The sequence below is a fragment of the Syngnathus acus genome, chromosome 17, assembly GCF_901709675.1.
Source record: "Syngnathus acus chromosome 17, fSynAcu1.2, whole genome shotgun sequence".
NCBI classification, from domain to species: Eukaryota; Metazoa; Chordata; class Actinopteri; order Syngnathiformes; family Syngnathidae; genus Syngnathus; species Syngnathus acus.
In genome coordinates, this window is record NC_051102.1 from 2,344,637 (window position 1) to 2,407,085 (window position 62,449).

At 41.4% G+C, this 62,449-nt stretch overlaps 6 protein-coding genes across 10 annotated transcripts; 3 read left to right on the forward strand and 3 right to left on the reverse strand.

Annotated features, from left to right (window-relative positions):
- The first annotated feature begins 4,183 nt into the window (after positions 1 to 4,183).
- dmbx1a (diencephalon/mesencephalon homeobox 1a) lies at positions 4,184 to 11,016 on the forward strand. The gene is made up of 5 exons (XM_037275417.1): positions 4,184 to 4,352; positions 7,468 to 7,622; positions 7,748 to 7,926; positions 8,305 to 8,683; positions 8,766 to 11,016. Exons 2-5 carry the CDS (start codon positions 7,469 to 7,471, stop codon positions 9,209 to 9,211), a joined length of 1,158 nt encoding a protein of 385 aa, XP_037131312.1. The 5' UTR covers positions 4,184 to 4,352; position 7,468; the 3' UTR covers positions 9,212 to 11,016.
- A 4,244-nt stretch (positions 11,017 to 15,260) lies between these two features.
- nsun4 (NOP2/Sun RNA methyltransferase 4) lies at positions 15,261 to 17,751 on the reverse strand. The gene is made up of 8 exons (XM_037275409.1): positions 17,609 to 17,751; positions 16,891 to 17,110; positions 16,566 to 16,740; positions 16,316 to 16,470; positions 16,083 to 16,243; positions 15,882 to 16,006; positions 15,626 to 15,758; positions 15,261 to 15,519 (listed from the first exon to the last, which is right to left on the reverse strand). The coding sequence occupies exons 1-8, from the start codon at positions 17,699 to 17,701 to the stop codon at positions 15,376 to 15,378; spliced, it is 1,206 nt and encodes a 401-aa protein (XP_037131304.1). The 5' UTR covers positions 17,702 to 17,751; the 3' UTR covers positions 15,261 to 15,375.
- Positions 17,752 to 17,887: 136 nt separating this feature from the next.
- Positions 17,888 to 19,924, forward strand: LOC119136743 (cytochrome b-c1 complex subunit 6, mitochondrial-like). 2 transcript variants are annotated; one of them, XM_037275450.1, is made up of 4 exons: positions 17,888 to 18,045; positions 18,365 to 18,421; positions 19,333 to 19,494; positions 19,573 to 19,924. In XM_037275450.1, exons 1-4 carry the CDS (start codon positions 17,998 to 18,000, stop codon positions 19,603 to 19,605), a joined length of 300 nt encoding a protein of 99 aa, XP_037131345.1. In that variant the 5' UTR covers positions 17,888 to 17,997; the 3' UTR covers positions 19,606 to 19,924. The 2 variants fall into 2 exon arrangements, with proteins under 2 accessions (XP_037131345.1, XP_037131346.1); XM_037275451.1 differs by having other exon boundaries at positions 18,395 to 18,421.
- pif1 (PIF1 5'-to-3' DNA helicase homolog (S. cerevisiae)) lies at positions 19,664 to 38,696 on the reverse strand. Of its 4 annotated transcripts, none has more exons than XM_037275362.1 (13): positions 38,615 to 38,696; positions 25,034 to 25,594; positions 24,468 to 24,591; positions 24,161 to 24,286; positions 23,707 to 23,860; positions 23,492 to 23,606; positions 23,177 to 23,283; positions 22,952 to 23,091; positions 22,290 to 22,396; positions 22,089 to 22,176; positions 21,628 to 21,773; positions 20,405 to 20,596; positions 19,664 to 20,245 (listed from the first exon to the last, which is right to left on the reverse strand). In XM_037275362.1, exons 2-13 carry the CDS (start codon positions 25,580 to 25,582, stop codon positions 20,201 to 20,203), a joined length of 1,893 nt encoding a protein of 630 aa, XP_037131257.1. In that variant the 5' UTR covers positions 25,583 to 25,594; positions 38,615 to 38,696; the 3' UTR covers positions 19,664 to 20,200. The 4 variants fall into 4 exon arrangements, with proteins under 4 accessions (XP_037131257.1, XP_037131254.1, XP_037131256.1 ...); XM_037275359.1 differs by lacking the exon at positions 38,615 to 38,696 and adding an exon at positions 25,993 to 26,100 and having other exon boundaries at positions 25,034 to 25,629; XM_037275361.1 differs by lacking the exon at positions 38,615 to 38,696 and adding an exon at positions 25,889 to 26,068 and having other exon boundaries at positions 25,034 to 25,590.
- Positions 35,608 to 38,824, forward strand: ptger4c (prostaglandin E receptor 4 (subtype EP4) c). Its single transcript, XM_037275394.1, has 2 exons — positions 35,608 to 36,601; positions 37,372 to 38,824. Exons 1-2 carry the CDS (start codon positions 35,753 to 35,755, stop codon positions 37,948 to 37,950), a joined length of 1,428 nt encoding a protein of 475 aa, XP_037131289.1. The 5' UTR covers positions 35,608 to 35,752; the 3' UTR covers positions 37,951 to 38,824.
- A 1,045-nt stretch (positions 38,825 to 39,869) lies between these two features.
- Positions 39,870 to 55,891, reverse strand: LOC119136727 (artemin). Its single transcript, XM_037275430.1, has 5 exons — positions 55,733 to 55,891; positions 54,296 to 54,597; positions 42,359 to 42,423; positions 42,049 to 42,250; positions 39,870 to 41,915 (listed from the first exon to the last, which is right to left on the reverse strand). Exons 2-5 carry the CDS (start codon positions 54,390 to 54,392, stop codon positions 41,404 to 41,406), a joined length of 876 nt encoding a protein of 291 aa, XP_037131325.1. The 5' UTR covers positions 54,393 to 54,597; positions 55,733 to 55,891; the 3' UTR covers positions 39,870 to 41,403.
- Positions 55,892 to 62,449: the final 6,558 nt, after the last annotated feature.

Here is a 62,449-nt window from a genome sequence, read left to right on the forward strand (position 1 = left end):
TTACTTCGCACCACCTCCCATCAAAGCGCATCGAACACCTCTGGTATGAAAGTCAACATTGTAAGTCAGTTCCCCAAATTGAGTGTCCATAAAAATGTCTGATTCTCTCAATGCTGACCTGCATATGGACCCGACGGAATAAAAGCCTCCTGATGAGGAAACAGCAGGTTAATACAGGATCAAGAAAACAAAAAGAGCAAGCTTTTTAAAGAGGGCCATTTGTAAAACAAGGAGTTTGATCCCGATTATAGAGCAACAATGACACAATCCCTTATGTTCATTCCTGTAATGCGCTGTGAAGAAGAGGATTTATACTTTATTGTGAAGGAATGCATGGAGGCTGTCTCCTTCACTGTCTGCTTGCCTATTTAGGAACTCCCCCCTCCCTCCTGAGGCCAGGTGTAATCCCTGCATGGCGGAACCAGACGCCTTCAGCCAAGTGCTGATCAGCCTTATAATGGTTCAAGTATTTCCAGTGATACCACCGAGGGGGGGAAAAATTCTCTCAATCCAGTCGAAAGCTTTCTGTGATTCCACAGTTGGTGCTTTTGGGTCGACTGCTTCTTGGATTTCTCTCCTTCTTCCTTTTCTCCTGGTCCTCGGTGGGTTCTATTGGATTGTCTTAATTGCGTCTAATGACTTAATTGCCACAACTATTCGCTTCATTAGCTCTTGTTAGCTCTATTAGGAATGAACAGAGCCAAGGAGGAGATGGTAATTGGCAGAGTTAATGATGGCAAATGTGTCAAATAAAAGGCTTTTTGACAGGTTTGATTGATTTTCAGGCTGAAATAGCTGATTGGGAATGACAAGAAGTATTGAAGATTCTGAGCAGTTTTTTTTTGTTCTCAGAGCTTCGGTTTAAACCTTGTAAGCTCTCAACTTTCAGAGAGTCATCTCCAGCTTATGTCCTGACCATCTGTAAAGTGCAGCGGGATTGTCACTAAAGTAAGACAGATGCTTGAGAGGAAGTGAAGGGATTCTCTCCACAGAGAAGCTTTACAACAGGATAGTTTCTCCAGCACCTCTTAAGATCGCCTTAATTGAGGGAAGAGAATGGAACCAGGATAAGACCGGGAGCCCACACCTGAGTCAAATGGAATTAGGAAGATTAGCTCAAGAATGTGGTGATTATCTTTAAGTGAGTTTAACACTTATTTTAAACAGTGGAATCAAGAGGGAGAAAGATGAGTTGCGTAATTTATTTTCAAATGGAGCGTTAGTCCTGTCCTTGTCGTAACTGGTTCGAGCTAAAAAATATATATTTTTGAATTTTATCCAAGCAGGAAAAAATATTTTAGAGACAAATTAATTGTGCCATTGTAATAATATTTTGTTAGTATACCCTTGAATATTTGTTCAAATTCAGCTACCAGCAGTTTGCTATTTCTATTTTTGAAGCTGACATTTGAGGTCATGTAAAGTAGGGCTCAGAGTTATTCTGGTTAAAATGGGGAATTTGGCTCCTATTACCAATTAGAAACTTTACATCGCACAAAAATGATTTCTAGTTTATTCCCATGAATTCCCATTCATGCCAATGAAAATTTGACAGCTTTGAAAGTTCCTGGAATTTTGCAACCTTCAACAGAGTCAAATTTCTACCATTGATCTTGATCTGAAACTTTTTTGGGAATATCTTGAGACGTGAAATCCATGGATGTCTTATCCGGCATACCTTGGTTGCATTTTGCTCTCTCAGCAACCCGCCCGGTATGATCTCACCTTTCCCTTCCATGCTCCAAACTCTTGTTCTCTCACCCTTTCACTGCATCTTCAGGGTTTTTTTTCCAGCACATAGGTGGATTAAGGCAGAGGGGCTTTTGTTTAGATAAAGCGAAGGATTAGGGAGAGATTTGCCCCCATAAAGTTGTGGGCTTGATGGGCCTTTTATCCCTGCATGTCCCTAAAGCTGTGTTGCCTCTGGATTAGGACTACACAATGGGGCCCCTTGTGCAGAGGGATGTGGGCCAGGCAGGAAAAAAGAAGAGCGCAGGCAAGAAAAAGAAAGGCGACGTAGGAATTGAGACAAGGGAGAAGAAGAGAGGGGGGGGTGGATGGATGGATGGATGGATGGATGGATGGATGGATGGATGGATGGATGGATGGATGGATGGATGGATGGATGGATGGATGGGGGGGTGAAAATCTGCAACTATTAGAGTAAAGTGAAAACTTTGAGTGAAAACTTTGAGATGAGGGATTTGTTCACAGAGATTCTGAGATCTTGTCACGATAAAGGAGCTATTAGCAGGATTCGTCTGACAATAACACCTCACGCCTTCTTTAAATCAATTTCCCTCGTAAGCGTTTAGAAAATAAATCAAGCATAAAGGAGTGGCTTGTGAAAATGTGCTAAAAATGCATTCGAGAGGCGGCTCAAGGCAAATTGCTTTGTTATTAAAAAAAAAAAAGAAAGAAAAAGGTCGCCTGCAAGTAGTCGATTTTAAACTACACATCAAAATGATTAATTGCTGTGGGATGAACAGATGCTGAAATACCCTTGAATGGTGCCGCGGAGGCTGAGTTTTGCAGGATTGCTCACCTAATGTATTCATGAAGTTGCAGAAACATCATTAAGACTCATAATTAGCTATTAGGGAGCATCATTCACCATACAGCACTACAAAGCTTTTTTTTTCGCACAAGTGAAAAGGCAGGTGAAAATTTTGGAAGCATCTCCGAGAGTTTGGGGAAAATTCTGGGGTTTGACTTAATTTTTTAAAAGCGTTTTTATCAGCTGGGGGGGTCAGTGTTTAGCAACGTTGTGTTGAGCAGTGCACCACTACAGGCTACAGGGGTAAGGGGAGCTGTTTTTGGGGATGTTTAAGCCCCTCAGACTCGCTGGACAGCTCTCGTCGCTTTATAAGGAGCTTTGGGTGGAGAGGCGCTCAGAAGAAAACGCTTTCTCGCTTTAATTGCTTTAGAGACGCTCCTTACAAAAAGACAGTGGCCAGATTTACCTCCCGTTTAAGTTCTTATTTCCATTGGTTCACAAGTTAATCCTCTTTCTCTCGCGCGGGGAGAGAGGGAGAGCGGGAGAGAGAGAGAGAGAGAGAGAGAGAGAGAGAGAGAGAGAGAGAGAGAGAGAGAGAGAGAGAGAGAGAGAGAGAGAGAGAGAGAGAGAGAGAGAGAGAGAGAGAATTCATGCAGGGGTGCTAAACTCTAAGGTGACAGATACTAAAGATAATTGAAAAAAAGAAAATAAATAACTATGTTATTCTCAATATCAACCAATATTTTCTGTTTTACATGGGTACATTTAATTGTTATTTTCGCCACTCAGATAATTAAAATAGTAATTCAAAATACTTTTTATTTCATGATTATTAAAGAAATCTGAAAATAGCAGCTTTTAAATATTAATGCCACGTTATTTTTAAATGATTGTCTAATAAACATGATGGTGAATAATTCAACTTGTGTAACTGAATTGTTCGTCCAACCTGTTGAAATTAGTGTCCAACACTGTCACAGATCAAACTGCCCCAAACAAACCCTTTCCCACAGGATCTCCGTGCAACCAAATATGCAAGCTTATGCATTAAAAGGCTACTTTGCGCTGCCCTTAATTCCCCACCTAAACGGTTTTGCTCCGGGAGAAGAAATCTTCTCCCTCTCTCTCTTTCTCCCAAAAAAAAGGAGAAAAAAACCCTTCAAGAAGAGAAGGGCATTATTGCCGTAATCCTCTTACCCGCAGTCATTTTAAGACAGGGGTTTTGGGAGGCTGGGGTGGCGTCTTGTCTTCCCTATCCCATACCAAATCCTTCCAGGCCGGGAGGAGAGTCTCGAGGCAGCACCCTAGCATATAGTCATCTTGACAAAGTCTCTTCTTCCACAAAAAAAAAAAGCCCAAACGCAAACAAACCAAAGGTTTCTTCCCTCTTTATACAAAGCATGCAGCAGATCGCATCTAGGAATGGTACAATCGAAAACCATATTTAAAAAATACTAAAATAATTGTTATTTTCACACACTAAATGAGAAAAGGTGTAAATATTATTATTGCTCACCATTTTTGCTCATATTGCACGAAAACACCATCATCTACTCAAAGTAGATCAATTTAGAAAGCAGAAGTCCGAGGGGGACTTTTAATTGGCTGTCTATTTGAATGACGTCCCAGATAGCCAATAGGGAGCCAACACAAGTCGGCCCACACGCTCCTTCATAAAAGGCCCTTGTCAGTCTCCCCCTACGCCGAGGACAAGTCTTGGACGAGTCCCACCGACACGCGAACGCGCGCGCACTGTGGACTTGGAAACAAGACGCGCAAGAAGACTGCGCTACTTTTAACGGCGTTGGAGGAAAAATACAAGATTTACCGTGTGTCAACTTACTGACATTATAAGGTAAGAAAATACTTTTTACTCTTTCTTCTTTTTAAACAACTTGAAAAAAATCAGATCACGGTTGGCTGAACTTTGACACGACTTTTTTCTTCTGTCTTCCAATATTCGTTTACGTTAATGCATGTAACTTTACTGCTTATATGTTTTTTTCAAGAAAAATATACACGCGCCTGTAAGTGGTATACACAATACGGGTCATTCCAAAATATACGGTAGGTCGAATGTCAAAAAGGTCACCAAAAAGCCACGTTCAATTCCAATTGATTCTTATTTATTACGGGATAAAATATTTGGGACCACGTCACACCTACAGTTTCCGGTAGGACCCGTTTTATTTACACACGTGACCTAAGGTAAATTTTGTTTGAAAAACGTCTCATTATAGCCCAGTAGAACCGTATGATTGCTTTCAGCCAGTCAATGAAGAAACATAATGATGACAATTTAAGTACAGTCGCTCTTATAAGTTTACAGAACCTAGGGAGAATTTGCCACGTGATTAGGCAAAACAATTATTTTCACTAGAGTTCAAATTAATACAAATAGACCATAAAAGAAAATGAGATGCTCCAGTCTTTTCATATTTTGCCAATAAACTACATGACTAATGTTTAGACAATATTTTGACAAATTATGTAAACTTTTGAGCACAAAAATTCATTCCAATCTAATCCAATTCAACTTTTTAAAGGCACACTTTTAAAGCAAACCCTGGAATTGATATTACCTAAAATATGACTGCAGGCACGCATGTGAACAACAAAAACCTAAACACAACAGCTATAACTAATTGTAATGTATTAAAAGGAATTCATAATACTGAATATTTGATATCTTAAGATTTTGAAATTTCCAACATAAAGATATAAGGTTTTAATATCTTACACCAATTTTCTGGGTCTGATGTTGAATTTTCAAGTATTTTGGTCTAGTAAGTCTCAGAAATCCCTAGATACTTTGTTTTTCATATAGAAAACCATTTGGTTGGTTAAACAAGAAAATAAACAATATAACCAGATTCTGACATATTTTTTGATTAATAATTAGATTTTTGGAACACAAGAACACCAACAAACAAGAAATTGTGTGGATTCAACTTTTGCCAATTTCCCTGAAAAATCTACAGACTTTTAGCAAACACAATGAGGTGTTTTTAAATGCTATCTTGACAATAAGTTCAAAACGACGCATAAAAGAAAAGCGGGTCTTGGCCCTGTATGTGACCGTCCCGAGCGCAGAGCAGATTGTCCGGCCCCTGAGGGCTGCTATCAAATACCATTTTTCCTCATTTACTAGCATCAAAAGACTTGCACTGTACATGCCAATTTCCATAATGACGCTTTGCTAATCGAAGCATTGAGCAGCGCTGCCAGCAGGAGGTCCCCAGCCGCCTGCCCGCAGCGCTCTGCAGCCTGCACGGCAAAATCGCGGCCCAACCATTGTGTTCCATTTGCCACAAATGTGTGCAGCAGAAACCAGAAATTCCTGTGATCCAGTTTGCGGGAGGACAATGCAGTCACCCCAGCTGCATTTAAACGTACACTCGGAGTTCTCAACGTATAAAAAGGCCGTCCGCCGCGCATGCATGTGTCAGCGTTGATGATAAATGGAGGGCCTAGCAGTCGAAACCTATTTGCACTTCCATTAGACGGGGAGCCAAATGGGGATCAACATGCATATTTTTACCCGCGGAGAAGCCATACATCTCAGCCAAAACGTTGCCCGGGGGCGATGGGATAAGAGGCCGCCAGAGAGGAGAAGGGGGAGGGATGGAAAGGAGGGTGGGGGGTCTGGGAGTCGGGGGGCATTCAAGTCAAATACTTGAGGGAGGAAAGTAAATGTTTAGCGAAGCACCTTCTGTCCCGGCGAATTAAACGATTCCCCACTGCCCTCATCACATCCATCAGTTGCTGCAGCCTCCAAACAGCCGCTGAATGGACTTGTACACGGAAGCTCCACACTAATAATAATAATAATAATAATAATAATAGTGCTCAGATTACTCCCCAAAATGATGCACAACAAAATATATGAGTAATAAAGCCTTATTTAGACCACAATTATATTATAATCATGTGAAATATGAACTCATGATTATACCAAAACAATAAAACAAAATAATTATTCTAACAAATCAAAATTACAAAAACAACAGTAAAGATATATTTTTTTCTACATATGCACTTACTGGCTACAACTTTAGCAAAACCTGCACAGAAGATATAATAATAAAATAAGACAATATACGTAGTCCTAACCATAAAATTAGAACTACGATGCAGTGCAGTTCATCACAACGCATAGATAATAAAAATAATAACATTAACGTCAAATGAAGGATTGTCATCTCTTTGTTTTACCTTTGTATTTTTTTTAAGTCTTGCAGCCTACTAGATCTCATTTGCGAGTTGCCAGCAATAAGTGGACAGAACTACATCTAGAATGGTGGCTACATGATCAAGGCAGAAAAAAAAAGTCATTGTTGCAGAATAAAAAATAACCTATGACAAGCTATAGCACTTTTATTAGCCAATGTCACTGAAGTATTGGACCTTGGAGAGAACCCCCTCCTGCTTCCTCCATATTAATACATATCTAATACTATAATACCAATACATATCTAATCGTGTCCTCGAGCGGTCCATCTACCATGCATGTTGTAGACCGGTTAATGCCAACTACATAATGTAATTTTTGGTGATAAGTATGCCTGGCATAATGCAAGCATCTGATAATTTGGCTATAACCTTAAAACCACCAATTTAAAAAATAATCTTCACATTCTCTCGCTTTTTTGTTATTTCCCTACAGATGGTTAATCAACGTTTTCTTGAGCTGTCAAAGCAAACATTTTCCGTGGGGATTTGGCTTCTGAGGGATCACTGAATGCGTTCATGAATAAAGCATCCGTTCCGGTTCATTATGGCAACGAGCGGTAATTGCCCCCAATTAAAAGCCTTTTGTATAATTAATGGAATGCGTAGGGCGATAATTGGATGTTAATGGATAACACTTTTGTCGGGGGCACACATTAACACCGGAGTAGCAAGTAGTGCGTCAAAAAAAAAAAAAGCAAAGTCTTCATCCTCTCTGTTTTTCTGCGTTTTCAACACAGCATGCAGCACTACGGCGTGAACGGCTATTCGCTGCACGCCATGAACTCCCTAAGCGCCATGTACAACCTCCACCAGCAGGCGGCGCAACAGGCGCAGCACGCGCCCGACTACAGGCCGTCCGTGCACGCGCTCACTTTGGCGGAGAGACTTGCTGGTAATTGAGAACACACACTCACTCACACTTCTACAAAGCCCTCACACAGAGAGAAAGTAAGCGGGTCGCCAGACTGTGAAATAAAACTTGCCGTGTCATGTCTTCCAACGGCTGCGCATTTCAAGACATCATCCTCGAAGCTCGTTACGGCTCTCAGCACCGCAAACAGCGCCGTAGCCGCACGGCCTTCACCGCTCAACAACTGGAAGCCCTGGAGAAGACCTTCCAGAAGACGCACTACCCCGACGTGGTGATGCGGGAGCGGCTGGCCATGTGCACCAACCTGCCCGAGGCCCGTGTGCAGGTGGGTGCACACACTGGGTGATATTTGGAGTTTAAAAAATGCATACAAGTGCAGTGGAACATATGATAAAATATGTGCAACAGTACTGTACTATGACTAAAGGTTTATGAAATGATTTAAAATTTAAAACAGTATCTTAGGTTGGAACTAATTTAAAATGTATAATTAATGGCCCAACTTAAAAAAAAATTGTCTTGAAATTTTGAGTTCAACTCAACCGATTACTATTATTTGTTTAAATCGTTTTTTAGCCTGGTGCGGTGAATTTGTTTGGAAAATGTACTCGTACTCTTTCTCTCGAAGACTGGGTTCGCACACCTCTGCAATAAAAGAGATTGCACTCGCCTAAATCCATTGCCTGCTTTATCACCTCCCCAGGTTTGGTTCAAGAACCGCAGAGCCAAGTTCCGTAAGAAGCAACGCAGCCTCCAGAAGGAGCAGCTGCAGAAACAAAAGGAGACAAGTGGGGATGGAGCAGCTGAACAGGAGGACGCTCCTGCACCTTCCACGACTGTCCTTCCTGATCCCCACTTACCTCCGTCCACCTCAGCTTCTCTGGAGACAGACAGTCCGGCGGTGTGTCCGGGCCCACCAGACATGGAACTGAACGTGACGTCGGCCGAGCAGTCTGGCAGCGAGTCTGCGACGGAGGACAACGCAACAGATAAGGAGGATGAGAGTAAATGTCAGCACAGCGAGAGAGCCGTGACACCAGGAGACGTTTCTTCGCCCTGCAGGAGACTCAGCCCGAAAGCAGGTGAGAAGTTGAAAGGCTTTTGGGGTTTTTTTTGTCCCTAAAAGACTTTTCTGATTTCTAAAAAAGTCTTCTCTGTGTACAGACTCACCTCTCGTCTCTCCGTCCGTGACTCCTTCGTCATCCAGCAGCGGCCTGGCCGGTGGAGGCGGTCCCCTCTCCCAGAACCACTCGTACTCCTCCTCCCCCCTGAGCCTGTTTCGCCTGCAGGAGCAATTCCGCCAGCACATGGCCGCCACCAACAACCTGGTGCACTACCCTGCTTTTGACTTGGCCGCCCCCTCTTCACTCCCCTACCTGGGGATGAACGTCAACATGCCCCCAGCGCCGCTGGGCACTCTGCCCTGCCAGTCTTACTACCAGTCGCTGTCTCATCATGCCCAGCAGGTTTGGGGCAGCCCGCTGCTGCAGGCGTCGGCGGCCGCGAGTGGACTGAGCAGCCACAACAGCAAGACCACCAGCATCGAGAACCTGCGGCTGAGGGCCAAACAGCACGCTGCCTCTTTGGGACTAGACACCTTGTCCAACTGAGAGTTCTGTGTCCAAAGTTTTCAAGCGGGGACGACGTGCGTGCGAAGCTTAATGACAAAGCATCTGCTGCTGTTTTAAACTCAAGAGAAATCAGTGACAACCTTGAGAAAAATGTTTGAAAAGTAAACACACAAAGTGCATGTTTCTACTCAAGGACGCTCATATTTGAAGTCTGAAACAAGTTCAACAATAACAGGTGATGTTTACAAGAATAATGTGAATATATGAGGCACTTTTTGAGGGGTGGAGCACGGTGACCGCAAGGTAAAACGTTTCACAGCATCTTTTGTTTGAAATCGTTACCACAATATAAAGTTTACATAAAAGTTCATTTGTGGAAATATGAAATGGCGATTACAACATATTTACGGTATTTGTGGCCATGAAATATGTGCACACAAAATAGTAATTTGTGGTTGTGAAATAGGTGCACAATTTTGCGGCCATGATATACGTACAACAAACACACCAAATATTAATTTGTGGCCACAAAATAGTTGCGGCAAATCTTGTCGAGAAATTATTAAGCAATTTTTATTTTTTTTAGTCTGGAGGATTGATGAGCTACAACGAATCCATCCAACACAAATGAGGATTTTGGACTCACTACAATTACTTTTAATCCCTTCACCACTCTGTCTCATGACTTGGGCTCCATAAATATATTGTGGAACGCTGAATAATAATTAAAAAAAAAAAACTTCTACCAAACCTTTGGAATATACACAACATGTTCGACATCACAGCGAAAGCAAGGCACGTTGTCCTCAGCGGTATTATTGAGAGTGACTTATTTACCAGTTAATAGTCGGCGATGCAGCGCTTTGTACATAATGCCAACATGATTTCAGTGACTAAATTCTCAAAGCATTTTAATTACATTTAGCCCGAGGGGGAGGAGGGCCAGGGCAAATGTAATAATGAGCATGCATACCATTTAAGAAAGATTGTTACACTTAAACTGTCAAATGATGGAGCCACATTAGACATCACTTGACGAAGAATTGATCCATCTTCCAAAAATAGGACATATCATAAATTAGTAAAAGTCTCTTGGGGAAACTTGCTGCTTTTCAATGAAAGTCCCACTGACTGTTAGCACTTCTGGCATCGGCTGATAATGGGAATCAGAAACACACACACACTCACACTATTTTAATATGTGAAATATAAAATCTATCTTAATAATTGTAAAGTATTGTACTATGTTGTATAACTGATAATGGAAGTCCTTTAAGTCATTTTAGCTGTAAGATTGTATTTGCTGATGCCATCCCTCCCCGATGGATCCTCTGTCTTTGTCCACAACTTGGTCCAGTGGTGTGTGCTAGATAGGTTATAATGTAAGATTTTGAGGACAGCTGTTTCCTTTCCTCTTCCCAAACAGTGTAGACTTAGTGTTGTTGAAAAATATCTACAAATAAAAAAACAGCTTGAAGATGTTTATATTGGAAACTTTTTCTGCTGGGTGCATTTGTTTCATTGTTAACAGCATTTTGGATTTTATTTGTTTTATTTTTATCCAATTTTCAAAAACAAAGTGTCATCATATATTCATTTTGGTAATTAAGATTTAATGTAATTTAAAGACGCTGTGTTATATGACACATCCATATAAACTAATATGTTCTCAGTGTTAGTCGAAATGGATTTGATTGTTATAGATGAAGTTACAAATTTAAGACTTTAATTAAAACAACTTAATAAAGTTGTTTGTCCTAATTTGTAGCATGAAAAGGAACAATAATTCACATTTGCCCGTGACGAGAGAAAATTAGTCATCCCAGAAATGTAAAGACTAAATTAAAAAAAATTATATACAAATTATACAAAATATTCCGATGAGTGCAGAAACATCAGAGAATTAAAAAAAGAGAGACAGAAATATCATGTGGGGAAATAAAAATGTGTTAAAAAAAAAACAAGGAGCCATAAGCCATCCCCAATGAATAAGCGGGCCATTATCCTGAAGAATGACGGCCTGGGGCGGTGATTATGCTGCTATTATATCTTTAACAGCATGGTTTGTCAAAACACACACCCTCACTCACCCTGCTGCTGCTAACCACACACACACGCACACTCTTCAACGCATGACGACAAAGGGGGACATTCACAAAATGCCCTCTTGGCCTTCCAGCGGAAAACAACATTGTTCCTTCTGTTGTGTAAATAATAATGCTTGAAGCAATTTTTAATATGCTCATGAATTAAACATGGGGACAAAAAAAACAAGATAAGCTAATGAGCTGACCAGATTAGCAGCATTAATGGGAGTACAACACATCACCCCGACCTTGTTGTTTCATTACATCACATACAAAAGAAAAAAAAAGTGTGTTCTCATCCAAGGGCATCTTGATTGCATCGCTGATACAATCACATAGCGAATGTCCTTGTTATCCACGGCCTGTACAGGTACACGCCGTGATTTTCTCCCACGAGGCCCGAGACCAGTTAACATAACACAATACTCGAGTCCCAAATGTTCTCTCATGTCCTCACAAATACACGCACACACACACACACACAACACATAGGCCCGCGGGCTGAACAGGGATTGCTAGATTGTACTGCCGCAGGGTCAAGTGCCTTTGATGCGGGATCAGGCTGCTTCCATCTCTGTATTTCCACCACTAAAGCCGCATACAAAACACCTAGGCTCACTGGCCACTACATTAGGTACACTTGCACAATATTCTGAGATGTAATACAAAACTGAGAAACTTGGCAAGATTTTATTGATGTGTTTTGCTAACAGCTTTCATTGAAAAAAGTGAAATAATATTTTAGAATTTCAGCCACTGGATACTTTGAGTGGATTATGCATACAATTTTGCGGCTCAACATAACATTAATAAAAATTTAAAAAAAAGTGAGATTTCTCAGCAGTTTGATTTTTTCATAGTTTGCCTTATTTTAAAATGGTGATTTTTTTTAAAAATAAAATTTTTAAAGGCCTTGTTCCTTATTGTGGTACGTCAAATTTACAAGACACTTGTTTTCACTTTACAGGCTTTTCCAATCAAGTTAGTTGTTGGAAATTCAGTGGAGACTCAATTTTGCTTAATTTTCATCAACTGAAGCTTGCCGGTTAAAATAATTTTAGACACCATTTCCAATACAATGCATCACATATCCCATAAAGTAACACTAGAAACTTTGTGTACAAGCCCCCCAGGACTAGTGCTACTCACTCAACCCCCGTGAGCACAACTCCCCATACAAAAATCACAGTGTACCATTCACTCACTGCCTCTCTCTCTGCCCCTTCTCCATGGTTCTCTTAAAGGTTTTAACCATGGCGAGAAAGGAAAGTGCCAGCGCAAGAAACCTCGGCCAATTGAGAAGGTGACAAGGTCTGCCAGAAAATGATCCTAATCCTGTTTCCAGCATTCTTTTAGCCCACTGGCGTGGCCATTTCGCAGCATATTATCTGAGCTGTCAGGGCCTCGGGAAATCCCTCTAATAGTCTGCATTGGCCAGATACACATCAAAGCTCTCCTGGAAACCGCCCGCAGGAACTTAAAAAGGGGAGAACGATTCGGATCGCAGCTGCAAGGCTTAAACGTGCACACGAGTAAACAACACTCAACGGAACGCAAAACTACCTTGAATCTTTGTAAGTAATGATGCAGAGTAGTTAAGGGTAATCGATAAAGAACAACAGGTGGCTGAACTGCATCCCTGCCGACCCTCCATTAGTTCCAGCTCATCTTCTATTTTCTTCTTGTCCCCCCCCCCCCCCCCCCCTTAAAGACCCTGACTGCCATCTCGCCCCTCCCGGGTAATCTTCTTAGTGAGAAGAAAACCTCCATTCTGTCGCTCTCTAATCTGGCTTCAGCCTAAATTTACGGTTGCATTTCTAATGTGGGCCTCCAAAAAGGACTCAGATAAAGTTTGTCGCTACAACAGGAGAATGTATTATTTATTTAGTAAAATGGATGGATGGAAAATGACATGTGGTACAACTAAATACATTTGCAGGACTTGAACTTGGTTCATAAAAGATATACTTGCATTCACTTTTTTTGGGGGGGTGGTCAATATTCCCCCCCATTGAAAATAAACGGAAATACCATTAAGAACTTTTCAAATTTAACAAGACTATAATATTGTAAGCCCAACAAATTATTACTCGCTGATAAGCACAACTAAAGTCACAAATTGATGACACAAATTAGAATTTTGTGGAAGAGCTCAGTTGTACTACATGTGACACTTTTGCGAGGCACGCTGCAAAAGAGCGTTTTACATCTTTATTGACGTTCATTCAAATCGATCATTTAAATTGTGCCCGCAGACCTCACAGAAACAAGGCTAAACCCATTCAATTTGTCTTTTTAATACATGCCATATGTCTGTCTATGGCAGGCTTATACGCAGAGACTCAACTGCACAGCGCCTCATTGGCCAATTCAATAAAGCCGAGACAGGCAGAATAGAGTACTAAGTGATCTCTAACAGTCAGCCGTCTCCTGAGTGTTAAATCATGTAAATTTATGGAAGGGCCCATAGGAAATACATATTTACAATACGTTTAGGTAATCACAAGAGATGTGAACAGGCCCCGGAGATGAAAGCAGTCAATACAAAAATAGTTTTTATGTGTCATTAATTCCCTCTGCATTCTCCAGTACATCCCCCTTGTACCGCAGTAAGACAGTAATCACTCACAATCGCTCAGATAATTATCTGCACTCATCTGTGGAAAAAAAAAAAAAAAGCAGAGGGGGCAAAAAAAACCCAAAAAGGACGAGACATCCCATTTTAGCTCCGCCACTTTAATGTTCATCTGGGAGCAGCCTGGCTGTGCGATGTGGATGGGAGTCAGCTCAGTGCTTGGAACAGCTTAATGATAGCAGTCGCTGGATGACACACACTCCGGCATAGCCCACTCATTAGACATACACACACCTTTTTCATGCTACATTGCCTGGCCAGGAGAACATAAAGGGTCATCTGTGGTGTGATGGGGAAAAATGAGAGACACCTCTTCGGCGCTCACATTAGAGAACGTTTCACCTCTGAATGATGTCAATGTAAAATAGAGTCGAAGCGACGCTATAATGTAAACTGCTCGGATAGAGACAGTCATTATGAACTCCTGCCACATTATTAGGCACACATCGAACCTGATGCATTGGAAGCCGTCTTTCACTCGAGAATGAAAAGACGGTATTTTATTTGTAAAGGAATGTGTGTAGGTGATTTCTCATCCAGTATCTTTATCTTGACAGAAAAGGACAAAATGCTGGCTTTACTGACTTCATACAGTGTAAACTTTAGTGACAGACCATTAGCGGCCTCTAGCGAGCAAATAATATAATGTTCTAGACAATATCATTTTGAAAATTTGTAAGACTAGGGAAAAAACGAATACATATAGGAAATTAAAATACCTACTTCAATGACTCAATTGAAAATTTATTGCATAAATGCTACCACATTGCAATAAAAAAGCTAGCTTGTAAAAATATACAGTATATTGTACTTAAGTTAAAAACAACAGAAGTGTACCTAAAAATGCAAGGTAAAATACGTACTGTACTAGAAGTTAAACAAGATGTACAAACTGTATTGCATAAATGCTACCACATTGCAATAAAAAAGCTAGCTTGTAAAAATATATATTGTACTTAAGTTAAAGACAACAGAAGTGTACCTAAAAATGCAAGGTAAAATACGTACTGTACTAGAAGTTAAACAAGATGTACAAACTGTATTGGATGTCTTAAACTAAAATTTGATTTATTCAGTAATTCTTTGCATACCACTAGAGGGAGCCGGCGTACCAGTATTGATACTTGTGCAAGACTTTCTTGCTATTTTATTACTGTAACCTCTACTTCTATTGCTCTAAGGTTGTCCAGTGCTATTGCTCTAATAAACCAAAACCAAACCTCTATTCCAGTGGCAAATACAATTTTCTGTGTATTGTACTTTGTGGATATTGTTGTTACTGTACTGTATGAAGATACCATTTCTTGCATGAGACAACCCAAATTATTCTCAAATTATTCCCAGAAAGACGCTCAATACTTGAGTAATTCTTTACAAGGATTTTACTGACATTCGTTAAATTCACATTCATATTACAAAAAAAAATCATAACAATATTTGTACATTGTAAGTAATTGAGTGTCCAGTCACATAATCCCAATCTAGGTGAGCCTCTTTAGTTTGCACATATAAATGGGTCCAAAGTTAGCAGCTAAGTGTGGGATGACTAGCTCACCCAGATGGAGGTCAGAAGCGAAATGAAAGGTCGTCCTGAACATGCGCGTGAGTGGCCGCAGGTCGACAACCTAGACGCGGATTCAATTTTGGAGAGGAGAAACAGCAGTCAAATTAATATGTCCTAATATTTCAACTAGACTACCTTCTGAGCTGTGACTGTTGGTTCAAACTGACCTGAAGCTGGATGCCGTGGTTCTCACGTGCTAAGTCGATGGCTTGTTCAACCACGCCAACATTCTGGATGTGAGAAAGCGTGCAGGTGGAGTAAACGATCTCACCACCAGGACACGCTGCCACTACTCCCGCCCTGCAAGACGTCAGGTTTGTCTTTAGTTTACCGATTTAACTTGTAGTGGCCAGCACTCATATTCTCATTCTAATCCACGGGTTAAAAGTGATCTTACATACGACAAGTGTGTGTTTTGCTTACAGTAGTAGTTGCAGCTGTAGCTGCGGCAAGCGTCGCCTCTCGCCCGTTCTGATCTTATTGAAAATATTGTTATCATCCTCCATGAGTGAATGTCTGTCTGTGGTACAAGGAACATCAACAAGGACCTAAACCACACACAGCAAAATTCATATTAGAGGCATTACTCTCATGAAACGAAGATACAAACATAAAAAGCCTTACTCTATCAAAAGTATTCGGTTCTATTTCTCCCCACTTGGTGCCATCGAAGGAAGTGACGCGCAGCTTCTCGTGGGTCAAAAGTTGTTTAGGAACGTAGCTGTGGAAAACTTTCTTCAGTCGGGATGTCCGGGACACAGAGGAATCATTCAAACACAAAAAACCTTAAGGTACATAAAAACGACACATGGTTAATATAATAGCATTATTGCACAGAAATTGAAAAATGAAATTACCAATGGCATGTGTCTGGAGCAAAGCGAGAGCCTTGCCTCCAGGGGCAGCACACAGGTCCAGCAAGTTGTGTCCCTCGTGAACATCTAGTGCAAGGCAAGGCAACACTGATGCTGCGTCCATCAAGTAGTAGCCCAATAAGCCAGACGTGTCTGGTCTTAAGAGGACAAAGCAGAATTGACACAACGTAAAACGCTTGCGTGGTTGAGTGACATTCACTAACTTTGATGGATCTTAAGTCAAAAATCACACCTAGCTGGTTTGAAACGCGTGATATCTCCTCTTGGAAAGACTAAACACTTGATGTTAGGGCTGAGGCGTGGCTGCGATAACTGCTGCTGATCAAAAATATCACGTTTCTCCGGACATGTGGAATCAGACTTCTCACTGAATTCCACTTTTGGGTCTTCCTCCGTCCATGCATGTTCTGCATAAACGATAAAGCAGACAATCAACTGGACATAAGAAAATATGCTTGAAAAAATAAAAATACATTATAAAAACATAAAGGTTTTTTTAGACAGTTACACAAATACAATGACACTCGAAAGTTTCAATACATTCCAAACCCACCTACCATTTCTGTCTGTGTCTGTGACAAAGTCTCTGCATCCTTGTGATGCAAGATCGTCCATAAAATCGTTTTGGCAGAAATTATTAAGAAGAGCTCCATATTTCCTCTCGGAGAGCAAGGCAGCTCGCACCGATGGCCAAAGCTGTCCCAGCTGACTGCTGTAGGTGACATCAAAATGCCGCAGGGCCAAATTGGTAGGTGGGTACTTGGGGCGAGAAGCAGCCTGTAAAAAAATTGAAAAAATTAAGTGGGGTAAAAAATAATAATAATAATTTACATTTTCAGGAATACTTATACAGACAATGAATGTAGCAATCCGTCTTCTAGAATAAACTCATTATACTAAAAAGTGTTATAATATTGTAGTGACTGGAATGAGGTCTCAAACCACAAAACCTTTATGGCAGTTGAGCAAATTTTACTCTAGACTTTTATGAACACTAAAATGTTTATGAGATTTGAATTAATTTCACTGGATTTTTTTTTTTTGCTATACATGCAGAATATTTGATTGAGCAAGGAAACGAAGTTAGTGTCCAATGAGTAAATGTTCAGGACAGACTGACCTTGCCACAAAATGTTTATTTTACAGTCCTGTTTGTTGAACGCGACTTGTAAACGCGTTACCCAACATTTCTTAATTATTGAAAAAATACCTGATAGGTGCAAACATTATTTACTCGTTAAATTCCATATAATATGAATCGCGTTCCACACATACCCATTTTGCTTTTACTCGATGTCTTCTGAACGTTAAAGATCTTAAATCTCTCATTTTTCGCATTAAAATTCTAGCGTCCAAGGACAGCGCCATTTTTTTAGGTACGTTAATTTTTTCTTTCCGGCATTACCCTACTATGATCTGTAACGTTCCGGATGACATCACGCAACAGTAGGTGGGACTTTAAATAAATATTCGGTATTCAATTGGATAAAAGCAACATCAGTCAATATATACTGACCAATAACGAGGTTTTTCCGGTGAGCCCTTTCCACATTTCCTGTGAGTGACCGACCCTTCTGTCCTCGAGTGACAGTAGCTGCTTAATCAGGCGCTCAAGGTCTAGAGTTTTCTCTGGCACGTTTCTGGACAATTTCAGGGCAGTAGTCATGGTGTTCGAAAGAAAAATGCTCACTAATGGTGACCCCGAAGACGAGGTAAAGAAATAAATTAGAATTTATGCCTGTAGAGTTGCTCCAAATATGGGTTTATGACTCAACCTACATTACACGTTCATTCACAAGGGTGGTGTTAGGTTTAATTGTTCTCACAGCACAAACGTAAATAGATGAAACATTAGACGACAATCTAAATGTGTATATTGTTTATTTTGTTGTAGACTATTATTTTCGGGGCACTGCCAGCTACCCAAATCGCCCTTTTTATTTTTAACATTTTAATGTAATTTGTTTGCTCCTGCTTTAAATGTATCTTACAAATATTCTAATGCATTTCTTAAACACTTTTAATTCCCAGGAGGAGGATGCCCCTGAAGAGGAAGAAGAGGAGGAAGAAGAGGAGGAAGACCTGGTGGTATGTTCTGTTTCATTCATACTATCTTTTTATGTATCACGATGGGACTCTTCTCTACACACAAGCTTCTTTCGTGATTACTACTCACCATTTTAGGATTTTTTTTATTATTCACCGATAAACGCACACAAACATTTTAGGGTATTTTCTAAAAATCACCGTGAGACCCTGAAAAGTCATTTTCTAGAATCATGTCGCATGTGATTATATAGTTGCACATTTTTAGGACTGGAAAAATGCTGCGGTGTCAAAATTTAATCGATCAATCAACAATCAATCGATGATCAAATTAGTACGCAATTACTCACTGTAATAATCAATTAATCATTTACGCCATTGTTTAACTCAGTGGTTCTTAACCTTGTTGGAGGTACCAAACCCCACCAGCATCATGCGCATTCACCAAACCCCTCTTAAGTGATTTTTTTTTTCTTCAAATTCAAGACATGTTTATTACTGGTGCACAAAATGAGCCGTGCATGAACATCACCATGTTCAAAGCAAAAAAAAACAGGGCAATGCATGAACTCAAAACAAATGACATACCTGCAGATCAGTGTGACTTCTGCTGTTGCCTTTGCGAGACCAGTTCAGATATGCGTCATCACGAATTTACACAATAAATCAGGTATGTTCGGACCGCCGCAGTGGAGGCTCTGCCGAACCCCTGAGACCGACTCACCGAACCCCTAGGGTATGATCGAACCCAGGTTAAGAACCATTGGTTTAACTCAAAGACATATGTAAAAAACTGCTTTTAGTTTAGAAAATGATGAAGTTGATCTAAATAATTTGTTGCATTTACGATTGCAAATTATTTTTTTATCCAATCAATCAAATGGGATATCAGGATACTTACAAGTTATCATTGTATTGAATTGTATTCATACACTTTTTTTTGTCCCCTCTAGGACCCCTTAGAAAATATCCGTGCTAAGTGTGCGGAGACAGAACACTGCACACACTATAAGGAGCGTCTGGAGCTCTGCGAGACCCGGGTCAACTCCAAATCCCAAACCACAGAAGAGTGCACAGAAGAGCTCTTTGACTTCCTTCATGCACGTGATCACTGTGTACGTGTGACACACGCAGAGAACATACCGAAATCATTCTGTGTGTCCTAATGTCTCTTATTCACTTTTTCTATGCAGGTAGCCCACAAACTGTTCCACAACGTGAAATGATCTATCCAGCAACCACCTGCATCTGTGTGATCACTGTTGATTGTAACATAAGGAGAAGCATACTTGCAAATTGGTATTCTATATTAATACATATTGTATGACAATCCCACCATGACTTTCCACTATGTACATTGCATATATTGTGTGAGGCTTTTTGTACATAGAGTAAGCCCTGCTTTTACGGAGTCAAGATTTCCGAACTTCATTGTCGTCAGTTCATATAGAAAAAGAACCGGCATTTCTGCTCATGCAGAATTGTGGTTGTGTTTTGTTCCATTTGGACCGGTATGATAAATAAAAATTCTCTTTGGTTACCATTTCACTGCCAGCCACCTTGTTAATTTGCACAGAAAAGAGAGGAGGAGGGGTGAGAATTCTGAATAAAACGAAAATGTTAAGATCTCAGACAAAAAGTTACTAAGTAAAAACTTTATTTGATGGAAAAATCACAATAAATAAAACGTCAAGGTTTCAAAAACATTACACTACTGAACACATGATGGCAGTGTGACTCCAAGTATCTCTGGTGGTGGATTCGGGCAAGTGTATTACGAATTTAATAATGCGAAAACGTGCAGATGGTGCAGAATTATTCTCACCAGATGTTCTCTTTGCTATCAACATAGTCATCAATGGTAGTCTGTGGGCACAGAAATTAAATGAGGGTTTTTTTTCAGTTTAATTTCAATCAAATGTAATTCCTGTGTCTGTTTCAAACATTTAAGTCCCTGTAAAGTGAGCTCATTAACAGTAAATGGAAAAGCTGGGGGGAAAAATAAAAATGACTTTCTTAACCCACCTGCATCATCAACCTCTCCATCCTCAGCTTCTTGTAAAAGCTAAGAACATTTGGGTCTGCTCTGACCACACGGGGATCAAAGTCCATAACCTTCAGACCCTCCAAACTCCGAGCCCGAGACAAAGCCACGTAAGCCTGGCCGCTCTCAAACACACGTGCCAGAGATATTTCCACGCAGTCCAACGTCATCCCCTGAAATGAACGAAAGAAACACTCATTAAGTGGATTTTTAATTCAATTGTCGATTGGGTGGCCCTGTCAACATGTCTTCTTCGGATCACCACTCCCCACTTATCTCATTTCCTCTGAAGGGATACTTGTATGCTTTGCCTTGCTTTCTCTGCTGTAGATTAAACATTGCTGACATGGAGGTAGTGACAAATGAACTCAATTACATTGAGGGTTGTTTCTTTCTCTTTTTTTATTTCATACCAATTGTACTGCAGTCTGAGGCCAGGATATTGGAACGTGCCATTGAGACAGCAGAATGATTTGTGAAGGCTCACTCGTGGGCACACAGAATAGTAATAAGGAAACACTACTACTATTATATACTGTGAAAATATTTGAGGTGGATTGATTGAATTATTGTAGGCAAGGAAATCTGTTCAATTTATAGCACCCTGGACGGGTGAACATTTTTGACGTCAAGGACAAGTCATCCGTTTCTCTTTCCAGACGCTCTTGGATGGCAATGTCTCATTTTTAGCCCATTTTTGGGAAAGGATGCATGAGAAGTTCAAGGCCGAGTTTACAACCCTGAAATCCTGAGGGCGACAACAAACTTTTATGTCCTGTTGTAATCTGCAGTGATTCATCTTTTTGCGACCATTCAGTCAGTGGATCATAACTAGATTCATTTTCATTTGGGATACCGTCACCAGTGATTTTGCACTTGTTACAATTTGGACTCTTTTGACAGGCAGACATGACGTTGGATTCAGATTTATGCCACTGATGTATGAGAAACATCTCGACCTTGAATCAAAGTGATTACGTTCAGGTCAGCAAGGACACTGCAATCAAAACAATCTCTTTGCAGACTGGCTTAGAGACAGGAAAAATGTATATCATTTATTTGGGGGGGGCGGTAAATTAAATCATTTAAGTAGCTGTGCATCAAGGGAGTCGGGAGAAAAGCAAATTGTAAAATTGCACAATCTAATCCATCAAAGGAAAATGAGGTCATTCCTCCATCATCTGTGTATAAACTTGTAGCCCACCTGGCTCTTGTGGATGGAAATGGCCCAGGCTAATTTGAGTGGCAGCTGCTGTCGGCTCAAGTGCGTCCCGCCCCCGTATTTAAACACCCAGCGTTCATGCTTCACCACTTCAGTGACGCCACACAGGAAGCGCACATGTGGGAGTCCTGAAAAAAAAGGATGAATCAGCGTTTTCTCAAATGAACGGTTTAAAACTGTAAGTTGACTCAAAGACTGGCCTAAGAAAAATTTGTGGTTTAGTGCTTTTTAAGTTTTAGAACATTTTCAATGTGTGGGTGGATTTAAAAACTTTTCACACAAATTTTGGGAGAAGTCAGAAAAAAGAAAAAAAAGAATCAGTCACCTTTAACAAAAAAACACAAAAGCGTGAGACGGGGGAAACATTTTCTCAAAGACATTTAGAAGATTACCTTTGAATGTTCTCAGCTAAGCTTGCAATAATAAAATAAATGTGTTCTAACCGTGTATTCCAGGCTCAAACGCCGCCACAACCCCTCGGGCTCCGTTCACCAGACCTCGAGTCACATCCAGGTTCTTTGTCAGCATGACCTAGACGATGAAGACAACCATGACAACATTAAAACAACAACCTGACATGAACTATCCATTATAATTATCGGCTGGCGTGTTGATAATTGAGAGCAAGTCAAATTAATACACACTTGAGCTCCCACTTTAAGATGAAGCAGTCTGCTGACAGGGCTGTGCGCATCTATCATCCTCACCAAGGCCGGGTCGCTGTCTACAGCCTCAAACACTCGCGTTGATCCTGATGAACAAGAAAGCTTATAAATGCTGCTCTAAAAAAGCCAAACTCACCAAACACACACAAAATTTTGCATACAGTGCCTTAAGATACAAGATTAATTACTTGCATGATGATGCTAATAATTCGTATCTCAAATCATCTTTCCATATTGGGATGAATGAATATACCATTAATCTGTTCCAGCAACAACAAAAAATGCGATGTTTTGCTGTTAAAATTAATAGCACACTATATACATGAAAACTAAATAGATTGTAAAGAACTAGAGGTTTTTTTTATCATAATTACGCCATGACCACATAATTAATTAGATGTGTTGATTTGATTGAAGAGTTTGTCCTTAATGACGAGACATCGGGCCGTGAATGGCTTCGATAGTCGTATAATATATAATGTCATTAAGTTAGTGGACTTCAAGGCCAAGTTATGTAGTTTTTATTTAGTTTTACTTCCATGGCATGAGTTTCGAAAGGCATCACGCTTTTGCCAATTTTCAACAAAAAAACATCAAAAAGGTGCGACAGATGTGAGTAAGCGAGAGCAAAGGAGACATACCTGGCAGCTGCTGTAGTTTGTTGTCATTGGTGAGCTCCACATCATCCTTGTGCGTGCACAGTCTGGTTGCTAGGATACCATCCCTGTCGATCTGGCGGTAGGCGCTCTCAACTAATTTATTTGTGACCTCCTCTGTCGCCCTGTGTGAAGTTGATCAAGTCATTCGGCCAAGGATATATTTTCGTATTGGAACCCATTGGGAGAGGGATTCGATTACAAATTTACCTTCCCACCCTTACTGCCTGGAGGAGGGAGATGAAGGTCTGATCTGTTTGTCGCAGCACCTCCGTTAGCTCCAAGTTGACCTGGATGACTTTACGCCAACATCTGGCCTAATGAAGAAAAGTCAGTTTTCATGGGCATGGTGTCATATCAGTGCTTCAAATCAGAAGTCTGTGACATAAACCCTATTTCAAAACTGTTTCATTCGAATTGTATGTGTATTTATACAATTACACACAGCTCCCTTAAAACGTGATGGTGCTTCAGCTAATACATATGGTGCAACTTTCAAACGTCTTAACAACAACATCACTGTACCTGGAAACAAAACTTTGCCTTTTCCTTTCCCTTAGAGATAGGAGGCAGCTGAAAGAAATCGCCAGAAATAATCAGCTGGATACCCCCAAAAGGTTCAGTGGACCTCCTCACTGACCTGTGTGTGCAGATAGAGAGGAAATCTTTTGTGGATTCTAACACATTTTTTTTAAATAGGATATCACACATCATTGTTAATTTAGAGCTATGGATCTTACCTGGCTACAGATTCGAGCTTGTCAAAGAAAGTAGCGTCGACCATGGAGATCTCATCAATGACGAGGTGTTGACAGTTGGTCCAGTGCCGGAGCACCCCGGGCCTCTGAGCCACCTCGATACACTGCTCCAGTGGGGCTGAGCCAGAGCCAATACCTGGATGCACATCAGAAGTGCGGGGGTGGTAGATGAGGTGGGTAAGAGGGGCACAGAAATGGACAACAAATTAGAATGGCAGTGTGAAGACAATTGATTGAAAATAAAGATCTGGGTGGAAGTAAGACACTCCAAAAGGACATTGATTGTCAAACAGTGCAGCTTTTTGTCTAATCCAATAACAGTGCTCTGCCGCCATTTTGTAGCATCTCTAGGCAATGAGGAGCAGTTTTGGTGGCTCTCGCTCACAATTATAACAACAGGATGATGTCATCAGAAAGATGAAACTCGGGCTCTAACCTGCAAAGTTATGTAGTGTTGTTCCTCCAATGTGACATGCAGCCACTCCAGTGCTGGCGGTGGCAAAGGTGCTCTTTGGAGGAAGTGACCCAATTATTCTCTTCAGTAGGAAAGACTTCCCCGTACCTGAATGCATTATGGAATGGATCTTATCAGCAAGTATTTTCATTTCAGGCGAAATACTGGTGTCACTCTGCCTGTGCACATATTCGCACGATGAGAAATTTGAAGTCGTCAATTAACTTAAGAAGCATGTTTGCAGGATATGAGAGGAAGCATGTACATGTAAAGCCGGACTTATTCATACCAGCACTGCCTGTGAAGAAAACGTTCTTTCCACTCAGTACAGCACTGAGGACAGCAGACTGTTCTTTGTTCAGCTTACGAGTAGGAAGGGATAGGATGGGTTTTTTGCTGGGGTTGGCTTTCACCTAAAGTAATCAGAAGAAAAACTGAGCTCACATCTCACCAGCTTAGACAGTAAAAAAAAAACATTAATTCATTGTTGAAAATTTAAGAATAGTGTTTACACGCATGTTCTGACAAGAGGGACATTCTTTTCCGCAAAATGTCCTTCTTGGCCGTGATGCTCATTTGTTGTCTACTGAAAATGAAAACACAATTGCTCCGGTAACTACCAATTTTGGCTCACTTGTTTTCTGAGTTGGACTGGTCATGCGACATTCACAACCCGAGCCAGGGGTAGTATTGGTAATTTGCTTTACAGGGCCATAATCTTCCGAGTCATCATTTGATTGAGTTTTATAAATTCTAACTACTTTTCAAAAATTGTGGCGAGCCTGCAGGGCACATAATGATGGACAATGTCAGCTCTGGCCTCAGGGCACAAGATACTGAAAAACGTGTACTCACGGGGCTAAAGTTACAGTCACTCCTTGGCCTTTTGACTTGTTGTCCCACACCAGTGAGCCTATTAGTGCGGTCCGAAAGGCCTTTGGCTGACACTTTGTTTCGAAGCTCATTGATCTTCTGAATGTCTTTTTGCTGAAGTGGGCTGATGGCCTCAAAGCTGCGGGGCAGGCCAGCTTTGAGCTTCTCCCGCCCGCTCAGAGTTTTGCTGGACAGCCCGGCCTGGTGTTTGATGCTCAGAGTCCTCAGGAAGATGCCAAGCTGGTCAGTGGGGCAGTTGGAGATGAGCACCTGGATGTTTTCAGGGATCAGTTTGACAGTGCACTTTCCATCGCGGGCGAACTTGGTGAACAGTTTGAAGTCCTTCAGCGGATAATTTTGCGGTATTTTCCCATCGTGCACCCGGAGGATGAGCTCCTGGAACTCGTTGCGTCCCAGAAGAACAGAGGCTTTGCGAATAACCTGCCTCCGGGTGGTCTGTCCTGAGGCGTTCAGGTGCTCTGTCGTCACGCAACACTGTAGCTGAGCCCCGCTGTCCTCTCCTCCAGACATTGCAGACACTTTCTTTAAAGAAATAAAACTATATATAAATATATTTTCTGAATACTTGATTATTCGATAGAAGTGCAAAATAATGTTGACCTGGATAAAACGCTGCAACTTCTGAAACGAATATCGCCATGCATTTTAAACGTCCTTTATAATGTTGATCTCATCCTAACCCCTTGTATTTGTTAACAAAATAATATTTTTTCTAAAATGGTTTTCTGTATTTTAGTCATGCACGTACTGTATTCTATTCAACGTTTGTATTTACAAAGGTGTGCACTTTCCCATGTACAAAGTATGTAATCTTACATGACGACGCGGCGGTCGTGCTTCATCCAGGACGTCAATGCAACAACAAAACGTAATGTTAAAAAATACAGTTGTAGATGTGGGTTAAATAAAAAAGGTTTTACCTGCAGGTTGTCCACTCATCCGAGGCTTTCCTCTGCTAAATTCGCGAAACGCCGATTTCAAATTCTCAGCGTGGCGCACTGAGCCAATCAGATATGGGGGGTGTAAGCCAATCAGCGGGAGGTGATTTAAATATATAGCCAATGAAAATGCGAGACGACACCGCGTGACTTGGCCGACCAATTGTTGACGGCACGATTATTACGTCACAAAATCCCCGTGTTTACGGAAATAGCCACAAAAGGTATTTTTTTGTTTTTTTCATTTTGGGATTTTCACGTTGAATCGAATGGACACACATATTCCATTCCAAAGTCAAAAAGCTCATTGAAAATATCTTGGAAACACCACGAAGTGTTATATATATAGTATGTTATAGTTATATTCTCTTTCTTCCTCATTTTTTAACCAAATTAAATGATTCCAACTTCAAATTGCTCAGTAAATCTAACATTATCATTCCAAAAATTATTACCATGAGTCTATAATGACAAAAATATACAACTCTAGCTTAATCAGCGTGTTAGCCATTCCTGGAAAACCTCCATTTACAATTACAATGTTGTACCACCAGTTGGTTTTAAGTTGATGACTGTGTACTGATGGTGCATTTATAGTAAACAGTACACTGTTGAACAATGGGCACTATCACCCAAAACAGCACGTGACATTTCTACCTCTGAATCATAACTTTAATACTCTGCATGTGTTCCAAGTAAGCACCCCCCCCCCCCACACTATCACCCAAAACAGCACGTGACATTTCTACCTCTGACTCATAACTTTAATACTCTGCATGTGTTCCAAGTAAGCAGCCCCCCAGCATCATTAGATGTAAATGTACAAATACAATTTAACAACTGCTTACGAATAGAGATCCTGGAGTTGGCTTTCTTTCTTATTACTTTGTGCTCACACTATCTATTGCAGTCGGCAGCAACATGCATGCAAACACCTTTTCATTATTGCTGAGAGAGTGGGATGGTCTTTATTATTCTAATGACATAGGAGCCATATCTGCACGTTTCACTTTATTTCCACCACTCTAATCATTAGTGGGATATAATATATTCTGGTGCCTCTGTGGCATCAGTGTGAATAATGCTTTTACGTCAGCTTTAACGTCGCATTCGAATCACAATAACGATTCATATGCCAGAATGTTGACCTTGAACGTCTGACAGTATCTTGCAGTTCAATTAGAGCTCCAGCCATAAGAATGTGACTAGCATTTCAATAAAAAAATAAATAAATTACACACACTCCACCCACATGCACATTGACTATTTACACTGCAGCAGATCCTAAAAGGTGGACAATATCATGCCAGTCGGATCGCTAATTACTGTATCTGTACTGTCTCTAAGACAAAAGAAAATAAGAGTCCACCCGGTGCTATACTTTACTAGCCTAAACACTAGCAGAAGCACTAACCTTCATTCCCAACCTAAACTCAGGCATTTTTATCAATTTATTTACAGAAGGCTATTTTCCTCATTTCTTGGTATTTCTCTGGACTGCTACCAGGAAATATATGCGGATGTTAGATTTATTTGTCTAATCAAATTTTAGTCTCTGTGTTGCCATGACAATCTAATCAGCCCAAGACCTTCAGAATCAATAGTGCTGGCCTACGTAACCTAAACCATATGAAAAATGGGACTGGTTTTTTTTTTTTTACTGAATCAGATTTTAAATGAGCACAGCACTGGCCCTTGATGACATCAGCATTTTTCTGTCGTGTGATTGGTGGTAGGTCAGTGCAACTTTGAGTAGCCAAACGTTTGTAGTAATCTGCAAGCATTAACACAATCGCATCTCTGGTGAGTATGGCGCATATCATTAACATTTGTTATGTTTTTGTCTTGTTATTGGATAAATATTGATTCTGTTCCAAATGATACACGTGGCACTGCTGCTTGCTGTTATAAGGTGTTGTTGTAAGAATAAAACCTTTATGAACTGAGGACATCTCGTCTTGAAATAGGAGTTATATCTTCGGTGGTGAAGACGACACACTTCTCAAATGCAATTTAACCTTTATATAACACCATGCTGCCCTCAAGCCAAAAACGTCAGTTTCTTCAGTTTGCTCAGAGGAAGAGGTGACTGGTTGCGCGTAGCTGAGCATGACTCACAATGCACACTTACTGTACAAACTCGCCAACACAATTGCCTCAACATGAAATAAATAAATGGACAGTTTCTTGATTTCGTTTTGTAGATCCTATTTCTAATCACAATGCTAAAATAACCTGACTATAAAGCGTCTTTACATTTTCCAAATTGGTGTTTCTTGACTGAAGTCTCAAAACAGCATTTGCATATTCAACTCATTGGCGCTTGGCCTCGCTAGTGTCATTTGTGTGCACAAAAAAAACCTTGCTTGCAAGCCAAACGTCTTACAAGCAGTCTAAATTGGGTTCATCCGAAACAGCACCCAGAAGATGTAACAATGTCGGCAGAAATATCAGCTCATAACTTCCAGAGTATAATAAAAGGTCGCCTGACTCACCATCAGTGACACTGGAGAAAGAAGCATCAACCTAATTGCACCTTTATGCTATTTCGTTGAAGGGGAGCAAATGATTTGGTAGACCATCATAGCATGAGGAATGAGATGCTAAGTTACCACCCCAAAAGAGAAACCTATTATACTGCATTGACGACAACATGAGTTGAATAAGCTTTGGAAGACACCTAAGTAGATACAATGAAAGTGAGTCAGGCTGCTATTGAGGCTTCGTATGTGTGTAGGAGGAGAGAAAAGCCATGAGACACTGCTGGATCAACAAGCAGCTTTTCACAAGAAATAAGAAGATGGCAAGAGAGAGACTATTCAGCTCTATTTCATTTCAGATTTGGAAAGGTAGTGACGTGTCATGTACATATGCATTGACCTTCTAAATATTTTACTTGATTAGGGAGTCTGCTAGACGAACATGACTTTAATGTCATATTTTCTCCATTTTAGTGAGGTACACCAAGAAATGGCAAGGAGAATGAATCACAATTCCAACAGGCTTTACGGACTCGACTCATAAAAATCAAATATTGAAAAGGGGTTCTAAAAAATTCAGATGTTTGAGAGACCATCTGACACATGCTTTGTGTGTATTAGGCTAGCATTGCATGCACCATTATAAACAATGTGCTACTCAGTCTCCACACAACATTAAAATGAATGTTATTATGCCGTTGTGGTTCCATTTGTTCTTATAAACATGAGCTGTCATCCACAAGTCAAGTCTTGCATTGTGACATTTTCATGTAAAACGCTCCATCAGCTGAAATAATAAGCCCTAAGCTCTCAAAAAATTTATATTTAATATGTGAGATGCCACTCCAAATCAGTATGAGCAGACAGAATGACAAAGCAGCAGTCTGCCTGTCATTTTATGTTTTTATTCACATCAGTTCATTAGTTAATTAGTTGCCTCATGGCAGTTCACAGCTCTGCAGACTCACTCGGTTTAGCAAGGGAAAATACTCTTCATTACACAATCCAATTAGGAAGTGACTTTCATACCCTCACAAACTCATGAACTGTGTCTTTAAGTCTAGGAAGAAACTAACGTCACACTGGTAAACAAACCATTCTGTCATGTAATTTTGGCAAGGCCAGGCCGGAGTGGGCCGTATGGACATTCTGTTAAATGGGCCGTTAGAGGGCGCTATTTTAGTTTGTTTCAAAATCAGCAAATAAAGGGGTTTTGATAGCCCCAACCCCAGGTCCAGTGTGACTAACCTCGATCTTAACATTATCTCTCTTGTATATGGTGAGGCAACATTCACATATAATGATTTGGTGTGGCTTTTTGTAGGATAGTTTTTAATATGCTAAAATATTATTGTTGAACATTCTAGACCAGAGGACATGCAAAAGAAAACGGTGCTACAGGGAAGGTATTCTCTCCTCCTACATGTGTTCTCATACAAGTCTTTCGGGCTAGGTGATTTTTATTTTATGGCCCGATGTTGGTCATGGGTGGATCTTTTACTGCCGACCTCCCACACAGTTTCACCCTCATCAGGATTCAAGTTTAAACCCTCCGTGCATTAACGTGTCTTGTCTTGCCATTAAGCAGTTTGCTCCTTCTTGCGTAAAATAACTTTTCATTAGACCCAGTGAAATATGATGTGCCTTTGCCACCTACTCTTCATGAAGTGCAATCCTATATGCATCCCACTCTTTTTAAATTTTTATTCATGCCATTCAGTCTCGTAGCAGCCATCCAGGGCATAATGTGATTTATTCCTCTCGCTAGCTCGAAATTCAACAAATTTGGATTGTGTCTAACTAATCCTGGAAGAGAAACAAGTGGGCAACACAATAGCATACAGTAATTCAGCATAGGTGACTAATATTATTTGAGGATCCCACCAAGGGAAAGAAGATGACATTATTACTTCTTAGTGTCATATTAATATTACATATGGGGAATAAGCTGCTGCTGACTGTCTTTAATTTAACACAAGACCCACTGACTAATTCGCCTTTATTAAGACTTCCTTTATATGGGCTCCACAATTAAGTGTTTTGTAGTGCTCTACACTCCTTAATTGCCAACATACAAAAACACACATTAAAGCAATGATGTCATAATTTTGACATTAAAGTAAAACTAATTAGCCTATATAGGAAACAATAAGGAAACAATTTGTTGTTGCCTCGACCACTAGTAATATAGTTTGTGGTGCCAGCACAAAACGGTTTAAATGTTATCTAGAGAAAAAAGAATATTTGCAAACATTGTGTAATTATGAAGAAATTCAACTCCCAGGCACCCTCAGGCTATTTCTTCTGCACAAACTAATAAGTCAGTGGTTCTCATTGTTTTGGTTCCGCAGGCCCTTTGCAGATTATTTATTTGTGTTCAACTTTAACAAGGGAAGAAAGTTATATGACGTGAATCGAACATTATTCTCATAATATTTGTCATGTCTCGTCCCCAGTTTTGTTGTGTGTAGATTGTCATCGTCTCTGTGTGTCTGTGTGCTCGCCCCTCCCTTCCTGTGTGCCCATGATTAGTGTAATCATACTCACCTGCCTCTTGTTACCTGTGTTGTATTTAAGTTCTGTTTGTGTGTCACTCCTCGTCGGAGCATTGTCGACGATGCATGTGTCACTGTCACGAGGTTTGTTTGGTTCCTGTCTTTTTGTTCCACGTCTTGTTCGGTCAGTCCTGTTAGTTAAGTCACGTCAGTTTGCCGAGTCTGTCTTTTGAGTTCCTGCAATAAACCCTGGTCCAAGCTGCACTTGGTCGCCCTGCTCCATTTCCACTGCGATTCGTGACAATATTAAGCTTTCAAAATTCTCTAAATTGGACTGGCTGGTTTCGGGTTAGGATTCAGCGCGCAGGCTTGCTAGCATGACAAACATAACCCAGCTCCACAATTTGGACAAATTGAGCAAAATGTAATAACTCATTTATTACCTTGGTCCCCATATGTGAGTCTTGTATGTACTTTATTACACGAGAAAATATTTTTTATAGAATTTATTTTTAATTTTTTTTGCAAACCCTAAATGGTCTCTGGTGTCCCTGGGCTTGAGCACATAATTTGATAACCATATGATTATGAGAATGTAAAAAAAAAAAAATCTTATTTTAGTATTATTTAGTCATTACCACAGTAAAAATGTGAACACATTCGACCTCGACATCATGTTCCAAAGGGGCACAGTATACCCTCTTAGTTGTATGACCACATTGGAAATAAATGATGTCCATAATGATATTTGAGACAGCGAACGTCGCATCTGATCTTCGAAATCTCATTCACACAGATTGGCTGTGTTGGCATCAATGTGGTTCATTTACTCTGCGCTTTACATGATAGAAACGTCTAATATCCTGCAGCTGCATGGCACACAACTGCGAAAATGCAGTATAGAGACTCGTATTCTAAAATTAATGCCTTTTTCCCTGAGGCACGTATACAATCGTGCAGATTAACTGACAACTCTGCTCTAAGTAGCCAGCATAAGACTGATCGCAAAACGAGATGTCTTGCAGGCTTTCAGAAGAAATTGGTGACATTAGTGGGGAAACAAAAGGTTTGCAGAGGATGAAAAGACAGCGTCAGATGAATGAGATGGGAGGGGGGGGAGATGGTAAATGAGCCTCCACTCGTGGTAAAGAGCTTGGCAGACTGCGGTAGAAGGAGCAGGATGATTACGGTGTCAACTCTAGGAAGGCAACATATAAAAATCACTAGATGATGACGTCATCGCGCTAGTGGGTTATTCGACGACGTCAGAGTTTTTCAGCATCACCAGCGAATTCAAGACACCCACATTGAGCTGTGACACATCTAATCTAATCAGCCAGCCAGCCCCAGATAATAAATTTGACTTGCTGTTTGATAATTGGAGTCATATTATGACATCTGACCTGCATGATCCAAGTAGTAAGCCTTACAAACTGAGACCAATTGAGAACAATGAATGAATAAATAAACATTTGTAAACCTTCAGGCTGTGGTGTAAAAACCACTGAGCTACGGGTAAGTGCATAATTTAATATATTGAAATTATTTTTACATGTATGTTAGTGTGACATTTAAGTAATTACTGAATTCGTTTTTCCATAACTCTTGCCTGTTATTGTACTAAATCAAATCTGGATGTCAGATGTGTGTGTCTTTGACATTTTGCTTATGTTAACTATCTGTAAAGCTTTTTGTTTTGTGTTTTTTTTAGGTTATAACAATTACTTGTATGTAATGTGTGAATTATAATAATATTAATTGCATCACGTCAACTTCCTGCTAAATATAAAAGCCTTGTGACAATTTGATTACAAACCTGTCACATGCCACACGGCAAATTACTAGTTTGCTAATTGTAATTAGATGTGCGCATATAATCCAAATATGCTCACTACGGACTGTTTTTGCTTTTAATATCTGCCCCTCCCCACCCTTTGCAAAGACGACATGTTGAATGTGTGTAAGAGGAGCTTGGGAAAGATTATCGCCATTACAGTTGCTTCTTAATTATGCACTCTAAGATGACATTGAAGCCAAATTTGATTGGGAAACCCTATGGACGTTCATGCACGTAAGACCAAGCTTTCCTCATTAGGTCTTTGCTGAGGTTGGACGTGAATCCCTCAGATGTATGAGCAGAAAGAGATAGCGAGAGAGACTTAATTGTTTATATGTGGCCACCAGCGCTACTGATGCCTCTGCGTTATTAGAGCAGAGTGGGCAGACACAAATTCACAAACACTCCATGGAGGGATTCTCTCGACCCCGTCTTCCTCCGTCATTGCTGAGTAGGAATCCACTTAGGCAGACAGAGATGGAGAGCCTTCGCCAGCGCCACCGTCCACCACAGACAGATCCTTCCTCCATTTCATATGACAAATTCTTTCATTTCTACACATTTGATTGCGATTTTCACAGGTCTTTAACTCCCAGGTGTGTGTTTGTGTTTGTGTGCGTGCTCTATTTCTATGTCCAGGCGCAGTGTAAATTGAACACACGAGAGATGTGGCAATTTCATATCTGGCACAGGTTTCACAAGTCCATAAGAGCATTGATACGTTTCTTCTGACACAACCATAAGGGGTTTAGGACTTTTTCAATATACGAGTGGTTGTACCGCGAGACACCAGAATGAGCAGTACAGTGTGCATTGAAGGACAAAGCATGGCAAAAATTGTTTTAGCAATTGTAATTGGCTTTGATATTCTAATTACTGTTTGTTTTTATCAGGTATAATATTAAAGAATGGAACAATATATACATACATGCAATACACTGACCCCTTGTGGCCAAGGCGTGCACCACAGAAGCAACACATAAACCTCTCTGACATGTGGAAATAGTCTTTAATTTGTGTGTATAACAATTGTTACATTAAAGTGGAATTTATTCTGTGCTTACCATTACCGTAATGAAAATTGCTTCCGGATGATTACATTATGGAGAAATTGCACCAGACGTGCATGTGTCCTTGTATTGTGGCCTTTTAAGGCATTGCATAAAAAGTCTAGGAAAAGATGATGATGAAAATTGCAAATATGTGCATTTATGTGTATGCCGCCACAAATGCAGCCAAGTCTCATTACCAAAATGAACAATTCATCGGAAGATGAGACTAATCATTAAAGTAAAATATATAAAAAAGTGTCATTTAAAAAAAAAATTTTTCAAAAGATGTGTACTCAGGCAGAATACAAGATGTCACTACACTAATGTCAATATTTTTAGCTGCCCAGGAAGGAAGTGAATACATAATCTTAATGGATGTGCAATCACAAGTTCAATAAATGCTAAACAAATACAGTTTGCTCATTCTTCACTAATGTTAATCACTATGGCAACAGATAGTTTAAGTGGGGGATGGAGCACTGAAATAAGACATACGCCCAACCACCCATTTGCCATTATTCTCTTTGCATGATCTCAAAGGGGACACAATATAAGAGTCCAAGCCTCATTTCCCTGATGTAGTGCGCCTGATGCTGTGTTACACTCACTCATTAACTGCATCCAGTCCTCATGTTACAGCAATGGACACACAGAGAAAGAGTACACCCTGGCTAGTTAGGTTGGCCAACAGGGAAGCATCACAGTTTTAATGATCAAACGGTATATAAGATAGAAGAGCTTTTATATACATGTATACACATTTAGTTTTAAATTATTTAGTCTTTCCAAAGGATTTCAATTGAAACCAATATTCAGTTCTTCAAAACATTAAAAAAAAGTCATGAACATTTAATGATGACAAATGGTTTTTAGACCGAGACAGCATTTGGCGCTGGCCTTGGTGCTGCCAGACATTCCTCCCAGGCCTTTTGGAAAGCAAAATTGGGTTTTATCCATGAGTAATTAAGTGACTTGCCTGTATGACTCACAATCCTCCGTTTATGATGATACAACCCCATCAAATCAATAATCAGGGGTTGCTTTGAGAATAATTGTCAATTTGTTTTGTGTATGTGAAGCCCTTTGAGACTGCTTGTGATTTAGGGCTATATAAATAAACTTGACTTGACTTGAATAAAACGCTGGTATAAAATAAAATAATTGACAGGATTTTCTTTTATAATTAGAGCTGACTTAATTTATTTCACAATGCAGAAAACTTACACAGGTGTCAAATGTGATCTAATAACCTTTAATGTTATGGTTAAATTCTATCAATAATAAATAAAGATATTCAATGATATGAAGAAACTGATCATCTATCAATATCTCAATTAGGAAATGTAAATTTCACTATACAACACTTATTTTCTCTAAATCTCTACACTCAAATCTACAACATTCCAAGAAAATCACAATTTCCCCTCAGAGCAGAACAACCTTGATAGCTGCTCGTGTGTCTATTCCAATGTTGTGGTCAATACACGCCCCCCCCCCCCCCCCCCCATGTGTTTATTGTTGTAATTTATCCTCATTGAGTGAACAATACAAGCCATGGCTCCCCCTTGTGATAAATGGTTTGCGCCTAATGATTTGACTCTGTTTGTAGAAATGAGATCCACGGGGAACGGGTGGCGCTCGCATGCAGGCAGCCCACACGCACGTCAGTCCTGACATCAGCACTGAGCTTAAATACCCGCACAGAACTGGAGCGTGTGCGCAAACAAGCGCACCCCCATGCGGGATCAAAACACTTGAAGTGAGCAGCAAGTCGCAACAGGTGCTCTTTTCTGGATTTGTTTCAATTATTTGTGGGATGACATGCTGCAAGTACAAAAGTAACAACTGTTTAGCTTTTTGTTCGTTGTTGTTTTCTAAATGATGATCAACGACACCATAGCGTTGGACACGAACGGTTCGGAGCCGGCTTTCTCCCTGGGTCACAACCACAGCGCGTTCCCCACGCTGAAACTCGAATCCCGGTCGCTGGTCCCCTCGGCCACCATGTTCGCCGTGGGCGTCCTGGGGAACGTGATCGCCATCGTGGTGCTGTGCGTCTCCAAGAAGGAGCAGAAAGAGACTACCTTCTACACGCTGGTGTGCGGCATGGCCATCACGGACCTTCTGGGGACGTGCTTCACCAGCCCGGTGGTGATTGCCACCTACGTGGCAAACCGGTGGCCCGGTGGAACGCTTCTGTGTCACTTCTTCTCCTTCTCCATGCTCTTCTTTGGCTCGGCCGGCATGTCCATCCTGTGCGCCATGGCCGTGGAGAGATACCTGGCCATAAATCACGCCTACTTCTACTCGCAGCACATAGACAGGACCATGGCGCGCTTCGCCCTCCTCATAGTCTACCTGGCCAACATGGTCCTGTGCGTCATGCCCAGTTTCGGCTTCGGTCGGCATGTTACACACTTCCCGGGAACTTGGTGCTTCCTAGACTGGAGGGCGATGGATCCACTGGGTGCCTGCTATTCGTTCCTCTACGGCGGGGTGATGCTGCTGCTCATCGCCGTCACTGTGCTGTGCAACCTGGCCGTGTGCAAATCTCTGGTGGGCATGAGCCAAAGGACCGGGATAGTCCGGGCCGAGGTGTGCGAGCAGGGCGGCTCAAGAAGACGCTTCCCCCGGCTGCAGTCGGTGTCCTCGGCAGCGGAGATCCAAATGTTCTGGCTGCTCGTTTTCATGACTAGCGTTTTCCTGGTGTGCTCCATTCCTCTCGTGGTAAGAAGCAGCGCATTTCAAAAAAATATTTAACAATTTACTTTTCAGAAAAGTAGCACGTGGGAGTCTGTAGCAGTGTATCTGATCCTTGGTCACCCATTTTGCATTATAAAAAGAGTAAGAATTATTTTAATAATAATTAATTTGTATCATAGTTATTATTATTATTATTATTATTATTAGAGTGTCCACTTACAGACGCTCTAATAATAATGATAAGAAGAAGAATAAAATTATTATTATTATTTTTACTCATTTATATTCAATACAATTTAACGATGTGACTTGACACAAGGGAAACACTTCTTTGATTGAAATTAGTTCCCCTCAATTATTAACTTTCATACTAGTGAAGACAAAAAAACAGCTTTTGCTGCCAGCTAAATTTTGACAGGATAACCAAGACTGACCTGACAACAAAGTCCATGCAAATCAATACAGCAAACTGGATTTTATAGGCATTCTTGCTGGGATGTTTCAAGGGTCTCCACTACATGGGACAGATTTGCTTTGCTCTAATGTGTGACTAGTATGTCACATTTAAAAAGACTCAAAAGTAGCCACTTTGATTGGCCATGATTGAAGTCATTTGTGACCACTCCCATAGCCATGCAGGCTTCCCTCTCGCAGATCCACCGGCCTGCACTTGTCTGCGAAATTACCAACATCGGATCCAACCCACCGCCACGTGCCATTTTCAGAACAGCTTAAGATGCTATATAGCTGTATTTGTGTACCTTGCTTAAGCTGTATTTCTTTCCATGTCTCAGGTGCGAATCTTTGTGAATCAGCTTTATGACCCTGCTTATATATCCGCCGGAGGGAAGCCTGACTACCGAAGCGATCTGCTGGCCATTCGCTTCGCCTCCTTCAACCCCATTTTGGACCCGTGGGTGTACATCCTGTGCCGAAAGAACCTGCTTCTGAAGGGCTGCCGGAAGCTGAAGCTAGCAATGACCCGTGTGAAAGAGAGCAGCGGAGACCACATGGGCTGGGTCGGGCAGGACTCCCCTCCATCTTTCAACACACACGACACTAGCTACGCATCCATACGCCGGAAAGACGTGGGGCGGCAAGTGGCTGCCAAGGACACGCCATCATTCACCAACTTCGCCATGAGACACGCGTGGGACTACGACACAGCTCGGGTCAATTTCCACCCGTTCAGCGTGGAAGCGAGCGCTGTGCCCGAAGGCGAACATGAAGCAGAGGAGGATGCAAAACAGCAGCAGGGGGACTCAGTGAAGGCCTCACCGGGACAGCCCGCTTCTACGCATGTCAGGACAGGCGAGATGGTCACGTGCATGTTTAGCACCCCGAGCTCCTGTCAGTCAGAGAAATGCCTCTAATGCAATGTTTCCTGACTTTTATTGAGCCAAAGCATATATTTTATATTTGAAAAATGTCATGACACGCACAGAACATCAGATGAAAGACCAACATTTTAAAGCTTAAAATTAATAATTAAACTTGCTGAACATAGGTTTGGGGAATAAAGTATGGGAAAAGATGATTATTTATAAATATTTATTATATACATTTTTCATAATGGCATGTTAATTATGAATAATTTTGACAACTTCACAGATAAACATGAGAGCAGAAAACTACCAAGAAAACACTTTAATTCCATTCCAGTACACGAAGGGGCTCTTCTATCCTTCAGGGTTAGTCTCACTCGGAAATCTGGACAATGTGAAAAATGTGGGTTAGAAAAAACTGCTGCCAATTTCCAAGTAAGGAAATGTGTACAAATAATTATTTTTATACCCAATGGGTACAAACTAAAGTTAACGTACTGTATCAATTTATGTGACTCATTTGTGTATTAACACAATGCATGATGGTGTCAAGATGTACTTTTAAAACGACATGCTGCAAATCTTCTCTGTGCCATAGAAAGGTGATGCAGGGAGGGACAACTGAATGTATACAATTGGTCAAAGTCTTGTTACCTTTGTTTTTATGCAACTTGCAGTGTTTTGATAAATTCTAAAAGAAAAAAAAACTTACTTTTACGACGTGGTGCTTGTTGAACGTGTGCGAAGAATTAAAACAACACTGACCAGCGTACGGACGCTTCTCAGCCTGTCTTGATGTTCCCGTTCAGCCAGCAGGTGGTGCTACAACACAAAAACACGAGTGACTCAGAGCACGTTACAAAAAGAATTCATGAAATGTGCGTAAGACGTTATGAATGTAAATTAAACATGTGCAAATTACTATAAAACTTTGCAGTGAGTCAAAACACAACTTAATCACAATCTTTTGAGTGACAAAATCAGCTAGCCTACACTACGGGAGATTTGTTGTTGCAATGTACTTAATGCAGACAATCCGAGGTGTGCTGTGTTCTCTGTACGTCGTACATTCTGTTAAAATGTGTGCATATTATGAAGTTATTATTCCATTGCGACCGTTGGTGAAGGTGCATTGTTTCTTCTATAGGTTTACTATTTAAAACAGTTCAGACAGGGAAGATTATCCCTGTTTTACATGTTTCAGCTACTTCCTGTACTCTTCCTCGGAAGCGTCACAAGATGGGAAAGTGACGTGTCTTGTAGGCTGCTATTTCTTGGTTTGGTCAGACAGCAAGAGGAAGTCGCCAGGACGGCATCCCATGTATGTGATAGAGTGTATGTCCCATTTTATGCTCCTCAGACCTTTTGGCTGTCATTTCACTAAATGGCCAGGAGATGGCGACAGCGTGACGCCTGAAGATGATGTATTGTTCTGCAATGATAGCCAGGTGTCGATTTGCTTTCAATTTTGTGGCGTGAAATTGAAGTAATTGAAACAATTATCATGGTAAGCTTTCACACTGGCGCCACCAGGTGGCCACTTATGATAAGCAACGATCAACAAGCAAAAGAAGAGATCGCTGTACGTGATGTCACGACTGCAGTGAATAGGACACAGGTGTGTCATCAAGCGCACTCAATTCACTGGTGCTGCAAGATGGCGGCTGTGTGGCCCTTTTCAGCACGAGTAAATGTTAGTTACCCACCCCCAAACGTGCTCTATTCTGTTTTTGTTGGAGAAATAAAAAACAAAAACAAACATTTGTTCGATTTTTCCTTTCTCGTTCAAGCCACAAACTAGAAAATCAAGCTGTATTTCAATTTTGGTGTCTTTATTTTAAAAGAAAAATCAAATAACCAGTCGTTTTTTTATTTTTAATATCTGCTTCCAAAGGAAATATCCAATGACCCACAGAGACATGGACTGTTGAGGTCAAACAATCATCAGGCTCAAGTATGTGAGGTACTTTTATGCAAGGGTATTTATTATGCACACAATGTCATTCCACTGGACGTCCGTTTGTGGTGAAGTTTTTATCAAGCTGTTGTTTTCACAAAAACAAATCCAGAGGTGAGCCCTTGCTTGCATCAGCTACAAGGTCTGACGTCTTTTGTGAGGAGTTGGACTACTCTGAAAAGAGATACAGCACCTTTATGAAGTACTATGTACATTGTGAAATGCGGGAGCAGAGATAATATGAAATCTGACTTTTGGCAATAAATAGATACATCTTCAATACATAGTGGAATAAAACAGCTCTCATACGAAGCTATAATAAATAAATAATTTATCAGAAATAAATATATTTTACTTTTATACAGTAATACGTGAAGATGCATGGCATCCATTCGGCTGAGCTCACTTGAACGTTGAACCCATTTACTTGTTATTGAACTTCTGGGAAGAGCTGACATCTCTGTGAGTAGTAAATATTGAACATTTCACCTCCGTCTGTCACCTTGTTTTTTTTTAAAAGATAAACACTCGGTCGGTGCTCGTACTGTCGCTTGAGTCTCAGACTTTGGGGAATCACGTATGTTCAAAATCAAAGCAGTCACGTTCACAATGTCCATCCTGTGAGTCTGCAAAATACGTGGCTTGAGGAAAAGTGTTGGTTCGTAACAAGAAATCCATATTCTGGCTTCATCACGGCCTTCCTGGGGAAAGTATTTGGAGCATTTATTTGAGTTTTAGGTCCATGTACTAGAATGCTCTTTGTACTCAGTGGTTAAAAAAAAAAAAAGAAATCTGCGCACTAGTGCAATGTAAAATATCCAATTTTTGGGGGGTCTAAATCAGTAATTTAAGTTGGGACAACTTTAAAATATATGAAATATTATCATTTTGCGCAACAATTTTAGTTAGCATAACAAAGCAATTTGCTCAAAAACATTTTGCGGAGTTGATTTTACTTATGACTTGAAGTTGGGACAATTAGTTCTTTTAACTCTGATTTCTTTGCTGAAAATGTAGGGAAGCTAATTTTCACATAAGCAAATGATGATTTTTGTTGTTAAAATGTTATCAAAGTTTATAGAAATAGTGCACTTGTACATGGACCTTTACCTGGATGACAAGAAGATTGAATAAAAGCTCAAGCTGCTTTCTGAAGCCTCCACCTTGGCTCTGATAGTGACCTTTGCCCCCTAGTCCAGTGATTCCCAACCAGTGTTCTGTGAGTGCCGTGGAAAACGATCCAAATTTGAATTTTTCATTCATGATGACTAATGTATCTTTGTTCATCTATTTATGCCAGCAACATATAGTGACAGGCTCTGACGGCAGAAGGTAGAATTGTTATGTATCCACTTTTTGTGACATTTTATTTTTAAAAAAGTGTCTTGGCTCAATAAAGGTTGGGAAACACTGACCTAGTAATGTGCCACACCCAGACCTTGTCCTCCACGACAGGCAAAAACAAACAGGAAGTGGCTTCCATCACGTCCTGTTTTATCAGTCTTTGGTGTATTTTTTAAACTCCTCCCATGTGTTCAGTCACTTCAGCCCATACAAATGCAGCTGGCGGCAGATAAGGACTGGATGGTCCTCCACGTAGTCTGCGCGTCCATGAAGGACACGGGCTCGTAGCGCTCGGGTCGGCAGCAAGGGTGGTTGCTGACTTTGCGGGCGGTGCGTCGCGGGAGCGAGTTGTTCTGCAGTAAGGTTTTCAGCGCCAGGTCGTAGTTAGTCCTGGAAGACTGGCAGGTGCCCACGCAAAACTTGAAGAGGACGATCTCGTCCGAGTCGAAGCCCAGTCCCAGATCACGGACTTTCATCTCTCGCTTCTCCACGTGGCAGTCCCTGCTGCTTTGCTTGGGCTTCTTGTGTTTACCTCGGCCTTTTCCGTCCCCCTTCCCCGCGTCCTCAACGTCGTCCTTTTCTTTCTTCTTCCTCTTCTTCTTTTTCTTAGGCGAGCCTTTCAGTTGAGGGTCGGAGGGGTCCGAGGAACGCGCTGTGCGGCCGACCCAGCGAGCGCTCGGATGGTCGTCCGCTTCATCAACAACAGAGGGCTCTGAAAAGGACAAAAGTACAGCTTGAACAAGATGTGTGCTTCATAAATTCAATATTCAGTCATAAACAAGTAGTTTACAAAAAGCACAGCCAGTGTTGCCGATTTTGCCGTTTGGTTGGCATTTTTTTATTACCATACAGAAGATGCCAAGGAGAGTACGGGTAGTTATCGACTTCCTGCTCCTCGTCCTCCATCACCTCTGGCAGGACGGGAAGTTGTCGCTCCTCCTGGTCACCCAGCAGGCTCGCCATGTGACCCGAGTCCACGCCGGCATCGGCTTTAACGCGAGTTCCATCAACCAGAGGCAACAGAAACAGGAGCACCCACAGCAGCACCTACGGGAGTACGAGAGACAGAAGACTCGTGAAAGGAGCTCTCCCATTTTTTCTGTAATCACTCAGCCTTAGCCTTGGCTTAAGCAATGGCGTCCATAGCCGACTCACCTCCGCCAACATCACAGAGGTCGTCTCTGGTCTCTCCTTCCTCCGATTCCTCCATCGAGTCCCACCTGGATGCAATAAGAAAAAGAGGAATGTGAGAACAAGGCTTCACTCTGTTAACTTTTCTTCTCCTTTCAAAACGGTAACATAAACTAAAAGCACAACATGCGGGCGATAAGATGATTTTACACAATGCTTCTGATATTGTAAAAAAAATAAATAAATACAAAACAACCCCCCTGAAAAAGGCGACGTGTCAAATAAACCACGTCCTCCCTGCCCGAGGACATCGTCTTTGTTCCTCCTTAAAGAACCAGTGTTTGCTTCCAGCTAGTGTTGGCTTGTCGCTTCATACATCCACGCAAACAAAAGGCAACATCTGCGATATACTTGTCAAAAGCATTCTTCACAAGTTATTCCCGAGCCGACACCGCTTCATGGAGGTCCCGGCCCAAAAAGCCCCAGACATGCAGGACAGGTGATAAGAGGTGTCACGGATGCAGATGTTTATATATAGTACGTGCGGCGTGGAGGATCCAACCCGCCACCCGCCCGTAACATGGGGTCATCGGGTTCCTTTGTTGCCCCCTTCTCTCCCAAAATGTCAGAGGAGGTCAGCGCATCAAGTGTCGGGGGAGGTCCACCTCGTTCATCTGTCTTGTGCGTGACACTATTGGTGTTAAGGTCAAGGTCAGAGGTTGACAAGTCATTCACAACTCTTTTTAGTGCAATTGTACAGAGCCCTAAACATGGCGGAGGAATTTCGGGCCACACTGTGTTCAAGCTGTTGAAATGGGACCTGCACCATGACAATAATAAAATATCCTGGGTATTCATTGTCTTTGCTACATTCACTGACATCATGTGTACCAGTAATATTTATTCCCGAGTCCCAGCATTCTGGACACTCACGTGGAAAAGCAACACCGTCCAACTTTGGTCATTTTCAAATTAATTCAATCCTGTTTGGTTTTCATCATCGCAACAACAAGGAGGGTTTGGTTCAAGGACAAAAAAAAAGACAGGGAGGAACATGGCGGTTATAATTCACATAGACAGCGAACACACCACGGCTGCAACCTAAAACCAAACTATGCAGACTCCTTGCTCTTAACATTGCTATCCTCATCCTCATACTCCCATGAATTGTAATTCTCAAACTTTTTTACACCAGGTTTAAAAACAAAAAGTTTGCATTTATTACACTTAAAAGATAAATACAACTGAAATAACAAATGTACTGTACTGGATTCAAAAAATTTTGAATCCACTGTAACGTTTAGCCCATTTTGAACCTTTAATTGAGTGATTCTTTCTCAAACCATTAGAGGGAGCACCTTCTACGCTTGAAGAATCACTGTTCCGTACTATTCTATATTATATTTTTCTATTTCGTGATCTCTTTCTACATGGCAGGTACTTTCTTCAAACAAGGTACCCTCTGACCTCTATATGACTCCTGTTCCTGCGCTGTTCTTTTGCTGTTTCAAAATCCCCCCTGTGACACTTCAAAGACTAACAGGTGCACGTTTCTGTGGGAACCTGTACAAATACGGTGGGAACAAAACCAGTTCTTGGGACAGTTTCAAATTCCCCCGTGGACACAATCCCCACTGCCCTATAAAAATAAACATATAGATGACTCGGACTCTTTTACAGTTTCTCGAGTCCCCCTGTGACCCTTCAAAGCCCAACAGGTGTATGTTTCTGCAAATGTGGTGGGAACATAGACAGTTCTCCGGACTCTTTTGAACTCCCCCGTGAACAATTTGGATTTTTCACAGAATGACGTTTAAAAATGTTTTACATTTTGATGTATTTTGGGTCACTTTAGAACAAGTCATCAAATTTCAGGGTGAAAACATTAATGGTATTTTTATTGCTGTCAAATGTCAAAACGGGGTCAAATTGGGCCCGAATAGTATTAAAAGGGTTAAAAGACGGGATGGTTGTGAGGGGTCACTAGCGAGCAGGCCTTCATTTTCGGGTCGAGTCCCATTCAGAGTTGCTAATACCGCAGCTGGGAGTGCTTAGCCTCCTTTAGATGGGGGCCCGTCTGCTGGTTCATTTCTCCCTGGCACTCCGGAGCTGTTTACAGCCCAACGCCTGCAGCCCTTCCAGGGATGCGTTGAGGAGAGAGGATGGAAAACCGCTTGAGCGATTAGTCATTATCCTTGATATCCAGATTAAACTCGAACGATTGCAGCTCAATATCATCCATCCATCCATCCATCCATCCATCCATCCATCCATCCATCCATCCATCCATCCATCCATCCATCCATCCATCCATCCATCCATCCATCCATCCATCCATCCATCCATCCACCCTGCCCACCCAACCCCACCCATTCGTCTGTCTGTCTGTCCGTCCGTCCGTCCGTCCGTCCGCCCGTCCATCCATCCATCCATCCATCCATCCATCCATCCATCCATCCATCCATCCACCCTGCCCACCCAACCCCACCCATTCGTCTGTCTGTCTGTCCGTCCGCCCGTCCGTCCGCCCGTCCGTCCATCCATCCATCCATCCATCCATCCATCCATCCATCCATCCATCCATCCATCCATCCATCCATCCATCCATCCATCCATCCATCATGTTGAAGTAGGGTTTAAAAATCGGAATTTTTACACAGGAACACGTAATTGGTCATTTGTAATATTGCAGCCAAAAAACGTTGAATAAAAAAAATCATAGTTCAGAATGCATAACATTGTGTATATATCATATTGAGCCATGCTTCTCTTTGGAACGCATGCTACGGAATTCCTATGATGGGAGTCCAACTATTGAAACTGATTCTCTAGTTCTCTTAAATTCTCCCTATTAACATTTAACATAAACATTAACATCAACATAAATTTGAAGCAGCATGTAAATCATCTGAAAAACATTCCCTTTCATTTTATGGACACTATGAAGGCCGTTCCACTTCCATTTGTGTGTACACTCTCAAATGTTTGATGATCAACAAGTCAAGAAGATTAAAATGTGACCCCCTAAATCATTTGCTTGTCATAATCATTAATGCAATTTCTACCAGCTGGATTTGGAATGAATGAGAGAATGTGCTTGTGATTAAGGATGTGGGTGCCTACTGTATACTGTTACAGGTTTGGAGCTGGCCGCTTGCCGACACTCTCTAGAAACCTCTCACCTTGTTTAAAAAAAAAAAAAAACAGCACCAGCATCTCTCTTGTTTCACCGACCTTCTCTCATAATGACCCTTTATTAGGGCCAAAATAACGCTGTCTGCAGCGTACACGAACGCAAAATGACCTCCAGGGTTAACCTGTCACTAACACGGTGCCTGATTGCAACAGTACAGTAAATCACTGCTGGCTCAATAAAACACACCTGCAGTGTAAGAGGAGATGTGGGAGAGGCAGAACACCGGGAGAGCTGCCTGATCACTACCAGACACCCAACCATCCGTGGCAAGGGGGGTCCCTAAAAATATGCTCAACAGCTTTGCAACATTGTAGAATAGCTGCATTGTTTTCGATTTAGATCCGATCATGATGCTATATGCCAAGTGCCTCCTTATTTATTTCAATATTTATGAATTATTATCTGGATCAGTTGATTTAACCAGTGGTTATAAATGTTTTATAAATGTTTATTCTTGAAAAAAACATACATCACTCCTCTTTCATTATGTGTCAAATTGACTGAATCACTATTGATTTTTTTCACAAGCACCCGATGAACTGACGGGGTTACAGCCTCAACAAAAATCCACACACAATTTGTGAGGTCAACACGAAAATCAAAACATCTCAACCTGCCAAATGTGGAGAAATTGTTTTGATTTGAAGAGGTTGAATCCAATGAAGAATGAAGGATGAAGAAAGAATACCTTTTGCGCATTGATAGAATTGGTCAGATATATTATCAGCGGTCATTTACCATTTCAGTTTTCCTGGTTTTTGGGGAACGTGGTGAACATCTTTGCAGGTGATTTTTGTCATCATTCAAACTTGGCAGTTAACAAATAACAAATTTACAAGCTAATTTATTCTCACTTAATAGGGACTCTAAACAACAAAGCAAGAGTTGGCCTTAAATTTTCATGGTACAGTACATTACATATTCACTTCATTTTCAGTCTACAAAATGGTCACACTTTTACTCTCTGGAGGAAAAAAAGATAACGCTGTAATTGTGTTAGGAGGTAATTGTATGATAAGGAGAATTAAAACTAGAGAATCTTTTTTTTCCTCGCCTTGTCTATATATTACTTTTTTTCTCCATAATCCTGTTTAAAAAAAGTCATTAACATCCTTAGATTTTTTGCCAGTGCTGTAAATTCCATATTAAATGTATTCTTCAACTATGCAAAGTTCAATATTGCGAAAGAAAAAAAAGATAATTTCGTTGGGGGTAATCGTATGATAAGGAGAATTAAAACGAGAGAATAGCTTATTGTCCAGGGGTAGCGGGAATGGGCAAAAAAGCTAATTGAAGCTCTGAATGAGAGGAGAGATAAAATGAAATCGGGGTAGCAAAGGGAATGTCAAATTGCGAATGCAGACTGAAGGCCGGTCAGACTGTAATCCCATAATCCCGAGCGGGCAGACGGGATGTAATTGCTCGTTAGTGCCACTTTCCACTCAGTTCTGTCACTGCTTGAAAAGCACAAAGGGCTGTGCTCAAATGAGAAACAGATAGTAGGTCCCATGCAGAAAAGGACATGTGCAGCCCACTCAAAAAAAAAAAAAAAAAAAAAAACACCCACATTGTGTCTCTGCCAATTTCTCTCACACACCGGGGCAGGGGGGCGCAAGGTAATCAGAGGTGCGGACACCAGCAAGCCTGGAGGAGGATGGTGAGGAGTGGAGGGCTATCTTTCTGTGTGACCCCCCAGGTCCCACTCCCCACTCTGCACTTCTCCCACCTGGAGATTTTATTAAGCCACTAACAACATCTCATTCTTTTGGAGAGGTGCAGGGGGGTCGAGTTGGGGGGTACAACATATGTGGAGGGAAAGTGTGCTGAGTTGCTGAGATGTGAGGAATAATGTGTCACAAGCCATCGAGGGTGCAAGTGGCTCCAAAGTGAATCTGACGGCGTTCGATTCCAATATCTTTGCAAATTCGAAAAGTCTTGCAGTCAGACTATATTCACATATAATTACTGCAGCCAAGTTAAGCACATGCAGTAAGAATGATATTTTTTGTACGGGTTCAATGGTACCTCAAAATACTATGGCAAAGCATCTCACCCCATTGAAATGAATGGACACGGCCTTAATCCGTTTCTTTAGACAGTTGTTTAGCTGTTCTAAGTGGATCGAAGTGTAGTTAACCTAAGTCGGGTAAATTGTATCCACAGGCATTGTTGCACACTGTATGCTTTTTGTGACATTTTTTAGGTGGTGTGCCGTGAGACTTTTCTCATGTAAAATACATGCCTTGGTTTTTAAAAAAAAAAAAAAAAAAAGAACGATTAGGAAACGTTTTCATTTTGTCTTTGTCATTCGTCATAGTAAGAATGTTGACCAGCGTCCCACAGCGGATTGCGTTTGACCTCGTAGTCGCACTGTATTGTTTCTCGGCCTCGGTGGAGGTCTGGTACAGAAAGCTGTACGGAAAGATTTATTGTCGTGCTTGGGAGCAGTTGGGTGACATGGCTAACGTCAGCTGCTCATTCATGCATCCAGGGATTTATTTTGAGTTGTTTCTGACCACCTGCTTACTCGCCTTTTATAATTCTGTTTTTCAACTCTGGGAAAACATCTGGCTCACTTAGCAGAGCTTGTGAACAGCAGATTTTAAAAATGGCCGCCTGAAATTGCATGCCGTAAAACAAAAACATTAAGAGTGGTAAACACTTTGCAGAGCTGAGGAAGGGCTCATAATTCTCTGTGGAGTCATCAAAATATTTATTGCAGCGTTTTAAGATGCATTTTATGTCACACTGTGGTGATTATCTACGTGATTACTGGCTTATGAATACTTGTAGTTAACTAGTGGCAGATTTAGGAGAACCAGAACACATTCGCAGCTTGGCCTCAAGTCCGACAATACAACCTGGACTTAATTAGAAGTCCCAATTAGGGAAAACATATTGGGTGCCTGATGAGGAACCTGAGTGAGTGATTAGTGGTTTCCTGCCGCCTTCCCTCCCCACCAACGTGCTCCAGAGAGCAGAATGGCTAATGGTTCGTTTGTGGCGATGAATGAGGAGTACAACGCTTTGGAAGCTGGAGCTGCAAACGATGACTTTTTGCGGAAAAAAAATATTGATGTTATGATAACTGGGATTTACCTTCCAATTTCTGCCCCAATTGAACTACACGCTTGTTTGTTTTGGTCCATTATCTTAACGCATGATGAAAGATTTCCAAATCAGTTTAGTTATTAAATTATCAGACAAAATGTTTTTTGCAGGTCTCTCGCTGCTGCCATCCCGTGTCACATGAATGAAGATTAATGAATCCGTCCCGGAAGAAGCAATCACCTCCACTGAATATCACACATGAGCTTGTGCACATACTTTCCCTCTCAAAGCTTTTCATCACTTTGGTGAAGGTTAATCTTTGTCTCATCAGTCCATAAAACTGAGATCATTTCAAAGACCCAACTCAGTAGTTTTGGGTAAATCCCAACAGCCTGATGTGTATCTTCTTGAGTAGCCTCTGAATTCTTTGCTCTTGCTTTGTGGCTAATGTTTGATTTTCTGTCATCTCTAAACAGCTCATACAAAAAAAAAATCATTTTGTCACTGTATTGTCTCTTTTTGTTTCGGGCTCCCTTTTATGCATAAGCTGCAGTCTATTTTTTTTCACCATACATTCCATGCTGCACCCTGTCATCATTGCTGGTATGTAGCATCCAATGCTGCCAGGCATCTCTCAAAACCTGAACATTTATTGCAGTTGTGGTAGTTTATAGCAGGGGGGAAGGATTTTCTATTTTTTTTTTTTAGTCTCGATCCAATCATTGGAGCGTTAACCCCCTCAGTGTCAGTGGGCTATGTTTACATTTATTTGGATTAAAATCAATTATCAGCATTAATTAACAATTGAGAAATCAAATTGTCTCGTAGAATCCTGCATGACGTATAAAAGTTCCGACGACTTTGTTTGAAAGCAGTGATTGCTGCCTTATCAGTCACACTTGTAGTTGGCAACAAGTGAGCACAATGTATTTTGTAGTGAAAGGAATGAAAGTTGAAGCGGTAGAATAAAGTGCCAAGTGAGGAGAGCTCTTCGTACACTAAGGAATTCTAATGACTGCTGTTGGATTTTCCACATCAGCTGAAACTTCCTACATGGCAACCGCTTCTACAAGATTAAGCTTGCAGGGTCACTGGAAAGTTACGCTAGTATGCCGTTAGCGCTAATTATCAGCGGTGGGAAGTAGTTGGATACAAATACTTTGGAAGATTTTTCAGGTGTCTGTACTTGACAAGTGTTTGATGATGACTTTTTAATTTTAGATTCTACAATTGAAAACAGTTTAGATTTCTTACGTTGGCTTGTTGTTGTTTTTTTCAACATCTGCGCTATGGTACAGAAAATTAGAGTTTGTTGAAGAGGGGAAAAAAATCATTAGTCTTCAACACAGTCATTTCAACACATGCAGACTTGGATCGGTTGTGCGACGCATGAGATAAAATAGACGGGATGCGTTTTCCCATGAGGTGAAAACGTCCTCCCGACATGACAAACGTGTCTCTTCGACATTGTCTTCTCCGTGTCTCAAGGAGGCAGCTTTGCCGCGTCCCTGACCCCAATAACCTGAATTCCTGCCTGATTGAGTTGCTTTTAAAAGGAAGCCACACAGAGTGCGCTTGGCTGATCCTCACCTTAAATGGGAACACATTGTGGACGTGTGGGAGAGATGATCAGAGAGAAAGATTTCCTCTTTCCGGTGCTCGTGAAGAGGGGGGGTGCTTTAAAGGCATCAAGACCAGGCCAAGAGGGAGAGAAAAGACAGAAAACACACTTGCAACTCAGCCGGCATCACTTGGTCTTATGAGTTTACATCTTTATAACAGAAAAAAAAAACGTTTTTGCAGTGTATGCATTTCAGACCCACCAAAAATCTGCAAATATCAAGCTTAAAAAAAAATGGACCAAATAAGAACGTTCCCTTTTAAAATACTGTATATCGAGATACGTATCAGATTGTCTCTGCACCCCCCTAATATATGGAAAATGAAAGCATGTGTTTTATGTTTTTTGAAGAGCTACCTGGATTATAAAATAAGACGTACCAGATAAGATTCGAGAAAAAAAACGTTTTGTTCATATATAAGCCACACTGGACTATAAACCGCAGGTGTGTTAATGTTTAATTTCCATATATAAGAGAATATGCACAAATCATACAATATCATAAAAATCATGAAAAACCCATAGATAAGCCGTACTGGACTATAAGCCGCAGGGTTCAAAGCTTGTACAAAAAGTAGCAACTTATTGTCCAAAAAATACTGCCGAGTCCCTTTGTCCTTTTTGTGCTCTTGTTATTTCTCTAAACGAAACCCACATTGAGAAAAGTAACACACATACAAGCATACACACACACTGCGATCATTATGAGTGTGTCTTGTGTCTGGGCGAACCAGAAGTTTCCAAAGTGTTTCCGCGTCGCCCGCTCGCGCCCCAGACGGGCTGGCTCTAATGACCTGGCCTGATGGTTCAAAGCGGCCCGCAAACGCTATGATTAATGAACGAGCCCAGCTAATTTCACCAGAATTCAGCTTATTGTATGCATAAAAAAGAAAAACACTTGAGTTAACATTCTTCACTATTTTCAGGAACGGTTGGAAGGGAGGAGATCTTACGATAAAGACAGAAGTTCATTTCATGTTCCAAAAAGATTAACTGCTGCCTTGCTTGAAATTATTGAAGCTGTTTGAACTTGAAGAAGTCAAAGAGGTCCACAACAACTAAACAACCCCAGATCAGAGCTTGGGAGAAGGGGAATAATTTTCCTCTGCATTCTTAGTCAAGATTGTCTCGCGCGACAAAAGGCGAGCTCTCCGAACAACAACAACAACAGCAGCAGCTTGGGAAGCAAGGAATCCATTGAAAAAATTGAAATTCCTTTTTGTCAGATCACGCCTCCTTCAATTTGCCCTGAAGTCATCATTGTGGCGGGCTGCGAACTTTAAGCATTTCCAGATTGAAGTTGCCCTGTGGCACTCCGCGTTGCGTAATCAATCTCTCAGCGCACTGAGCATGCAGCTATCTCATTATAGCCCCAAAGACCGTCCATCATTTTAATGGATGTATATTTGATTTCATCAAGGTTATTAGCAAAGTGTGCTTCTGAAGTTTGTCAATGTTGGAGGACTACATTTTTAAAATTTGGCGGGGTTCCGGTTTTTTTTTTCCGATTTCTCACAGCCAAGGTTTGAACCTCAAAACTGTTGGGATTTTTACTTACTAGTCAACAGTAACTTTTTCAAAATGGCAACACTGGGTGTCAAGCATGGCATCAAAAGTGGAAGCCAAACATTGTGAACCAACCACATAAGTCAAAATGATCACGCTCTAACCCAGCGCTCCAGTCTTGGCTTTTATTTTACATTCCAAAAATACCACGGGACACCACCAAACAAAAAGAAATCTTGTGGAAGACTGTTGTGTCTGACACTATACGTCACTGACATAAATAAAGGAATGAAATTAAATAATTTATTACCGCACAGCAGCAGCGAGCCCTACTAGATGAAGTCCAGTAACAGAATATTAGACTACAACTCTTGCCCAAAGTCAGCTGGAACTGGCAACAAGTCATCGGCCATCTTAATGAGGCCAAGTGGTAGAGCAAAATGGATGTCTTAGTTATTTGAGTAACTGGCTGACAGGAAATGTTGGCAAGTTTGCAAGAGGCTCTTGCAATTTCTGAAACTCAAACGACCACTGCTGGTATAAATCTTACATGCAAAACTCAAGGAAATTCCAGACATTTATAGTGGCTGTGCAAAAATTCCCACCAGCGGACTCTGTTAGCCGCACCTGTCTGTAGAAATACATCACATCTTGGCCATGGGCGCATGTAATAATATTTAATAAGGTGCTCATATAATTGACTTTGACTTCCATTTCAGTCTGGTTCCCCAGATTTTGCAACTCGAGAGGTTGCTTTCTTGAAGTCATTGTGAGAATCGAAAGAACTGAAAGAAGCCTTCTACGGCTGCATAGCGCCACACATTTCTGAGGTCCCCGAATCGTGTCTCCCGTGTTGCGGATGAGATGTAATAAACAAACCCAAATACAGTTTACAAGGCTCTTTCTAAGAAACGAGAAGCAATAATGCTACGTCATTTTGTCATTTTAATTGCAACGAGCACAACACGTAGCAAAAGTCTCGTAAAACCTCACGCTAGTTAAAACAAAGCAGATGACACGTCACCTAGAAGCACGCTGGCTGGTTATAGCTGGCCCTCAGCGGGGCCGGCGACCCCGTGACCTTTGACTGCAGGAAGTGAAAGCTGTGCCAGCGTGACGGCCGAGTGTGACAAGTCAGAGCGAGTCGTCGCTCAGTTGATTTTGCGGTGTTTCAGTTACAAAACGTGACGGCCTATTAGAGGACGCATGCTGGAGACGGGTCACATATCCCAACTTACGGCAAAATGGGGAGGACAACAAGTAGAATACGAGTGTGGACGCCCTCACGCTGAGCCTCATTTATGTTCCTCAGGCATGACACATTGCATGCACATGAGTGTGAGTCAGTGGGTCACTGAGTCAGTCACTAAACTGAGTCAGCCAGGTGCTTTTTTTTCTTCATTCTGAAGGCCAAATCTTGACAAATGACACAGAAAACACAAACGTCATTCCGCATAAGGAAATCGAGGTGTGGGAGAGACAGAGAGAACAAAACACATCCCCAGAGGTTTGAAATGAAAAGAAAGGGTCAAGTTGGGCCCACAGCCAGCAGCTCAGGAAGCCGACACGATCAAAACAGTTTCATGTGAGAATGAAGCCACACTTCAGTGAATTCTGCTCTGTCAAAACTCATCAAGATTAAGACACTTCAACTGCGCCTGATCCCCACTCTGGACAGTCTGCTGCTCCGTGCGTATGCGTGCGTGTTTGCAAGAAATGAGAAAGAAAGCAACACTATCATATCATATTGTTGTTATCCCATAAAAAAACATATTAGTCCTTTCATTCCTAATATCAAGCCACAAGTCTTTGAGTTTCAAACCAGTCTAACAGTCCAGTTAAGTGTTGTGAAATTAAAGACACAAGTTTTCATTGTAGCAGTTTTTTTTATTTACTATGAAATAAATAAATAAATAAATAAATTAATTAATTAATACATAAATAAATAAATAAATAAATAAATAAATAAATGAAAAATAAAAAATAAAAAATAAAAAATAAAAAATAAATACACAGCAAGTCGACCTCAATTATTCTTATTTTCTTGGCAGTCGGTTCTCCCAGCTTATACCACTGTCGTAAACCAAGCAACCCAACGCACTTTGAGAATCACCATGCAGTCAAACTAAAACCAGCACAATCCGTTTGAAAGACCAGCAATACTTCTCATTGGATAGTATGCAGGCTTTCAGCCAATAAATGAGAGCTCCCCTGGAAGACGCCTTGACAGCCACAGTCCGTCTTAAGCCGTCCCAACAGTCTAAACTTCACAAACACTTTCAGTATCCCCCGCCTCTGCTTCACCTTTCACACAGACTTTCAAATAAACCCTAAATTCAGCCCCGTGAATGTTGACTCCAGGTTACATTGACCCACCCTGCGCGGAGCGAACCAGCTGGCAGGTGAAAGCAACACAGTATGAAAAAGCCATCCAACATGAGCCAGTGTTGTCACAGCAAACACACGATGACAAATGACAGCTCTCAGCAGCGGCAAGAAAACTGAAAAACAGCTCCTGGTCATCAGGAAGGCTGTCATCGAATCACCGTGGCAACATGCTGACACCTAATGTAACGCTGTGACTTACCGGATGACACGCAGAGGTGCGCACGCGGCAGGTCAAGAAGAGTGCCCGCCCCCCGCCGGGTCAATAATGGACTTCTCCATCCACGGCACCGTGTCATGTTTTAGCGCCTTGTGGTCACAGCGTGCAGGAGCTCCGAGCTGACTGTCTCCTCTTCAGCAAACATGAAGAATCCATCTGCGTGCAGGGGACAGGCTGGAGGCACCTCCTCCTCCTCTTCCCCCCCACCAGGACCTCTTTCTGTGGCTGGACTCCTGCCTCGGCTTCCCCCCGCCACTCAAAGCCTTGCGCAATCTCAGCCACCCCTGGACAAGAGCAGAGAAGGTGTCAACAGCCAAACGAGAACTTAAAAGTGTATCACAGCTTGTTTGGAGAGCAGTGTCATTCAGAACAAATGATTTGCTGTGATTAGCAGTCTGCGGCAGTCATACTTAACATAAATCTGAAAATACTTGACAAGTGCTTTTTAATATCATGCTTGACTGAAAACATGACATCTGTATCTGTCAATTGTTTGCCTTGCTGTTCCATGCGTGAAGATTTATAATATTACTTTTACATTAGACTTTCGTTATCATATGATTTGGGCGGAATTTTTGGTGGTAAATATTTTGAATTGCATTTTGCCGTATGTGTCAAGTTCACACCTCAGACTAATATGCAGCTGCTTTCTCATTTGGAGAAATGTACAGGCCATTTTTTTCAGTGATATACGATAGTTTTCCATATCTTGATTATGAGATCATGAGAAGTTTGTATTAACAAACTTAAGTGTGTTTTAATGAGTTTAAATATGTTCAAAGCATGCGGGATGGGTTAAATTACATTAAAAGTGCTCATAGTCTTCGCCTATCACGGAAAGGGTCTGGGATGTATCCTTATGATAAATGGGAGGGGGGGCACTATACAGTTCTAAAGTCTTGCAAGATCATTAGCTTTGTTGTTAGTACGAATAATGACCTATGGGCATTAGAGCAGAATCAACAGAGACGGCAGAACATGAATTACCCTATATTGCTATTTGTGACATGCAGTTTACTCACTCTTTGAACGACCATATCATATATTTTGATTTAGAGACATAGATCTTCTAAAAAAAAAAAAGAAAAATCATGACGATGTAAACAAGCATAATACGGAAAAGGTAGAGCAGTTATCGCAAGAGTTACGCACTATAATTTGGGATACGAGGCCAGATGGGCGAAGAATAAACTTAACAACACAGCATGCTTGCTGCGCGAAGCCTACATTAAATGTAATTGCAGTTTGTTTGCGTTGACGGAAATAAAGTTACAACCTGGAGGACACATACACAGACACGCTTTACACTCAGACATGTACTAAATATTTGTCCTCAATTTCCTTCTGGTGCTGACTCACATCCAACAAGCATGTTTCATGTGATGAAGCCAGTTTTTCTCCTTCACAGCTCCCACTAACCTGTTCAGTCCTGCCTTCAATCAGCGTGGAAGGGGAGAAAGTCTCACAACATATGCAAAACTTTCTTCGTCTTCAAAGAGACCGTTCTTCAAATTCTATTTGGGGGAGTTAATTTAAAAAAAAAAAAAAAAAAAGCTACCAAAAAGTCACAAGCAATCCGGCCGCCAGATGCGTTGAGGGAGATTTAAAAGGCTTCTCTCAGGTATGTTCCCAATGCTGAGCGTCTCTACAGCTCCGTGAGAGTGAAGCGCGCGCTGTGAAGTAAAGCGAAGCAAAGTGTTCCTCGAATGGCCCGCGGTGGTGTTGGCGGTGCGTAAAAAGCGCGACGCTGCGCTCCGCCTGTCAGAGTGAAACTGGAGCGCGCCAGTCGCTCCTCAAGCTGTTGTGACTTCTCCCCCCCTTGCACACGCATAGCTCAAGTGTCTTGTTGTTTCTCAGGGGGAGGAGAAACGAGGCAGGCATGGATGGGGAATGATTGTCACCAAGGATAGATCAGCGGATGGGCGTCTGCTCAACAATCCCCCGAGTAACCACTGACGGGGGAAATGTGAGGCTCACAAACACCAACGATGAGATTCACCTGCAAAAATTGGGCAAGTTCTGCATGCCCAACCTTCATTAATGATGTGTTCACACCAGATGTCAATAGAGGTATAAACCTGACGTTCTTACAAATAAACTCAATGTAAATGACTTTAAATGGTCAAATTGGTGTGAATTGATAATTCCATCACTATCACACCACAATTATAGAAAACATCAATACCACACAAAAATGCAGTTAACCTCACTGATTTGTGCCACATGCATCATCTGAAAGAATTCTGATGACATGACATGTCAATAAAGTACATTATATAGGAGTTAGCGCTAACCTACTAGGGGTCGGAAAAATGCTGACGTTATTGTGGGACAGCTAGCTGGCCCTGTGAGGACGCAGCAAAAATCTGATTGGTTAAAGAAACAGTCCCATTGCTAATTCTTTTATAATAGGTTGTAAATGCCGCTGCTCTCCACCTTCCACACAACGACGAGGCACTCCCTGCATGGCAAACACTGGCAGGCACAAAGGCTGGGTAAACACCTCTCCAGCGAGGGCCCACTCACCTCGCAAAAGACAGAGACAAATGCAGGGAGGATCCCCGTTCTGCGTCTCGACTAAAAGTGGCCGCAACAACAATGAGCACGGCTCAAGTGGGTGACACGCAGGAATGCGCAGTCAGATAATATGATGGGTTCTAAAGCAAGAGGAGCAGGTGAAAGGGGAGAGAAAGCAGCGATTGATGTTTTGTTTGGGCGATAGAACTCACTTGGGACATCTCACTACAATGACAGGACACATAACACAAATGTTTCAAAAACACATTTGAGTGGTTGGTAACCACCGCCTAAAGTATTTGACCGTCCAAGTGGCAGATCATGACACCCAAGTCCACGGCCGAGCGGTTGAGGACCGCTGCGCTATCGGCTATAGCACAAGGCTAAAAATAGACTCAAAGGAATGGAGCAGCGGTCCAGTTGCTGCAGAGGCCACAACATGTAACAAGTGAGTCAACATCATCCATCACTGTGAGTGATGAGCTTGTTGCGTGTTGGTTGAGGCTTTGGAGCGTGACAATGTTTGTACAGTCACCTCATACAAGGGCAATACACACGTCACAAAGCTCAGATAGAATCCTTGGAAGATTGCAAGTGGAGAATTCCTGGCATCTTCTGGGATGTGTTTTTTTATTTTTTCCTGATACCTCCGAGTTTCTGGAAAGATGCTGTAAAATTCAGCCCCCAGGCCCCCCCAAAAGCCCACTAGAACCGCCACTGGCGATCGCCCCCAGCAGCTCCTCCTCTGGAAAGTTTTTCAGTGGGAACTTTTGTCCATTCTTCCAGATGAACATTTTTGAAGTCAGAGGTGGCAGATGTTGGACGAGATAGGCTCACAATCTGTACTATGGTTCCTTCGACAAGGATGTTGGATGGCATTGAGGTCAGGGTTCTGAAGTTCTCCCAGCCACACCTTAACAGAGAGTAGAAGAAAAGCTCCTTTCACAAACAGAAAATAATTGTGCAAATGTACTACTAGCGGGGCGTAACAAACACCATATGTATAGATATATATGTTTCCACCTAGTAGCAAGGTAAACTGACAGAATGCTAAAGACCACCGAACATCAAGTAGAGAATTGTTCTGTTTTTCCTCTCCATTCCATATCATTCTATAAGGAGTTCAGTTTCAGGCCTGAGGGTCACGGCCTCTTCCTTCCAAGTCTTCTGAGAGGAGGCGGGGCGGGGAACCTGTCGCAGAGAATAAAAGTCCCACCGGCTGAAGTGGTGCAGGCTCATTTGTACGTCCGTCTGCTGGACTCACGCTTGGCCGGCCAGGCGGCCGGGAGATCCCAGGTGGCAAATATCCTCTGGCTGCAACCGCCTCTCGATCCCACACAGTGCATGGAGCTGGGAAAGCTGTTGAGGAACCAGAGCTTTGAGGCGTGACTTTTTTGGGGGGTCCGTCACCCCATTAACAGCAAAATGGCTCGCTTCAAGCGCAGTGGTGGGAAATTATTCTCACTCTGCAGTGAAGCAGATTAGCTTTTTCAACAGCTTTTTACTTTTATGCCCTCCATTTGAAAACGTATTCATCCTTTCTACTCTTTGTCAAAATAGGCTCTTTATTTTACAAATTTTACAAAAAAAAAAAAAAAAAACACAAATCCCCCCAAAAATGCAAGTCAATATTTTTACGGGATATTAAAATTATCGGGAATAGTTTTCTCTCGATGCATTTGAATGTCAGCGGCGGTTTATGAGTTTACAAATCCCAGAATCAGTCACAATGTGCATTACAAACCTTTTTATTGAGTTGCAGAAAGCAATTTACATTTGGATTTAAACAGACAGTAACACCTTCATGTTGACCACTTGCCATTGATGATGCTGAAAAATGTCAAAAATTATCAACATGTTTCATTGAATACATTCCACTTCATCAAGGAGATTTGGGCCCGGTCTGCCTGAACGACAACTGCATGGGTGGGGAGGCGCAAAAAAAAAAAAAAAAAAAAAAAAAAAAAATAGCGCAGCATTTTAACTGAAATTCTGTTAGACGTCCAAAGGACTGCCAGACAGACTGAAAATGACAAGGCAAAAAAAAAAAAAAAAGTGTCATCGTTGGGACTGGCCATTGTTGTTCCCCAAGTGCGTTGATCGCATTTGCAAATTTTTCAGCAACTCCTCTTTCAAGCTTCTCTATAGCCAACGTAAACTAAAATTGTTACTCTTCTTAAAGGGGACACATTACAGAAAAGTAACCTTTTAACTGCTTGTGGCCACCAATTAGGTATGAAATTAACCAATTCCATGTTTTACCTGTTCCTTTGCTTTAAATGTATCTCTGAGCATACAGTTCAGACTTTTGAAAAGTAGACTACTTAGTAGAGTACTTGCCATTGGCACTGCAGTAAAACAATTCAGCAAGACAAAAGATTGTGTATACCTAGACCTTTTTTTTTTTTTTTTTACATGGTCTTACAGCTAGGAATTGCTTGTCTTAAAAATCTACAATCTGCCTCCTTTAAAATGAAACGCATCCAAACAAGCACATCTGATTGAACAGACAAACCAACCAAGTTCATAAAAGTGACTATCAGTACCCACAGGAAAGCAAATACACTACTAACAAAAAAGTTTGGATTTTGGGGGAAACCCTAAAATGATATTAAATCCTTCACATTTTTGTTTCCCTCCAATGTTTTTGGTCTGAATGGCAAAATTCAAAACATTTCCAAGGATACTTGGGAGCCCTTTCTGTGACTCTTCCACTTGTCTCTGAAAACAGAGCGATTGAAAGAGTCAGAAATTTCCACCGAGTGGACTTTTTTGTGAGTAGTGTATGTTGTATTTTACAGCAGTAGCAAGAGGGAAAGTGACGATGCAGACTTGTAGCCTGTGGCTACAAAAAAAAAAAAAAAAAAGACAACCAGTGTCTTCAAGTGTTCTCTAACCGGCTTTATAGACAGACGCGCATACACAGATTTACAAGAGTGGACCCAAATCTCCCAAATGACGTGCAGCTGACGGTTTACAGTGGATCAGCGTTTTCAAGAGATGAAATGTAAGGCAGTGTGAGCGCCTGCGAAGAGTCTCACCCGCGATCCTTTCTGATTAACATGGGATCCGAGCACAGGTGCCTTTACAGTAAGTATGCACTTCCAGAGGACAAGCAGATATAAAGAAGAGGTGAAAAGGGTTCACCTGAGAGTGAAAAAAAAAAAAAAAAGAAAAAAACCCACACAGCTTTCAAATGCACATGGTTAACAAAATGCAATATGTCATTCGTATGTTGGCAAGCAAAGCTATTTGGACATTCCTGCCTTGAGATTGTTGATTGCGTGATATCGATATAATACACAGAACAGTATGAAAAGAGTAAAAGTTTTGGAAAGAAGGTTGAAACAAACAAACGACAAAATCATTCCTGGACACAAATTGTTGCAATCTCGAAGGAAGTACACATGGTCAAGTCAAACGGATTCCTCAGAACGCGACAAGAAAAGAAAGCAGGCCAGCCTGTGATCCGAACGCTGGGTCTCAGTAACAATATAAATAATGAAAACAATATATATCTTATTTTTCCCCACAATCAAAACGTGAAGCACGGTGAGAGCTGCAGCAACGGGTAGGATGGAAGACGATTCAACATTCAGTCCACCCACCCGAATGAGGCGGACAGTATTGGTCCGCCGTCGCACTCGCCAACCAAAACACGCATGCACACACACGCACGCACACTCACACAGCAAATGTCCAGATGAAACCGATCGGGGTTCACCTGACAGGGATGACGAGCTGATGATTGATTGAGCTTGCAAAAGAAAAATAATTTGTCTCTCCTTGATTTCGAGCAGTGATTTCCATGCACTCTGTCTTGAGAAATGATCCAATTTCACTCCATTGGTTCGAAATTGATTATCTAAATAATAAAAACATATTTTAGCTCATAAATGACTTTTAGTGAGAACCACAGCGGCCTTTAACGATCAAAAGTGATTTTTGTTTTTATGTGATTGTTGTAATAGCAGTCATTAAAAAAATGATTTCTAGCTTGTATTGACTCAGAAAATAACTCAACTGACAAATACGGAGGTCTTAAACAGTAAATTAAAAAAACATGGTGTCGTGCTATGACATGACTTTTTAAAGACATGCTTTGGTGCGATAAAGGTTGGCAAACAACGCATTAGAGAACCATATGAAAATGAACAAAACAAGGATTGGAGTAGACAACAAAAATACCGCATAAAACTTAAATCTTCATCACCACAGGATGTCAAATAAAGACAATGACTTCTGCTGAGAATTTAAGGGGCTTTAGATGCCGACATATCTGCTTGCGTGAAAATGGACAGAAGGAGGCTAGGAGAGTGACGATGCTGCCGATGCAGCTCGATATACAGTCGTTTGCAAAGGTTTGGACACCCGTGATCATTTTCATGATTTTCCTTTATAAATCATTGGTTGTTCAGATCAGCAATCATATAGCAGACAAACACGGTGATATTTGAGAAGTGAAATGAAGTTTATAGGATTTACAGAAAGTGTGCAATCGTTACAGTCGGCTCGGTGTTGAACTGGTTAGCACGTCCGCTTCATAGTTAGGAGGGTCCGGGTTCGATTCCCTCCCTGTGTGGAGTTTGCATGTTCTTCCCGTGTCCGCGTGGGTTTTCTCCGGGCACTCCAGTTTTCTCCCACATCCCAAAAACATGCTTGGTAGGCCGATTGAGGACTCCAAATTGCCCCTAGGTGTGAGTGTGGATGGTTGTTCGTCTCTGTGTGCCCTGCGATTGGCTGGCAACCGGTTCAGGGTGTCCCCCGCCTACTGCCCGATGACAGTTGGGATAGGCTCCAGCACGCCCGCGACCCCCGTGGGGACAAAGCGGTACAGAAAATGGATGGATGGTGCAATCGTTACTTGAACAAAAGTGGGCAGTTGCATAAATTTGGGCACCCACCCCAACAGAAAAATGACATCAATATTTTGTAGATCCTCCTTTTGCAGAAATAACAGCCACTTTCTATAGCTTCCAATGACAGTCTGGATTCTGGTTGAAGGTATTTTTGACAAAATATCGCCAGTTCAGTCAGGTTTGATGGTTTCCGAGCATGGACAGCCCGCTTTAAAGCACACCACAGATTTTCAATAATATTTAGATCTGGGGACTGAGATGGCCATTCCAGAACGTTGTACTTGGATGAATGCCTTAGTAGAATTTGAGCAGTGTTTGGGGTTGTTGTCTTGTTGAGGTATCCAGCCCCTGCGCAACTTCAACTTTGTCACTGATTCTTGAACATTGTTTGCAAGAATCTACTGAATACATGCGACCTTCAACTTTAACAAGATTGCTAGTACCTGCACTGGCCACACAGCTCCACAGCATGATGGAACCACCACCAAATTTGACTGTGAGTAGCAAGTGTTTGTCATGGAATGCTGTGTTCTTCTTCCTCCATACATACCGCCCCCTTGTTAGGTCCAAATAACTAAATTTTAGCTTCAAACTGACAGCTGAAATCTCTAAGCTAGCTTTTTGTATCCGTCTCCTAAACTATGACGTTGAACAATCTTTGTTTTCAGGTCATTTGCCAGTTGTTTTGAGGCTCCCATGTTGCCACTCTTCAGAGAAGATGCAAAGAGGAGAACAACTTGCAACTGGCCACCTTAAATAC

What these genes read in the sequence shown, in the direction of transcription:
- dmbx1a (XM_037275417.1), top strand. Translation starts at nt 7,469, where the DNA reads ATGCAGCACTACGGCGTGAACGGCTATTCGCTGCACGCCATGAACTCC. An exon ending in TGCCCGAGGCCCGTGTGCAG is followed by an intron (nt 7,927 to 8,304) that starts GTGGGTGCACAC and finishes TCACCTCCCCAG; the next exon opens with GTTTGGTTCAAGAACCGCAG. An exon ending in GAGACTCAGCCCGAAAGCAG is followed by an intron (nt 8,684 to 8,765) that starts GTGAGAAGTTGA and finishes CTCTGTGTACAG; the next exon opens with ACTCACCTCTCGTCTCTCCG.
- LOC119136743 (XM_037275450.1), top strand. Translation starts at nt 17,998, where the DNA reads ATGGTGTTCGAAAGAAAAATGCTCACTAATGGTGACCCCGAAGACGAG. An exon ending in AAGAGGAGGAAGACCTGGTG is followed by an intron (nt 18,422 to 19,332) that starts GTATGTTCTGTT and finishes TGTCCCCTCTAG; the next exon opens with GACCCCTTAGAAAATATCCG. An exon ending in TTCATGCACGTGATCACTGT is followed by an intron (nt 19,495 to 19,572) that starts GTACGTGTGACA and finishes TTTTCTATGCAG; the next exon opens with GTAGCCCACAAACTGTTCCA.
- LOC119136727 (XM_037275430.1), bottom strand. Translation starts at nt 54,392, where the DNA reads ATGACACGGTGCCGTGGATGGAGAAGTCCATTATTGACCCGGCGGGGG. An exon ending in GCACCTCTGCGTGTCATCCG is followed by an intron (nt 42,424 to 54,295) that starts GTAAGTCACAGC and finishes TATTGCATCCAG; the next exon opens with GTGGGACTCGATGGAGGAAT. An exon ending in CCTCTGTGATGTTGGCGGAG is followed by an intron (nt 42,251 to 42,358) that starts GTGAGTCGGCTA and finishes GTACTCCCGTAG; the next exon opens with GTGCTGCTGTGGGTGCTCCT.
- nsun4 (XM_037275409.1), bottom strand. Translation starts at nt 17,701, where the DNA reads ATGGCGCTGTCCTTGGACGCTAGAATTTTAATGCGAAAAATGAGAGAT. An exon ending in AACCGAATACTTTTGATAGA is followed by an intron (nt 16,007 to 16,082) that starts GTAAGGCTTTTT and finishes TGTGTGGTTTAG; the next exon opens with GTCCTTGTTGATGTTCCTTG. An exon ending in CTACAGCTGCAACTACTACT is followed by an intron (nt 15,759 to 15,881) that starts GTAAGCAAAACA and finishes GACGTCTTGCAG; the next exon opens with GGCGGGAGTAGTGGCAGCGT.
- ptger4c (XM_037275394.1), top strand. Translation starts at nt 35,753, where the DNA reads ATGATGATCAACGACACCATAGCGTTGGACACGAACGGTTCGGAGCCG. An exon ending in TGTGCTCCATTCCTCTCGTG is followed by an intron (nt 36,602 to 37,371) that starts GTAAGAAGCAGC and finishes TCCATGTCTCAG; the next exon opens with GTGCGAATCTTTGTGAATCA.
- pif1 (XM_037275359.1), bottom strand. An exon ending in GTGACTGTAACTTTAGCCCC is followed by an intron (nt 24,592 to 25,033) that starts GTGAGTACACGT and finishes TGATTACTTTAG; the next exon opens with GTGAAAGCCAACCCCAGCAA. An exon ending in GTTTGAGCCTGGAATACACG is followed by an intron (nt 21,774 to 22,088) that starts GTTAGAACACAT and finishes CTTTTTTTTCAG; the next exon opens with GACTCCCACATGTGCGCTTC.